Source organism: Thalia democratica, chromosome 3 (genome assembly GCF_965202585.1).
Source record: "Thalia democratica chromosome 3, ktThaDemo2.hap1.1, whole genome shotgun sequence".
Classification (NCBI taxonomy): domain Eukaryota; kingdom Metazoa; phylum Chordata; class Thaliacea; order Salpida; family Salpidae; genus Thalia; species Thalia democratica.
In genome coordinates, this window is record NC_139167.1 from 41,205,166 (window position 1) to 41,277,254 (window position 72,089).

The 72,089-nt window shown below is 25.1% G+C and overlaps 4 protein-coding genes across 6 annotated transcripts; 3 read left to right on the forward strand and 1 right to left on the reverse strand.

The window, feature by feature from the left end:
* Window positions 1-4,935: 4,935 nt before the first annotated feature.
* LOC145831915 (xylose isomerase-like) lies at window positions 4,936-16,173 on the reverse strand. Of its 2 annotated transcripts, none has more exons than XM_082939271.1 (11): window positions 16,153-16,173; window positions 15,806-15,894; window positions 14,299-14,448; window positions 13,724-13,845; window positions 12,256-12,413; window positions 11,160-11,365; window positions 9,726-9,809; window positions 9,096-9,151; window positions 8,101-8,277; window positions 5,720-5,902; window positions 4,936-5,157 (listed from the first exon to the last, which is right to left on the reverse strand). In XM_082939271.1, exons 2-11 carry the CDS (start codon window positions 15,873-15,875, stop codon window positions 4,996-4,998), a joined length of 1,368 nt encoding a protein of 455 aa, XP_082795397.1. In that variant the 5' UTR covers window positions 15,876-15,894; window positions 16,153-16,173; the 3' UTR covers window positions 4,936-4,995. The 2 variants fall into 2 exon arrangements, with proteins under 2 accessions (XP_082795397.1, XP_082795396.1); XM_082939270.1 differs by lacking the exon at window positions 16,153-16,173 and adding an exon at window positions 16,090-16,115.
* A 4,757-nt stretch (window positions 16,174-20,930) lies between these two features.
* Window positions 20,931-35,616, forward strand: LOC145831914 (uncharacterized). Of its 2 annotated transcripts, XM_082939268.1 has the most exons (23): window positions 20,931-21,075; window positions 21,143-21,307; window positions 21,580-21,778; window positions 21,853-21,973; window positions 22,077-22,204; window positions 22,271-22,558; window positions 22,780-22,901; window positions 23,139-23,245; window positions 23,444-23,668; window positions 24,442-24,628; window positions 25,407-25,529; window positions 26,081-26,154; window positions 27,273-27,452; window positions 27,752-27,946; window positions 28,175-28,278; window positions 28,924-29,133; window positions 29,754-29,894; window positions 30,008-30,074; window positions 30,312-30,554; window positions 31,708-31,803; window positions 32,110-32,298; window positions 32,854-33,296; window positions 34,965-35,616. In XM_082939268.1, the coding sequence occupies exons 1-23, from the start codon at window positions 20,952-20,954 to the stop codon at window positions 35,341-35,343; spliced, it is 4,110 nt and encodes a 1,369-aa protein (XP_082795394.1). In that variant the 5' UTR covers window positions 20,931-20,951; the 3' UTR covers window positions 35,344-35,616. The 2 variants fall into 2 exon arrangements, with proteins under 2 accessions (XP_082795394.1, XP_082795395.1); XM_082939269.1 differs by lacking the exon at window positions 34,965-35,616 and having other exon boundaries at window positions 32,939-33,135.
* Window positions 35,617-49,513: 13,897 nt separating this feature from the next.
* On the forward strand, window positions 49,514-52,270 carry LOC145831885 (uncharacterized). Its single transcript, XM_082939236.1, has 3 exons — window positions 49,514-49,691; window positions 50,930-51,062; window positions 51,665-52,270. The coding sequence occupies exons 1-3, from the start codon at window positions 49,524-49,526 to the stop codon at window positions 51,991-51,993; spliced, it is 630 nt and encodes a 209-aa protein (XP_082795362.1). The 5' UTR covers window positions 49,514-49,523; the 3' UTR covers window positions 51,994-52,270.
* Window positions 52,271-59,501: 7,231 nt separating this feature from the next.
* LOC145831446 (conserved oligomeric Golgi complex subunit 6-like) lies at window positions 59,502-61,647 on the forward strand. The gene has a single exon (XM_082938706.1). The coding sequence runs from the start codon at window positions 59,505-59,507 to the stop codon at window positions 61,470-61,472; it is 1,968 nt and encodes a 655-aa protein (XP_082794832.1). The 5' UTR covers window positions 59,502-59,504; the 3' UTR covers window positions 61,473-61,647.
* Window positions 61,648-72,089: the final 10,442 nt, after the last annotated feature.

The following is a 72,089-nucleotide window of genomic DNA, read 5'->3' on the forward strand; positions in this document are numbered from 1 at the left end:
GCTTTGGTCTATGACCTTGTCAACTTGTCATTTAAGATCTGAAAAAATAATGAGAAGTGAGGAAAAGGCACAAAAAGAGTAAATAAAAATTAGGCTTAAACTTAAAACAAAAACATTTTATACATTTAAAAATTTTATTATAACAATTGAGTTAGGTACTAAAATATATAGAACAAACTGTGCTAGGTAAAGCTATTTTCAATTAAAAACTATAAATAATAAATAGTGAGCTTTACCACACGACCAACAGCATCTGAGACAACATTTGTCCTTTTTAGGACTCATTAGGCTGGCATAGTCGCGAGAAACCGCTATTGAGATCTTACCAAGCTGGCTTAAGTAAAATATACTGAAGCGACCGTTTTTGGGTAAAGTTGAAAAATTTGACGCAGCTAAATCATTCACAGCCCAACTTCTCAGACATTGTCTGCTTATTATGAAATTATAGTCTGTGCTCGTTTGATCAGTTTAAACTAATATTTATTTAGGCCATCACTAACAAAGTCGAGATGTTTGCGCGATCAATAATAAATAATGAACTCTACAACACGACCAACAGCATCCGAGACAACCTACGACCGGTTTCGGCCTTATTAGGACTCATTAGGCAGACATAGTCGCGAGAAACCGTGATTACCTGAGAAACAATTAAAAACTATTAACTAACGACAGTAAAATACTTATTAAAAAACTAAAAGATATAATAAAGAAAGTTTTTAAAAGATATAATAAGTATAACAAGCTTTAGATTTAGGTGATGGTAGTAATAGTTGTAAACCAACAGTTAAAATCAAAATAACAACTAAATTAGTATTGAGTTTGATTGCTTCGTTAAAACTATGAAACTTGATAATGAGTAATAATCAAAACTTTAATTTTCTTAATGATTTTAATTACTTGGTAGCTTTAAAAATCGATAGTTATGCTTTGCTTGGTAAAAGAAATCTAGTCTTACAGTCGCCCAAGTTAAAGAAACAAATTTAATCTCTTTATTTATCAAACAAAAATGAAAAGCCATCTCGCACCCCTGGTTAGAAAACCCTGATCTAGGTCATCCGAGTCTAAGATTTCAAGGGTCAGCGTATTCGATTAGCGGGATTGAACAAGTTCTCCAAGTAAACATCTTCAAAAGTACTTTATAGTTTATAAAAGTAGTTTGAAACAACCTAGTTTAAGGTATACTTTAACGAAAACTTTTAAGTATATTTTTAACGGGATTAAAAATTAAATAAAAATGGTTTAATTGCAATTCATCTTTTAAACGATGATTTTACTTTTTTCTAAAGTTTACTAGCATTTAAACAGGCGGCCGAACCCTGCGTTAAATCGAGACTCGAGTTTTGTTTTAATTAAAACTTGTCTTCTGGTTGCAAAAGAGGGAGCTCGCAGTCGAGGATCAACAAAAAGTGTCTCCGTTCAAAAGTGACAATAAAAAGTGTCATAAAGCTATAGTTTGCAATTAAGATCGATAGTACCGATATTTGGGGTGTACGACTATTCAAATTCTGACAATTTAAATTCCGACAACTCAAATTCGGATAACTCAAACTCGACAATTCAAATTCCAACAACTCAAGTTCGACAATTCAAATTCCGACAAGTCAAAGTCGGATAATTTAAACTACCACAATTGAACTTTTTAAATAAGACGACTAAATTGTACACATATGTTATAATAAATTATATAATGCAAATTAAAAATTTTATCATATGTTTCTTTTTTGATTTGAGATATTAAAGTTTTTATAAAATTATTTTTTTAGTTTTCGAAAGATATATAAGCTTTGCTAAAAAATAAATAAATTACTAGATGTAAAATTATTTAATAGAAATAAACGACTATAAAGATAATGTTTAAAAGTTTTTGAATAATTTTAAACATAAAAATTAAGTAACCTTAAACATTATGTATAATTTTTTTTATAAATGTAAAAATTATCACTATTGTTATTGTTTATTGAAAGATAAAAAAACGGTCAACAAGTTTAGACTAAATACCTGGAGTAAAAAGGAACTTTTCGGTTATCGAGTCGTACAACACATGCTTATAAGTTTCTTAGGGGCTATTAAACTAATTTTTATCATTTAAATATCTAAATCTTCAGTAATAAAACAATAAATTAAACGAAACGAAATAAAAGCAATGTAAACAAAAATTAATTGAATTTTGTGATTAAAATGTACTTAAATACTTGTTCAGTTACATAAGAACTATCAAATTTATATAACTTTAAATTAATTTAAAAAATAAGACCAACAATACTTATAGGAAACATGTGAATACTTGAATGATAGATTACAACCTCTATAAAAAAAGTCAAAATGTGTAACGCTGAATAATTTTAACGTTTACTTTTATCTGTAACTTTTTTTTAAAGTTTAATTTTTATTTTATTTAATAATTTTACCTGAAAAGTAAAAACAACTTTACATTTGAAAAGATAAATAAACAATTGTATATATTTATAACAATTTTAAAGAAATTAATTCTACCATAACTGAATTTAACTTTTATAAACGAAAATATAAAGATAAATATTGTAAAATTTTAGCTTTTAATAAACAAATATTCGTTGGATAATAAATATTTCACCCTTGACCGAATTAAAACTAATTTTATAAAAACAAAAACTCGATTACTAAAAATTTACTCGAAAGTAATATTTTAAGCTAAAACATACGACTTTTTATTAAGTTTTCGGAATCATCTATTTGTGGCATCCTTGTGCTGAACAATATATTAACAATTTTTTAGAAAGTCATCTTATTTCATTATCTTCTCTCAAGTTTTTTTTAAAAGTAACGAACTCGTTTGAATTTGGCTTTTTTAGTTGACTTACTGTTTGTTAGTCTTTGTTTTTTTTTTGGTTTTTTGGGTTTGTTTTCGTCGCTTCGGCTGTTAAGCCGAAGTGTTTCATGTCGAACTATTTTGTTAGTACAATTCGTTGTAGTTTATTGCGAATTTATTCTTTGTAAAGTCTAAACTTATTGACTCGATTTCTTTACACAAGTAGTTTAAGCTTTCAAACAAACTTAAAAACCTACTTTAATAAATTATAGTTTAAGTAATCTAACTGCTTTGAAAAACTATTTCAATAAACAGCATTTTAGGTTCCATCAAAAATTATAATCTGTTAGATTAAAAGTATTATTCCAATTTTTTTCATATACCTACTTAATTATTTAACGCGATTAATCTAAAAAGTAGGATAGAACTACCTAAGGAAATAATTTTTATACGGCATTATAGTTAGTAACCGCCAGGACGGCGTATATATAACCAATCATATCTCTTAAATTGGTATAATATGAGTGATGGTATTACCTCTGATCTTGAACTAAACAAAATATTACGATAAAAATGGTGTTTTTATTACTATATATAAATAAAAATTAAATTTTTAAATTAAATTTTTCAAAGTTAAACTCTTACAGTTTTTTTTATTGTAAAATTATGATACAAAGTTTATTAAAAATTTTGTAATATTGACCTTTGCGGGCCGGTCATTTTCATCTGAGGGCCGGATCCTGTCCGCTCGCCGTATGTTGCCAAACCCTACTCTATAAGAATACGATATTAAAAGCCAACACAACATCTTAAAGACTTCAAAATAAAACTTAACAAATGCAAAAACACATCGCTAAAAAACGACAAGTATAGAAATATAAAATTAAAAATTACAATAAAAAAAATTCTTATTGTTAAACTTTTTATAAAATTAATTTTACTTTGATTTTCTTTTGTATTTATTTTAAAATTAAGTTTTATTGTTGAGATAATAATATATAAAACAATTAATGCTGTCAAAGCTTTCATAGCAAAAACCGAAAAGAGGTTACTTGCTACAAAAATAAACAATTCCTGAAACTTTATTTTATGTTGTTGGTTTAATTTGTCTGAGTTTTAGTTGTCGGCATTTGAATTGTTAAAATTAAAATTGTCGGGTTTGAAATATCGGAGTTTAAGTTGCTGAAATTTAAATTGTTCGAATTTCAATTGTCCGAATTTGAATTATCGAAACATAAATTGCCACAATTTGAGTTTCAAAATTGGAAATGTTAAAGTTTGGATGGTCAGAATTCAAATTGTCGGAATTTAAGTTGTCCGAATTTGAATTGTCAAAGTTTGAATCGAACAAATTTGAGTTGTCGAAGTTTGAATTGTCTAAGTTTGAGTTTTCGGAATTTGAATTGTCGGAATTTGAATTGTTCGAGTTTGAAATTTCCGAATTTGAATTGTCCGAATTTGAGTAGTCGGAATTTGAATTGTCCGAATTTGAGTAGTCGGAATTTGAATTGTCCGAATTTGAGTTGCCGGAATTTGAGTTGTCGGAATTTGAGATGTCCGAATTTGAATTGTCGGAATTTTAGTTGTCGGAATTTGAATTGTCCGAATTTGAATTGTCGGAATTTAAATTGTCGTATTTGAAATGTCGGAATTTGAATTGTCGGAATTTGAATTGTCAGAATTTGAATAGTCATGTAACACGATAATTTTCTAGTTGCCATTCGATTTAAGTAAAACGTCTATATGCTTATACGTCAATGACCAACGATCAAGATGATGTTATAAAGATTTTCTTGCAAATTTACTTGTTGTAGTAGATTTAAAAGAAAAATTATTGTGATGTATTTTCAAACTGGTTAGCTTATACAGTTTTTTAAACCAAAAATAAAGTTCTCATTACAAATTGTTAAAAAACTGTTTAAAACATAAACAATAAAAGTGTTTTTTGTTATTTATTGCAGTACTTTTGAAACTTTGCTTAATGATTAGTTTTCATATAAACCCATTAGTTCTAACTTTTCGTATAAATAATACTTTCAGAAAGTTTTGAAACTATAAAAACATCTTAAACAATCATTTTAGTAGTAATATAATTTTTAGATTTAAAAGTTTACATTAAATTTCCAGATAGTAGTAGGTTGAGATAGTTTACATTTAAAAAAGTTAAAAATTTATTTTTTAAATTGACGGAATATTTTTCACTCTGATCAAAACAAATAGCGATTTAGAATTGTTTCATATTTTTCTTGTTGTCCGGAGCTTGAATTCGGATTACCTTCAGCAGTAATAAACTTTTCGCAGTCTTCTAAGGTGGCTACACCATTCTGAACATCAGCTCCAAACCCAGATTTGTATGATTCGTATCTAGCCTGTTATATGTTATTTTTACATCTCCTATACAAAGCTAGTTATCTACACTAAAACACTTGCTGTCGATAATTTTTCTTAACTATAGGTGCTTTAAGTTTTATATACGTATAAATAAAATCCAAGGTTAGAAATAAGTCTGAAATAAATATTTATTTTAATAATTTAAAAGTTTAAACTTATTTATCATCAAAAAATTTTGAAAACAAAGTTGAAAAGTAACATTTAAAAAAGAAGTTAACTATACATAACTATCATATTTTAAACAATTTATATTTAAGAATAATAACAATACTGTTTTTGTTTTAGGGTAAATAACAGAACAAATTGATAAATTTGTACTTTAAAATTCAATTTTTTAAGCAGTTTCTAAACTTACTTTAGGTAATACTTTTTGATATGTGTTTATAAACCTCAAGGACTTTCAATTGCGAAAAATATTTAAACACAATAGTAACGGTGTTTAAAAATACATCTACCTAGACTACTTGTTTTAACAGCCACTTGTTTTTCTTTTAAACTAAAGTATGACTTTCAATAAATAATAACAATTTATAAACTTACTGCTTTCATTCTATCAAGTACACCTTCTGACTTTATTTTACTTGCAACACGTAGTGCCTTGGCAAAGCAATCCATAGCTCCAATATGCGATATAAGCATGTCATCGACGCACGTGGATTCTCTTCTCACTTTACAATCAAAGTTTAATCCGCCTGGTGCTAAACCTCCTTGTTCCAGAACAGTCTGAATTAGGTAAAAACTTGATTTTTTTTTAAGGTTGAAGTCTTTATAGATTAATATTTGTTAAAAAATACATGTGAATTCTTAATACTGAAAAGTTTTTTATTAATCTATTAAAAAACTTTTTTTTTTACCGTACATTAATTTAACTGCTCAACTTTTAGCTTTTGTTTAAAAACAACTATTAATTTTAAATTTTAAACAACTTTTACTTATTTATTAAAAAAGTAGCTTAACATTATAAAATAAAGTTTTATATTTACATTTTTTTTAATAGTCAAAAACAATCTTCAAGCTATTTTAGTATACCACAATGTTCAATTAATTTTTTTGGTATAAACATAAAGTTAAAAGTAATATAGTTGCTTTATAAACTATTAGTTTTTTAAGTTGAGAAAACAAAAGAGTAGTTTGTCGAATAAATCGTTAAGATTTTCAAAACTAAAATTTTATTGTTGTTTTTATAACGCTAAGTTTAATATAAACAAATAAAGCTACAAACTTACGAGATTTTTATAAGTAAAAATGTTTTACCGAAATGGTAGCTAATATGCCAAGATATGGTTTTAATGAGTTATTAAGTTATATAACTTAAAAAAACAATGCTGAACTCAGTTATTTTTATAACTTTATTATTTAACCTTGTTTTGAGGTTCAAAACACATAAATTGTCCAAAATAATAATTACACAAAACATTCTACCAAACACAATTAACTGAGTAGTTGAGGTTACAAAAATAGTGAAAAAATAAACACTAAAACTTAAAAAGTTAATATCTACTTATCAAAGAATTATACTTTCTGAGTTTTGTAAGAAATTTTTAAATTATAATAATAATTTCCATAACCTTTTTTTTTTGTGCAATACATACAGACACTAAAAAAAGTTATACACTAGATCGGGGGTCGGCAAACTGTGGCCTGTGGGCTATATATGACTGGCAAAATAAAAATTTGTGTCCCACAAGGTACTTTTTAGTAAAAATTGTCTTACTTTATAACATCTTAAAAATAACTTAAATGGTTAAGCTTACGATTAGGCTAAAAACTCAAATAGTATTTTTTATTACTCTTTTTTTTCTTATTAGATAACATTTTTTGTTTGAAGTGTTATTTTTATATTGATTAGTACACATATATTAAAATAAGTAAGCCCTGCGGACATTTTCTTTACAATGCGGCCTGCGAACAACTGTTTGTAGAAAAATTGGCCCGCGACTTATAAAAGCCTACTGACCCCTGAAATAGAAAAATATTTATTTAATACTTCTAAACTATTAATGTATACACGCATAAATTTTCAAAATAATAAGTTTTTAATAAAAACTAGTAAAAACTTTAAGATTAAGTTCTATATGATAAGTTAGGACGAAGTTAAAGTCTTAAATAAAAAAAAGTATCTTTTAATAATATCTGATTATTAAAAAGTTAACCATTACTAGCTATGCTTGTTTTCGAAATTTTGAGCAAGGTTTATGCAGTAACTTTTTCAAAAGTTAAAAAAGATACTCTTAACAAAAGGTAAGACCAGACAAGTAAAAAAGCATGAAAGATGTTGAAAGTCTTGATATATAGGTCTATTTTGATTTCGTTTACAAAAAAGTATCTAAACTTTGTGAGTGATTAACTATCAAAAAAACCCTTTCAACTTACTCTAGTTTGGGTGTAATAACTTTTTATATGCTTGTTGTAAAAAAGCAATAGAAAAAGATATAAAACTATGGTAAGTTTTTAAAAGTATACGAAATAAATTTATAAAAAAATCATTAGTATAATTTGTGTATCTTAGCGGTTTTAATTACGGTATTAAAAACTGTAGTATTTGAGTTTTTTAAGATCGAAAACTACCAGTTGATATGAATATGAAAAAAGTTTAACTTTAACATCATTAAACATTGAAATTTGTTTTTTTTACGTAACAATCTTTTTTTATAAACACTTTTTTTTTAATTTTAGAAAGCGTAATTCTATCTACTTAAAGAAACAAAAATTGTAAGTAGTTTCAGCTAATTTAGCAAACCCAGTGACAAGCTCTTGTAATTAGTTATATGAATTACCCGGTATTTTTCATACTGCTAGTTGTTTGTTTTAGTTTTATAATGAGTATAAAAATCTGTTAAATTTAAAAATCGTTTTTCTAGATAAAACAACAATTTGAACATGTTTAACACCGTTGAATACGTACAAAATTAACAACTAACCATCATTATCATTGTTGCGTCTTTTAAGTCCATTGGAAACTGATCAGTGTCCCATCCGAGATCAGGAGATCCTGTGTTTGAATCGATCGAACCGAGCATTCCGTAAGCTGAGGATATTGCAATATCGTGCTCATGACAGTGACCTGCCAGTGTTGTGTGGTTTGGCTCGATGTTAAGCTGTTGAGGTGTTTTTTTTTTAATTTTTCTCAAATATAAATTTACACTTAGTTTAAGAAAGTGTATATATCAAAAAAACTCCGTTTACTTATAAAAAATGAACTGTAAAAATGTTAAGTAACCTGTTTAGTTAACAATTTTTTTAAATAGAATCTTATGCATGAATACGTTTTAATTTATTTACATAAAGAAGCTTAGTTAAAATTTTCAGTGCAACTTACTGTTTTATTATACTTGACAAGGTGGGATTTTTTTCCAATTAAAACCGGGTAGGAAATGAAATAAATAATTTGCACATTTATTAATATATAAAAATAAAATATAAATTTTTTTTTTGGAAAGCCGGTTTATGTAGAGCTATATAAAAGTAGTTTTTTAGATAAATTACCATACAACTTTGTTATACGCTGATTAAAATTTTTTTTAATTAAAATGTTTATTTTTAAAAACGATTCTTTTAAATAACCGAATTAATTAGTGCTAATTATTGCCTTTACGATCGTTGTTTTAGCATAAATAAGTTGCACTGTAATATTGTTTTTGATATCTAGATTCTATTTAGTGTTTGATTGCCGTTATACCACCAACTCTTAGTCTTTTTTTTATGGTAGTTAGGTAACTAATGTAAAACTTAAATAAAAATGTAAAACTCCTGTAAAAACAAAATTCGAATAAAAATTATTAAAAATAAGCGTTTTACTTAAAGTTCTAAAGTGTGTGCCGTTTTTTTATTTAAACCTTTAAACTTATTATTTATTGTATAAAAGATACCTATCAATTTAAAAATCTTTAAATTTCTTACACATTATTACTCTTACCTTAAAGTCTTTGTCAAGTCCATACGTTTTTAGAAATGCAATGACTGTCTGTGCATCTGAACAAAATATTCATTTAAAAAACTATTCAAATTTCTTTAAACTAATTCGTATCATTTGTTGTAAGAAGTTACTTAAAAATCATAATCACCATATTTACAAAACTTGATAAGTATTGTAAGCATTGCTTATTTGAAAAATATCAGAAAAATATTTTTAAAAACCTAAAAAAAATTTAAGTTAAGGTATAAAAAATTTAAAAAAAGTATACCTTTGTATGATACTTAATCAACAGTATAGCACAAACACTAGAAAAACTTTTAAATTTTTATAAATAAATTAGTCTACTTATAACTACCAACTGTAACAGTTTAACTAACTATCGATTAAAAAACAAACTGTGCTCTATGTTTACTTTTAGTGCCTATTTTTATTTATACTAATTAATATTTGTTTCTAGTTGTATATGGTTTAACCAAAATTTGCAATTTTATCGATAGTTATTACATGTTTTTGATAGTTAACTTATTTATACTGGCTTCATGCCATAAAATAATTTATTAAAACAAAAAAAAATATTAAAAAAAATTTTACAATGTTAAGGTAAAAGCTCGTTAAACAAAAACAAATTACCATAATCATACTGGTGTTTTGTCGGCTCTTTAGGCTTTGGCTCTATAAGAAGTTGACCTGCAAATCCGATCTTCTTTTTGTAAGCTGTTAAAAACAAAATGGTAGGTGTAAGTAGTTATAGTTTTATTCGTGGTTGCATTTGAATCTACTTTTTATTGAAAAAAACTATTAGTATCTTAAAGCCTGGCTAGAAAAACAACGCTAGATGCACACACGTCTAAAATGTTGTCTATAAAAGCAGTCATGAAATTAATTTACCGGATTTTAAGGACTTTTACTCAAGAAATAGCTTGAGAAATTGGTCTTGAGAATAAATACGGGTTTAAGTTCACCTGAGCAAACTTAAATTTTGTAGGAGTCATCGGTCTACAAACAAACCTGAAACACACTGATTTGTAATGGTGTTTATTTTTTTTTTGATAACTCTATTGCTGCTGAAAGTGGTTTTAATGGTAAGATGATAAAAACTTTTTTTCATACAAACTAAGTGAGATCGGAATGTATGGCTTACTAATAAATTAAAGTTTCTAGTTCTCATCAATTTTGGCACAACGAAAAACAAAAGGTACAAGTTATAAGCAAATGCTTGATAAAGTGTACAGCTTTGTATTTCATTTTACAGCACCAATTTAATAAAGCTAGTACATAATAAGAGAATAGTAAATATAGCTTCTTAAAAACAGAACCGGTCAGCTAACTTGATCTTCTGGCCCGCGACGTGGTTTTTAGGTCAAAAACTAATTTTGCAAAACTATACAAAATAATTATAATTTTCTTTTGATAAACTGTAGTAGTATTAACTGATTGGTCATTACAACTTTGCGTTTTTAGTTTGTTTTTTTTTAATTTTTTTAGTATAGTTTTGGAAGTTACACTGCCCTTAAAATATTTCTTCTGCTAAATCTTGCCCGCCAACAAAAAAAAAAGCTGCCTACCCCTAGCTTAGAAAATATACGCAATCAATGCGAGGAACAATTTTAAAGTTGCTTGTAACGCAATTAATTTCGAAATAACACTTCAAAACCATATTCAAAAAAAATATGTTAAAGATCATTCGAAGATCAAAGAGGCTGTGAAAATCTAAAACTGTATAAATTTAGACATGTGCTTCTAAATTATTTTCGGTTTTAAAAAACTAAGCGTAACGTATACTTTACTTCTGTTTTACCAAACAATCTCTTTTTAAATAATCCTTTTTTAAGATATTCTTACTTAAGTACATATTTTGTAAAATATTTTGTAAAAATTTGCTATACTTTCATTAAGATCTTAGATCATATATTTAAAAAATTCTAAACAAGTTTGAGATGTAAATAAAAATGTGAAAGAAGCTATACAAATAAAATGCGTATTGTTAAATGTTGAAGAAAAGTGTATGGAATTTTGTAAAATAATAAAATAATGAACGTAAGTTTTTTTTAAAATTTTACTCACCTACTACCATTTTGAAAAAGTTAGCCATGTTGTCGAGCTCACATTTTAGATTGGTGTTTAGTAACGAGTAGTAGCCCTCTCGTCCCCCCCAAAACACGAAATTTTCTGCACCTAACTTTAATGCTACATCAAGGCCTTTTTTAACTTGAGCTCCTGCATAAGCTAAAATGTGTGCATCCGGGTTAGTTGAGGCTCCGTTCGCGTATCTATAAACATTTATTCCTATTCAAATAACTTACGTTTGCACGAACACATTTTTGAACGAAGGTGCTTTTACACGAGGGGTCACTTTTGCACGAAGGATCTTTTTTTCACGATAGTAAAAAGAAGAAAAAATAAGTTACCGTCCGAGGGTAAGGGTTAGGGGTAACAGTGATAACAGAAATAATTAAATTAAAATTTTAAATTGATAAAAGATAGAAATTTTTTATTTTTAAATCAAAAAGAAAAAAATCAACTTGTGGAAAAGTGTTTTTGTGCAAAAGTGTCTTTGTACAAAAGTGACCCTTCGTACAAAGGTATCCCTTCGTGAATATTTGACTCCTACCCATATACATAAATAGACTACTATCTATGTTAAAATTTTATCTAATAACATTTAATGCAGGTATAGCTACAAAAACTTATAGTATACAACCGTCATATTAAATTTAAATTAAGAATATTCTACGCTAAAAGTAAAAAGATCTGTATTTATATATAAAACGACTGATTTTTAATAAGATATAAGCAATAAGATTTGTTCTTTAAGTAAAATGTTAGGTTGAAACTAAGTAAAAGTTTTAAGTAATGAAATTAATTTTAAAAATTCTGTACGAAAACTTGGTTAATTATAATTTTCAAACATAAAAAAACTTAAATTCATATGTGTTATTATAAAAAAAAGTTTCAAAAGGAATTATAATAAAAAAGAAATAAATGATCATATTAATTATACTTTTATTATTAAGGTTGTTTTATATTTATATTCTTATAAAAAATATCGAGTGTAGAATTCGTGTTATAAAATTTTTAAACTTCAATGCATTTAGACAAATACATATTCAGTGAAAATTAACTTTTAGACAGTTATTTGTTAACGTTTAATTGCCTTTACCTTGGATGAGCAAACAAGTTACATGTGTTCCACAAAAGCTTTATATCATGTCTTTTCTGAAGTTCAGCTGCAAGGTCGACCAGTTTGTCAAAGTGCTCATTAGTCTCAGATAGCGAGCTTCCTTCGGGTGCAATATCTCGGTCGTGAAATGTATAGTACTGTGAAATACGTTTAAGTTATACTTTGCAAAAACAAAATAGTTTTTCTAGTTTAAGAGATACTTTACGTGTTTTTTAATATTTTACTTTTTAATCTAGTTTATTATTTTTTTCTTTTTGTTTAAGTTAAGAAAGTTGTGTATAATGTATGATATCAAAATATAATTTTATATATGAATATAAAACTTTATATGAATAAAATTCTAATAAACTGACGAAAAATTTTAAACTAAAAGAAACTTTAATTCATGATTAAGCTTAATTTTACTAAATTATATCATGTATAAATTCATTATTAAGAATTCTTAACATACTTTTTACTAAAACTACTTAATACTTTTAAGTAAATTATGGTAATAATGTTTATTTATCTTTTGAATGTAGTGAAAATAAAGCAAATTTATGTTGCTTAAATAGTTCAATAATCAAAATTTTATATAAAATTAAAGAGAAAAAAAGCTTTTACAATATTTGAAATTATGTTGCAGTAAGTTTAGTTTTTTAATGTTTAATGTAAATATATGGTAGTAAGACTTATCTAACAACCTTTATCATTTTTGTTTTTCAAATGCTTGTAAAAAGTGTTTAAATAACCAATTTTGCGTAGTGTTATTAAACTCATAGTAGAAAGTCGATAAAAACTTTAAGATGTACCTATTTATTACTTATATGATAAAAATTTGTGACACATAAGCGTTAAGAATAAAAAGTTTCTCTAGAATCTTGATTTCCTAAATTACTTCGATAGATGAAAATAAATATAAACTTTAAAAATATTTTAAAATGACCAGGTTAGTAGAGCAAACATAAAACTGTTGAACAAATTGTAACAAAAAAATATTGATTATAGTACATATTAAAAAAAGATTAAAAAAATTTTTAGACAATTAACATTAGATCTTGTTTAGATTTTTATTAGACTCGTATATAGTCTTCAAATTTAATTATTCATGCTAATATTTTGCATTTTTGTATAAAATTAAGTTAATTAATATGTATTATATAATCTTTGTTGTGGTTATAAGCTGCATCGAACTTTAAAAAAAAGCCTAGTTATATTTGCAAACCAAACATTAAATGTTAAAGCTTTTAAGATTGCTAAGTTCAACTCTGAAAACAGGGTTTGGTAATTTATAAATATAGATGTTTTTCACGACCAAATTTTATACTACAAGTAATTTTACTAAACTCTAATTATCAAAGTTACGCATAAATAAACTAGTAAAGAAATCATTATTAAAACAAAAAAAAAGTTATACTTTTAGCAGAATCGCATAAATACAAATAGCTCTAAGTAGAAAAAAAATCACCTTAACTCCAAGTTTTGACATAAAATCGAATGCTACTCTCATTCTACGTTGTGCATTTTCAATAGAGTTTGATTGATCATCCCAAGGTCGATTAAGAGTTGGAAAGCCAAACGGATCAGCACCTAAAATTTTATTTTAAGTTTTATTTATTTTTAAGAAAATATAAATGGGGTTTAAATTTAATTTCTATAGATAAATGTAAGTTTAAGTAGCCTAAACAAACTTTCAAAGTTATGAAGTTAAAAAACGAGATTAAGTTATTTAATAAATAAACTGTTTTTAAGTTTGTGTAAAATTAGAATTTAAAATATAATTATTATACTTTCTAAGCATAAATACATACTCAGGTAATAAGGCAGCCCAAGTGTGGTGTTGTTTATATAACAAAAAATACAAAACTATTAAATAAAGAAAATAAACAAATTCGACATTAAAAAATATTGTAGCCATTAATGATATAATCTTATTATTACTGTCGTGAACTAAAAAAAAGCTCTGTTTAGAAGTTATTACAAATCGAAAATTAACAGTTTTTTACTAATCAAAGCTAAAAAAAACTCTCAATAATCAAATACCTGTGCCTCTAAACGTATGCCAGTAACACACTGAAAATCTTAACCACTCATGCATTGGTTTGCCCATGATGACTTCATCAGCGTTGTAGTGACGAAAACATAAAACATCGTCTACAGCAGCATCTGGTCTGTATTCTACTTTTTTAATGCCTAGAATGATATAATAAATTTAAAAAAGTATTATTTAAAATAAAAAAGGGTAAAGTTAAAAAAGTTTAGATTCAAAAAGGATGTAACGTAACCGTACACAACGATTAATGTTACTAAAGCTTTATAGAACTAATAAATAAAGCTTTTATTATTTCATTACACTTGTATATTTCTAGATGTAATAACAGTCAAGGGTTTTTCGTGCAATATATAAGAGCTAAAATACAGGTACAGACAAAAAACTTTAATGCTGTAAATTAGAAATGGCAGTTACCTAAGCTTTGCTGATTAAGTATCTAAGAAGGACTTTTGGTTGACCGAAGAATATAAGAATTCTAGATAAAACGTTTTTCTTATTTTTTTGTTTTTTTTTGTTTTTTATTGGGTATGTTTAGATAATATTTTAACTAGTAACCTACTACGAATACTAGTCATTTATAAAAAATTTGAGCACTAAAGTTTATGTTAAAATAAATGAAATCACATTATATTAAAAATTTGTGATTTTGTTACAATTTTTGATTTAGAAAAAAAAATCAAAATAAGTTGTTAATTTTTTGAAAAATAAGTTTAATAAATTCTTATTAATTAATTTTTAGTTCTTAAAACATGGTTGTTGTTTACAAACTGTTATAGACGTTTTAAAAAAAATAAATGCTGTTTATTTTACTTGTTTAGATTTAATTGTTAAAACAACTTAACAAGTTTTTTTTTTATAAATCAGCACCATATGTATTTTTTTGTATTAGTTACCACAGTTCTGGATTTTGAAAGTTTTCTTTATCTTTTGAAGAATGAAACAATTACATATTTAATATTTTACAAATACAGCAAAAAACGTTGTATGTATTTTTCGGTTTCTTCTACTATTTTGCTGAATTTAAACAGTAAATATTAAGATATTTAAACATTAATATAACGCTAACTAATAACAATTTTTACAAGAAAAAGTATAACGTCAACGTTATACAAATATCTCCGTTTTAGTTTTAGTGGCAATACAGGTCATATATTTAGTATTATAGTTGCAATACTTTCCTATAACTTATTATAGATTGGAGTAAAGTTAACAAATATAATTAAGATGCTTTTTTTCTTTTTGATTTTATTTATGCAATAACTTTTTGTACCTAAAACAACAATTAAACTTTGTAATTACAAAATAGTTTATAAATTTCTATATCTTTAAATCATCTTACATTGTTCAGATATATCTAATATGTTTAGTAACTTCAAAGAACTTTTGATAAAAAAAACACTTTTCAAATTAAAACTACATCAAGCTGAAATTTATTCAAAAATTTAAAAAAAGTATTATAAACAAAACCTGATTTTTGTAAGTTTAAAAAAGTCTTACTTGATGGAAATAAATCTGATTTTAGTACAGACGAGGGGTTTGCACCTGAACCAGGGGCGAATGATGACATATTAAAACTTTTTACCAACCTGTAAAAACTTGTAAAACTAAACAAAAAATAAAACTATTTGTTTTTGTAAAATTACATATACAGATAATTTAAGTTTGAAAATATATAGAAGTTTTATATAACAACTCATAAAAATTTAATCAATTTTATTTTTCTGTAACTTAAATAACAAACTTCAGAATAGTCTTTTTATTTACCAACATCACAAACTTACTGATATTTCATATTTAATACTAGGTTTTTAAGACAAGGAAGAGTTAATAATTAATTAACGAACTCAACGCAACAACCTTGATTACGTGGTTGCAGAATGGAACTGCAAACAAGCTAGCAGCAAATGTTTGTACCATACACGTGTGATAAATAGTGATATCACGTGTGACAAATAACCTAATAAACTTCGTTGTAGTATCTCTTATCTTAAATTATATTTTACGCTACAAACGTTTATGACAATTTAAACTTAGTATTAAAAGTTTGTACAACTAAAAGATTTAATACTGAAAAATGTTCTTATTTATCTAAATGTATATTAGGTAACTCAGTAGATTGCTGCAAATATCTTGCAGCAGTATCTTCAACTATTTTATTTAAAACATGTATTGTAATACTCTATCACTCTATCTGAAAGTTATATTAAACTGTTATTTAAGCGTCAATAGTTTTTTAACATTTAAAAGGTGTTTTTCATATTAAGTATAAAAATAAGTTTCTTTACTTGTTATAAAACAAAATTAGCCAAATAAAAGATATATTCAAAACTACAGATACACAGCTTGTTCTGTATTACATATAAAATATTAGTAAGAAGCAAGACAAAACATTATTTTATTATAACTTTATAATCGCAGTAAAAAGAAAAATATAAACAATATCAGTATAGCACAAAAAATTTTTCCAGAGTAATTTTTTATAAGTTTCATTAATAAAGTGAAACTTTGTTCCACTTTCTTTTATAAACTTCAAATAAATATTTTTCATAAAATCGTATTGACTTATTCTTTATTGTTTTGCGGTTGAAAAATGTTTAATTTATAAAACTAACATAAATCTGTTACTAATAATAAAAACTGAGTACTAAAATCAAAAACTTAAATATAATGAATTCAAGTTTGTTATAATCTTAAATAAACGGTTTAAACTAAAAAATATGTATACTTTATTTACCAAAAGAACAAAGAGATTTTTCAATTTTTTTAAACATGTTTTATTATTACTAGGTAGGTAAATTAGTATGAAAGTAGTTTTAGTTCTATTAGTTTTAAAGTTCAATGATGAAGGACGGTTGTCCGAAATTAATTTTAACAAAATGTTGCAATAAACTGGTAGATTTTTAAAACATCGTTTATTTATTTTTTATAACTACTGATGTAGGGAAAATAATCACTATTAAAAACATTTGACTTGTGTCCTGGACCGATTTGCAAAGCTAAATCTATAAAGTATCTTAAACTTACTTACTTTATTCAAAAAATTTAACCTAACTTAGCTCTTATTGTCTTTAAAATTAAATAAATTACTTATATGAAGGATAATAAGTTAGAATTTTTGTTTTTATAACTGCAAAGTCTAACAAACAGTACAATCATAAATTTATTACATATATTACACAAGTCTATAATTTTCTCACTAAAATTTATTTCCTTAAACTAGATTACGATTTTTAACTCATTGTTATCTAAGTTATCATTTAATAGACTCAAATGTTTTGTAATTAGATGGCTTAAAAATATTATTACGGTTTTTAAATGAATTTTTAGATACTATAATGTATAGAAGAGTTAAGTTTTTATAATTTAGGAACATCGTTAAAAATATGAATAAAATTCAAAGCTTAAGGTTTGTTTTCTAAAAATGACAAATATTTATCTTATCAATCACGTTAACACATCAAACTACAAAGAAAAAAAAAACAATATAAAAGAAGGTATTGTACTATAAATTTTATAAAAGCATTGTATTGTAAAAAAAAAAACAATTAATCATTGATCTCAAACATGTAGCATAATTGAATTATAGCTCATTTTACTGTATATCAGTGTTAATATTATAATATGTTTGTACATTTATACTTATTATCGTTTCAGATATTTCATTGTTAATAAAGTACTTTAACACAAGGAGTTTTTCCTGAATAAAAACCTTTTAAACTAATAATGGTTTTAATAAAGTGCCCAACTCATATATGCAACTACAAGACGCTAAATCACTCATGTGATACAGTTTGCAGACTTCTTGACCTGCCAGGGTGGAACATGATAAGAATTCATCAAAAGCTGTTATAATATCAAATGCACCTCAACTAATTGGGCCAAGAGTTGACCATGGTTGATCATTTGCAGGTGGGAGGTATTCGAAACTGGGTCACGCATGAGCAGCCAAAATGCAAACATACAGCTTTTTCAATACGCACATGACAAACTTGGCAATCTTATATTGGCAAATGATCCTAGGCTGGTGGCTAAGTCAGAAGAATATGTGGCTTAAGTGATAAAGTCATACACTAAAATATTAACTATAGTCAATTACTGTAAATGTGTATTGTAAATGAAAAAATTAAAAAAAAAACGTTAGTCATTAAAGTTTTGATTCCTTTTTTTTATTTAAAATTTAAAAAGCTTGGACTTGATTGATTTTCTTATGATACTTTAATTACGGTTGAACATTTTTCAAAGGTAAATATGAAATTTTATACAAACGCTTATAACATTTCGTAATCGCATACTAGTTGACAAAAAAACCCAAAAACTTTAATGGAACAAGCTTTGTTAAAAAATTATCTGGTAGCATTAAGTTATCTGCAGTAGCTATACAAGTTGTTTAAAACAATAAACTAGTTATTTTTTCTCAACAAAAGAAGGTTCAAGTCCACTTTTTTGACTTGTGACACTTAAGTAGTACTTAGAAGAGCTTCTGCTAATTACCAGGGTGACATTTTGCAAACAACTTGCATAGTACAATTGACACTGTAAGACGTTTTAATTTATTGGTGAAAGTTTTTAAAGTCATTTAAGTTTCAATGTGTACTTACATGTTTTGTTCTAGCTATTTGTTTTATAAGAAGTTTTAAGTTACTAATAACTGTTAGAGTGATTATGTTTTAGAAATAGTGCTTAAAATCAAAAGATACTGGTAAGATTTCCTACAACTTCTTTCGATTAAGTTGTTTTAAAATTATCGCAGTAATAAAATTGATACACAAGTTTATTAGTTCTTATTATTTATCAAAAAATTATATAGAACTTCACACGATAACACATATAGATTTTCTAAAAAAAAAATCAATGTTATTATAGCTACTTTTTATTGAAAACACGTGCAAGAAATTTTACCTAATAATTGTTTTGAAACTTAACTATTTTAAATAAATTTCAACAGTTTAACATTGTTTGTTACTTTTAGTTTTGAAAAATAGAAACTTAAATTATTTGTAAAATGTTTAGATTGCTTTTTTTCCAAAGAAAAAGTTATAGCAATATTTTTTAATAAATTTAATGTAAAATATTTCGTTCATAACTGTTCTTTACACAAGATTAGCTAAACACTAGTTAATTACTATTGAAGTTTTCTACGTTTGTTTTAATGTTTAAAATAAAAACAGAAAAAAATATTAGTGTTTGAAATTAAACGGAAAGAAATATAGACATATTAATATTCTCTAATAATTAGTTATTTTAGTTAAGAAGTTACGTTTTAATGTACTAAAGTTTATAGTTAACATAAAGGTATTTATTGTTCGATGTGTTTACGTCCTATAAACTTAAATCAATTAATACCTAAAAACTTTTTAAACACGATATATCTAACTTTTAAACAGTAATTGTGCAAAACTATGATACTTACAATAAACGTTTTGAGTTAAAATATTTATTCCGATATAATATAAATTTATAACAAACTGTTTAAATTAAAAAAACTAATCTAGAAAGCACTAAAAGACTAAACGTAGTAAAAATAAAAAGTTCTTATTGTTAAAAGTCACTGAAAAAAAATTATGGTTTGTTTAGATTAGACAACCCTTTTTATACAAAATTATAAACATTAAGTACGCTTGTTACAATGAAGTAGCAATTTTTTTTTTGTTTAGGTTTGTTTAAAAAGCTAGTACCTATTGACTGCACTACTTTCTGAAAGCTATAATCACACGTATTTAAAATCTTTAATTTATATGAGATAAATTTATGTAAATAAGTTTTAAACAAAAAAATTACATCGAACACATTTAAAACAGCTAAAATTTAAAAAACATTTATTGAGAAACATACCTTTTAAAAAAAGTTTAAGTTTTTCATGAAATATTCAGGAAGAAAGATTCATTTAAAACTTAGCATCTAAGAAATATTTTTATTTACTTTTTTGGTAAAAATTTTAAAAAGTCAAACAGTCAACTGATTTAAAAAATAAAACGATACACTTTTTTACGATTTCATACTTAACTTAAAAAAATTAAGTTTTTAATCAACTTACTTATAGTTATTATTTGAACAAACCAAAATAAAGTAAAGTTTATGTTGTTATCTAGCTATTTTTCGTATAAGTTGCAAAAGTTTAGAGAGTAAAAATGTCTATTTATCGATAATACTGTTTGTATATTTTATCCATCTAGTATGCATTTATTAATAGTTGTTGTCACGATTTTATAAATTATGTTTATTAGTATACTTAATTAAACTTTTAAAATAAAGTCTACAGTATAATATTTACATTCAAATAATGAAGCAAAATTATTATTTTCTTTCATAAAATTTTAAAATATTTTGTTAAAGTTTAATTATTTAGCAACCAATATTATAAAAATTTAGCAACAAAGATTTGTATTAATGAAGAAAAAACTACGTATATATTCAATACTAAAAAATTAAAGATGCAAATATTAAAGTCCAATATTTTAATGGTAGATATAAAAATACTTCTTTTAATGATAAAGACCAAAAACAAATAAGAATTACTTAAGAAAAAATTACAAATATCTAAAATAGTATAATAATATAAAAACTAATGTTAAAAAATATTATACAATCTAAACTTCGAAAATCAAACCTCTTATAGATTTCATGTATTAAAAAGACACTTAACATGTCTTTTTTTACTTATTTATTTCTAATATATCAAATCATCGTGGTAAGCTCAATCGATTGTCCTAAAACGATTGAATGGACGAAATACCACAACTCGTGTTTAAAATTAATTGTTGAAGCAGGTAAGTTAAACAAAACTAGTTTAAGTCGGATAACAAAACAAACCAACTAATACTTTTCTAAACGCAGCTTCGTGGAAACAAGCATCTACTGAGTGTCTTTTAAGTAGCGGAAGACTCATGAACATAACTAGAAATGATGAAGAGTTTTATAAGCTGTTACGACTGTCCAACGGGGGTGATAACAAGCAGGCTCAAGGAGATATATGGATCGGAGCACACGTGCCGCCGCTTGGTAAATGATTTGAGTGTAATTTATATCTAAAAATTGTTTGGCTGAAACCATTAAAAGCTTTGACTTTTATGCTTATTTTCAACGTTTGCCATCTGAACAAAGGTGTATCTTTTAAAATGACTTCTAAGAGTATACAATCTCAAATAGACTGTCGGGGTTTACACAAAAATAGTATACTTTGGTTTTAAATTGTTCAAAAAACCATAAGTATTTTCAGAAAGCTTTAGAAAATAAATATACTTTTTAACTTATTAAATTTTTATTTTTAACAGTTCATGACTCTTACTTTGATCAATGTACTGATGGGCTTATTTTTAAAAGAACAAAGTGCTTTAGAGTTCAAAAAGATACATACCACTGGAAACAAGCCGTTCAAAGTTGTTATGATAAGGGAGGAAGAATAGCTACAGTTAACAATGATGAGTTCTTAAAGTTCGTCAACAAACTTGCAAAAGATGTTTCTAAGACAAAGTAATCATTGTATTTAGTTTAAAAATAGAGTTTTTTCATGGTGATAATTGAAAATTATATTTTAAAATATAAAGCACGCAAGATGAATTCTGGGTCAATGGACAAGTTAAATTCTCTGAAATAGTAGATGAAAATAAAGAGAGACTATTCTTTCCTACAACCAATAAAAGTTTTATCAAAAACTCTTGTATTGCGGTTAGAAAACTTTTTTTTTAATAATTTTTATGAGTTTTCTAAAAGTTTTTCTATATATGTTTCTAAACTTCTTAAAATAATCACCTAAGTGTGTAAAATTCAGGTTATAGGTAAAAAAGATGCAAAAAATATGTACAACTTAAAACACTGTTCCGAAAAGAAAAGTTCAATTTGTGAATTTAGTTTACAACCTCAAAAACTACAAAAAAGTTCTAAAGAAGTTCCTCCGTCGTAAGTAAAAAAATATTTAACTTTTTAATTTTGTATGATCTTTTAAAAATCTAAAAATTATTTTAGCTACGTCGGAAGTTGCAATGAGATAGCGGTGCTTTCCTCTTTAGCTTCAGAAATTATAACGAACAGTAATCAAGAACAACCTTTACATAGTTTATTTGCTAAGCTAAAAAACGGCCATTATATTATGCTTCCGAAGTCATCCTCATTACAATTAAATACGAAACGAATTGATGACACAAGTTTTGATGGGAACTATCGATTAGAATACTGTAACTTCGACAGTACAAGAAAGCTGCTATCAAAATCGTCAAGAGAAAGCATTTCAAATGTCTATCTTAAAATGTACAAGTATGTATTTATCTAACAACCTATAACGGATATTTTTTAATGAAAAGTTTAAACCGTTTTTGATATTTTTAACTATTGTGATCTTTTTTTTTAATTATTTTCTACTACAAAGGCATTTTATTAACTTTCAAATTTTTTATTGTTTAGACTTCTTATTGTAAGCACTGCTTTTTAAGATTCAAATTAGAATTTAAGAAAAAAAATCTAAACAAATTGAACAGATGGTCAAACTACAAATCTAATGAACTTAAACTTGAAGTTTCTTCAGGAAACCTTAAATCTTACAACCAGTTACAATCTAGCACACAATTTATCGGGGCATGTATTTCTTCTAATTTACAAGGTACTTTTTTATATAAACATTTACATTGAGTTTTCCGTATAAAAAACTTAAACCTTTTGTTGAAGAAATGCAGTCTAACTATAAACTTATACAGTTAATGTTAATAATGTTCTATTTACAATAAGTGCTTTTAAAATGGAATAGTTTTGATATATATTAAAAAAAAACAATGCAATAAAAATTTATTTTTTGTTAAAAATAATCTTAAACCTTTATAACCACGTAATTATACTTTAGGTATATGGAAAACTACTTCTTGCAGTAAAAATTATGCTTTCGTATGCCAATATCATCAACTTGAAGCATGGAAAGATTTCAGAAAAAGCTATCCGAATGAACTTGAAGTTTTTTTAACTTTTCAACTTAATTTAAAAATTTTGAAGTGAACATAAAAAGCTACCGTTTACTCTTTAAACTTTTTAATTCTGAGTTATACTTGAAAATTTAAAACATAGTTTTAATAAAATATAACATTTTAAAGATTGGAAATATTTTAGTTGGTTTGAACTGTTTTTCAAACTTTGATAAGAGTTGAATTTTAGGTTTATAAAGCGTACATTGAGAATGAAATGTACCAATTGCACAATGCAAACGTCTCTGTGTGTAACGAGATAATTAAAAACGTAGAAAAAACAATTAAACAACTTTGCATATCGATTAAAAAATCAAAAAATAGTTGGAAGAACTTTGAAAACATGGAAGTTATTAACCTACTTATGATAACAATAGAAATAATGGAACGCATTCAAGACAAAATAAGTCAAAGTGTAAGTGACTAATGTAGTCAATTCGATTATGTAACTGATTTATTTATTAGCTAAATGTAAATCAGTTTTGTATTAAAGAATACAATAATTAGCTATTAGGAATAAAAAATATGTATAAGTAGTTTATTTAAAAGTAAAATTAAGTTAATCACATTCATTAAAAATAAATACTCAGTAAAAATGATACATAAGGGTATTTTTATATTTATGATTAAACTTGACATTTTTATTTAAAGATAATGTAATAACATGTTTTGAAAGTTCCTACAAAATATCTAGGTTAAAAAATAGGCTTAAATAACGACTTAAGTGATTATACCGTAGTTTGTGGTTTTGTATTAAAAATATAAAACTTTTTTTAATGTATTTGTTCACTATTTTATAGTTTTTAAATCTTTTAAGACAAAAAACATTATGTTAAAACTATACAATAAAAGTATACGTTAAAACGAGGTGTTGGCCACAGTTGTCTCAGTTTATATGCCATACTCAAATATTTGATCAAAAAATAACACAACTTACTATAAACAATTTCACAATAACTTTATTTTTAAATTTTTATAGAAATTTTATTTATAAAAGACATTAATAATGTATTACTTATATCTTGAAGTGAACTTATAATAATTCAAATTTTAATTCTATAGCATATAAAAGTTAAGTGTTTAAAGGTATAGTTTTACTCGTTTTTTATATAGTTTGAAATTTTTTCGACATTCACTATAAACCACGCAAAACAATTTTAGCTTTATTTCTTTATGTTAAAATTATAGGAGATCGATATTATGATTTTTGTTGAAGCCGTGTCTTTGTTGTCTGAGTTAACAGCTACTACTTACATGAAGACTAAAAACAATATTACCAGTATAAGGACTAGATCTAGTGAAAACAGTCTAGTTAAAATAAGTACTAGTATCAATGAAGGAGATAAAACGATAAATTTTCATTCGAATACAAGTGGTAATTTTTCTTACTTGATGTTATTAGTTTAACATAAGTAACACACTTTTACTCTATTTATTAGTAATATGTTAAAGTTTAGCTTTATTTTAAGACTACTATTTTAATGCTGCGATTAGTCTAAGCCTAGTTGTAAAGTTAAGTTTTGTTCACCTAACTCTGTAAAATAGTTAGTATTTTTTATAATTATAGCTAATTTTAGAAATAGTTTATATTTTTTTATTTGAAATTAAATAACACTTTATTTAAATTACAACTATAAAGCTTAAAGTCTGTGACTATATATTGTTATGAAAATTAAGCTTAAATTATACTTACTTACAGGGTAGAAATTTTAACATAAATTTACAAACACATAGGGCTTCTTATAAGACTAATAGTTAACTACTAAAACATTTTTAAACTGTGTTAGCTTTTTTTCAAAAAGATAGTATGTTATAACAAAAACTTAAGACTAGTCTGTAAAGTTTTAAAATTACGTACTCATATTTTTATAAATGTTCTAATTTCTTGAAGTTTTATTAGCAATGATATAGATTATATAATTATTTTCTAATAATGAATTTATAAATGGTTCCTTTGTACACCAGGTCCTTAGACCAAACTTTTTGAGCGCTTTTTTTATCGTTCAATAAACAATATAAATAAGATAAGTAATAATATGGTATTAAAATACTAGTTATATACTAAATTCTTCTTTCAAATACATTGAAGAAACTTAAATTTTTTTTTGATAAGTTAAATAAAGTTTTACAAAGTAAAGTTTTGTTATTTACAGCCGTAAAAATACACATATACGATAAATCAAGTCTTGAAAAAAAAGATGAAGTTTTGAAATTTAGTCACCAATCACGTACTGATCTATCGAGTATTGAGTTAAATCTAGATCCTAAAAGAATAGGTATTAAATATTCTTATTTTAAAATAACTGTTTTGGAATCTATCTAAATATTTAATTAGCAAATTAAAAAAATAAAATAGGTGGCTTTTTAAAATCTAAAATTAAGGAATTGATTTTATACATTGACATGACATAAGAAAAAAAAAATATTATAAGTAGTTGTTTCTATGTTTTCAAAATTAGCTTTATTCATAGCGATTTTTGTAAAATTGTACTTTTAGATGAAAATATATAATAAAAAAATACAAAGTGTTTTATTAAATAAATAAAGTTATGTTATTATTTATTTACAGAAATGTTTATGAAACAGACTAAAAATTTTATAAAAATGTTTTAGCATTTGTTCAAAAATTCACTTTTTTTTCTTTTATAATGGTTAAAAGTCTTTAACATACATATTTTAAAATTTGAGATCATTAAAAAAAGTTACTGATGATTTCCAAAATTGAGTTCCTATTTATAATTCAAGAAACTTTTACTTTAATAAGTAGAACTTAAAATTAAGAAAATATATTAAAGTAGAATTTTAAAAGAACGATTTTTTTTCTCAGAAAATGTTTCTAACCTAGCAGTCGTGTTTGCAACTTTTTTATTCAAAAGACAAAAAGAAGATGTAGATGTACAGGTATCTAAAAAAATAAACTAATAAAGTGTGTTTTTATCAGTAATCTTCTCTTCGGTACGCACTTTCGTCGAGTATTCTTTTTTTGCCGAGTAAATCTTGTTTTCAAAGTTTAAATACGTTTTTCTTTAAATTTACTTCAAAACTTTATGAAAAAGAAGTAAAAATGACAATATAAATTTTTGTTTGCGTTTTCCCATTAATAGTGAGGCTTGACTAAAACAAAAAGCAAATTATGCAAAAATACTTTTAAAGAAGAAGTTTCTTAAAAAAAATTATGAAAGTAAAAAAAAATTGCAGTTTAAATTTAGAAAGCTTACGTGTAAAATATACATAACTTTTTTTTTCTAAAATTTTAAGAAATTTGGCATTGAAAATTATTTTATCTACGTTTTCATATAAAAAAATTCTTAAAAAAAACTATGTTAATCTCAAATTTAAAGTACTAAACTACTTAAATTCTAAAACTGTTTGTAAAAGCATATGGTGTACGACTCGATAATCTAAAGGTTCTTCGTACAATAGGTTCCTAGACTAATTTTTTTTAGGATTATTTCTTTTATTGTTAACAAACAGTAATACTACTTTTCGTTTTCTAAAACTATGAATATTACAATACATCAAAAAATTTTTGTTGTATGTTAAAACGATTGAAACAAATCAGAAAAGAATAATAATGATGAACAAGACACGATAAAACGAAATACATTAAAGCAAAGTTTTCTTATAATAGCAAATATTAAAAAAATCTTCATCTGTTTAATCAAACTACAATTTACTAAACTTAAATTTAGAAGATAAAAATACTTTATAAGAGCATTTTTATAAATCATTACTTCAATAACTCACTAATTCAAAACCTTCAAATAATTTCGATAATAAGAATGATTATTATTGTTATTTTTTTAGGTTATTTAAGGTCACTTCTTAGACTTGTGGCTTTTAGCACAAGTTATTTATCAAACTAGTTGAAAGTTTTAGACTAGAACTTCTTAAAGTTTAACTTGCTGATGATGTGTTTAAAGTGTGTACCCAAGAGTAAACGATGCCTATTTAATTTTTAATAATATTTTAGAAAAAGAAAAGTAGTATTTAGAGAAAGTATTACTTTTTATAAACAGAAAACAAATTACATTTGGTCAGTCGAAAAACGCTTTAAAAAATCAGTAATGAAAAAATCTTGGTCTTACTATGATGATATGCCACTTAAATGGAAATTGAACTCTCCAATTATATCATCTTCAGCATTTTCATTGTATAAAAAAATACAGCCTTTACATGTCAGATATCAACTACCATTAGTTAGTTAGACCTTTTTAATTTATAATAACAATTTTTTTTTTATGTTTTCAGTTTGCTCTAACTACTATAAAATTTTTGTAAATTATTAATATTTATTTTTCAGTGATTAAATAATTAAGTGATTAAATTCTTAATATCCAAACAAGTACTTATCTTTTATTAAAGTTTTCGAGAAACAATTAAAATTACTGATTTTTTCGAACTTTACAACTTGATTAGATATAAAAAAAAAGTATTTGTTTATGTAGAACCTGTTTTTAACTAAATAAACTCTTAAAATAACACAAAACTAAACTAGTTGAACAAATCAATCGATGAGCTAAATGGTAATTTTACTTGTGCATACATAGTGTACGGTGATGTAATAGAGTGGTCTGATACTGGTTGTTGGGTATCATCTTCGTATAACAATGATACAAACATGATTGAATGCACCTGTAACCATACAACAGATTTTTCAACTCTGTTATTATACCAACCATATAATAAAAATGTTAGTGTTTAATTTCATTACAAATACTCGTTTAAAACAATAAGGTTGTTTTAGAAGCTTAATAAGTTTACCATTTAACGGCTAACTTTTAAACGATATTAGAATATAACATGAAAATGAACATTTTTATTGCAGTATACAGAAACTGAATGTTTCTATTTTATTTAAACATCTAAATGTATAAAATCGTGTATTTATTTCTAGTATAAAAAACTTAGTTTTTTACAGTTAGCCAATAACAGAAAGTACTTGTTTTACTTTGGATTTTTGGGCGAACTTATAAGTGTTATTTGCCTTTTTGTCTGCATCATCGTTTATTCAACACTCAAGAGGTTTTTTTTTAATCACATTTTTTTAAAGAAAACAGACAATTTAAACAACAACAAATTCAAGTTTTTATTTAAAGTTTTAAGAACTATATATGATTAAATAATTTTAAATAAACTTTTATGAAAAAACCTTTTGGTTTTTGAGAAGTACACCACGTACATAAATTAAAAAAAAAATTGTTTAATGCTTATTTAAAAAAATAGTTTACTAAAAGTAGCCATAGTCAAGTAAGTTTTAAAACTTCCTTTCGGCATAACTCAAAAAATATTTGAATTTGTGAATTGTAAAAATACTTAATAGAGCGTCTAATAAATAACATTATGGTAGTAAAAAAATATTTTTTAAAGTAGATAATTCACAATAACTCAGAACTATCAAAATTTGATATTTCGGAATTTTAATCGTCATAAATTAAACCAGTTTATATGTTACGATTTTAGTACAAACATTTCTTAAAAGCTAACTGGTAAAAAAATATCTATATTTAAAACGATGTACTTTTTTGACTTTACTACACTTTTAAAAATCCAAAAAAAATAAAGCAACACTTAAAATAAGCTATTATCCATTTACTTTCTGAAACAAAGAAAAAATATAAAAAAATTGATTTGTATTTACTTCATAATAAATCTGACTAAATATGAAAGGAAACTTAAAAACGACCGACTCACAATACACACTAATTTGATGACTTCACTAGCAATGGCTCACACTACATTGCTAGTAACACAAGTCACGTGGTTGGTATTCGAAAGCTCATTGGACGACGGTGTTTGTCACGTGTTTACTTTTACACTTCATTTTACGTTGCTAAGCTGCATGGGGTGGATGTTGGTCGAAGGAATAGTACTATACAAGTTTGTTTACGAGTATCCACGTTTTGCACTAAAAAAAATTTTTTAAAAAGTTGATAAACCACTTTACATCAATAATTTATACCTTAATTAACGAAGCGTGTTTAAGTTTTTCAAACAACTAAAATATATAGAAAGTAGCTATAATTTATTATATTGAAAACCTTACTTTGTAGCTTTATACTTATAGTTGAAACGTGATACTTATTATTGTACTTGTTTATCAAGATTTTTATTATGCTATTAATACTATGTAGTTTTGTTGATAGATCTCCATATGTACTATTTTTATTATTTAGTCGTCTAAAAGGAATATATAATATTGTAACTGTTTTATGTTTTAAGCTTTCAACTTTCAATTATCTATGTAAAAAACTAATTTACTTGCTTATTAATTTTTATTTCATTTTTATTATTAGCTGTTTTCATCGTTAAAGTCTTGATTTTTAATCACTAAGTAATCTATTATTACATCAAACTTTTTAAAACTTTATATCTAAGAAGGGACTAAATACTTTTTTTCAATTTACTTGAAAGCATTTATTTTTAGAAATGAGATTTTAGTTTTATTTATGCCCAATAAAGTAATTTTTTTTTTGTAAAAAAGAACTTTTTTTTTGTAGAAAAATTTTAGTCGTTTTGAAACGTGATTTGGACCAAAAAAACAAGTTTTTTGTATTTATCGGATGGGTTTTACCAATATTTTTGTCATCTACTTGCATATGCTTTTCAAAAATCTTCGGATTAAAATACACCAGTAATCGGTTAGTTATTGTGATAAGCATTTGAATCTTAGTTTTAGTTTGGTTTATTAAATCACAAGAAGTTAAGTTTAAAATCCTTATCAGAAAATATTTTTACGAAACTATTTTTCCAGATGTTGGCTCGGAAAAGAAGACAACGTCATTTGGTTTTTTATTGGACCTGTTTGCGTTGTACTAACTGTAAGTTCTCAGAAAACAATAATTAAAATAACAGATTTAGTTTTAAACTGTTTTGGTTTAAAAAATATTCGTACTTAAATATGTACAGAAAAATTAACTTAAATTGAAACGTTAACTAAATACTTAAAAATATACAGCCTACTTATAATTTTACAGTCCGTCTTTACAAACAAAAAGGTTTTTTATTGTCTAAATGTTTATGATATTTATATAAAAATGCAGTTTATTTATTTGCAGTTTAATTTTCTGATAATGTGCAAAGTATTGTACGTACTTGCAAGAACGCAAAGAAAAAAGATTATATCAAAGAACGCTCCCATGAAAATAACTTCTAATAATCAAAAACCTAGCACGACATACTTAGTCGGTAGAGGTGTTTTGATACTTACTCCAATTTTAGGCGTACCTTGGGTACTAGGTTTATTTAGCAACGACAGTGTTATTGTTTCATACCTTTTTGTTGGATTTACTTCTTACCAGGTTATTGTAAAAATTTTGTATGTAAATTATTATAAAGTTTACATTTAGTAAGTATGAAACAGTTTTAAAATTATTTTGTATTTTTTATATACGGGATTGTATTATTTGAAAAAGTAAATTTGAAGCAGCTAAAAGCTTAACTTCGTTTCCAATAAAAAGTTTTACGACAGAAGAAAGAAAAAAAAAACTAAAACAGTACCACCTATGATAAACTATTAATATTCATTAAATTTATCACAGGTTTTTGTTTGTAGCTCCAAGACTTTATTGTAAAATAATATCTAGCTTTAAAAAATTTCTAGAATTTTTGACTAAATAAATTATCAAGAACATTGTCATTAATAACAAAGCTAGGTTGTAAATTTAATTACATTAAAAAATAAAATATTACAACAATTAAATTGTATCCTGTCTTGGACAAAACGTTGAACGGTACCGAGTGATGTATGACTCGATAGCTGAACGGATTTTTGTACACAAGGTCTTAGGACCATTTATTTTGAGCGCTAATTTTGTTGAATAAACAATAATAATATCAAAAGTTGTAGGCATTCCATAATTAATCTAAAACTAAAAAAAAAACATTATAGCAAATCTACGATTTATAAAAATTTTACAGTATTTTTTTAAGGCAATCAACTTAATAAACTTATGAAATTATTTTTTTTATATATTGTGCTTGTAGTAACTTTGTCTTTAGATACCTATATTAAAGTAATGAATTTTAGTTTATGTACTGATAGAATCAAATTGTTTTAAGTGACTATGTAAAACTAAAACCCACCATTTATTGTAAGGGGTTAAAATATATTAAATAAAAGTGTTTTTAACCAATAGCCTTTAAATTTCATTTTTTAATTATATTTAAGACTTTATCAACATGATTTACAACTTTACAATTTTTAGCATTTATTTTTTACAATTTCGACAGTTTTTGAAATGTTTAAGTTTTAGTTAAAAAGTATTTAAGTATAACTAAAAAGTATTTAAGAATAAATTGTTACTTTTAATTTCAAAATTCTTATTGAAACAATAAATATAAGTTTAAAAATGTACTTTTTTTTTGTATTGTTAAATTGGATTGACTAAGTAGTAACTAAATTTGAAAAAAATATTTTAGTTTTGTTAATTAAATATAAAAATTTAACCGCAGGGTTTACAAATTATAATATTCTACCTATTCCTGAGCCCTGACATTAGAGCTGCATGGAATGAGAAGCGAAAAGGAAGTAAAACAGTACAAAATAAGGTACTTAAACTTGTTAACTTTAAACTTTTAAAAAACAAACAATTTAAGTTGTTTTATCATGATATTATTTCTAATTTTTTTCAAAAAACGCTCAAAATTGCAAGTGGTATTTAAGTAATATAAAAAAACTTCCTGCAATAAAACGTTTTTGGTTTAGAGTAAAGAGATTTTTTTTTGAAATTAGGGTTTAATAAACTTTAAAATAATTGTTATACGTGCCTAGTGTTTGCATATACTTGCATATACATTGTTATAGTTTTTTTTTAACTTACTCTAACGGTACACGTAAATTTTCTTTTACTTTAGGATCCATTCGTCATAATGGCTAAAAAAGATGCTGAGAAAAATTTTAAGCGTTATGTTAGTGAATTCATAAGAACTGCATTTAAAAATATAAGGTCAATAATTTCAAAAAAGGATTCAGCTTCTAGTTTAAACAAAAGAATTTCATCAACATCTTCCCAGCTAACTAACATTACTACAATAAGCAACGAAGTAAATTAGATTTCAAAAATAAATACATTAAGTATAATATATCTCATTTGATAGATAAATAAACTTATAAAAACTGACCTTATATAATCTATCCTTTAATTACAGTAGTTACAGTATATTTAATTATGTTGTATACCAACTTTTTTATATGATAATTCTATGGACACTGCTAATACCAAACGTACCCTGCGTATATTTGCTACATTTAATTTTATATTTTTTAAATTGTTTTACTAAGCTTGTATATAATAGAATTTAATTAAAGTTAGTGGTATTCACCTATTTAAGAAATTTTGCATCAATGTTGATTTACATATTAGTTATACGCTATATATAAAAAACAAATATTAAAACAATAAAATACAAAACTAATTTTGATTAATACTGTTAAAAATACTCAAGAATCATCATCGCATGAAAATTTATATATTATTTTATGGTTCTGGGTTAAAATTTATTGTAAAACAATATTGAACTAATTGGTACCTTAATTCGATGAGTTATATATTTAGTTTCCTTTTTTTAAGTGTAGATATATCAATTTTTGTTGTTTAGGTCAAAAAAATCGAAGAAAAAGACTTTTACAATAAAATTAACCAACTCTCGTCAAACAAACAAAATAAAACAAAAATAAATAAAGGTATATTTAAACCCAAAGAATTTGAAGATTCAAATGTTAAAAACTTATCTGATATTCCTAAGTCTAAGATAAAAGGTATAAACGATGAGAACTCGGTAGAAGAGCAAGTTGCATTTCATGTTAAACATTTTTCTGAATCTACTTCACACTCAAAATCAAATGAAAGATCTGTAGACTTTGATGAGATTAATCCTGAATTAGTACGAATTCGCAAAGTGAATAGAATCAAGAGTACCAAAGAAAAAGAAAAAACTCAAATGAAAATAGGAGAAAAACGTAAATATAGAAAAAGAAGACGTAAAAAACGGTCTGGTAAAGCAGAGAAAGGTTTTAAACCTACTAAAAGTTTTCCTCAAAGGTTTGCATTTCTTTTTATATTTTTTATAGTGGAAAATTAAAAATAGTTATAATATTTATTTTAATTTAAAGATTCTGTAAAGTTAGTTTTGTATGAGAACTAAACATTTTTATTTAATTTCACAAACAACAAGTACAAAAATATAAAAAGTATATAAATATTAATTCTTATAATTTTAAATAAAGATATAGCTATATTTAGACAACATAAAATCAAAAGTTTAAGTAAATAAACAACACTACAAAAACTAAATTTCTAAATATTAAAATTACATTAAATAGTTTATTATTTAACATATGTAAATTAATTAGAACGTCAAAAAACGTTTTATCAGTTATAAACGATCTTATTTATAAAATCTTATAAAGTAGTTTAAGTGTAAGTTTTGCAAACACAACTTTTAACTCCTAAATTATATTTTTTGCTTTAATTTAAATGTTCAAATAATTTTTTTTCAATATATACAAATGTTTACTTAATTGAACGAATGTGATAATAATTGAAATTATAGTTTTGTATGCTATAAAAATGATTCGTATTAGATCAGTGATAACTCATTAAAATGTTACCTTACTCAATTAAATATTATGCAATACTCTTTATAATTAATTATAAAAAAGTATTATAGTTGTACAGTTTCACACTTTTAATTAAAAATAAATCTAGCATAGTAAAAAATATATATACATATTAACTTATAGTCGCCATTTTTTGATGAGCACGTCATCACAACTTAGTTTCTTTTAAAAGCAGAGATCTTATAAATATAACAATCTTAAATATTGTGACTTTAAATTTTTGCTTTTATTTTATTGAAGATAGATGCATGAAAGCCTTAGTGAAAGTAAACAAAAAAATTACGATCATTAAATTACAAAATTTAAAAATTGTAACAACCCTATTTTCTAATTATTCAATTTAAGTTATTAAAATAACTGATTGATATGTAATATTGCTCCACTTAATATTGTATCTTTAATTTGACAACTTTTTTATTTGTTATATGCAAGATAAAATAGTAAAAACACTAAGAATTTAAACCTTTATATAAACTGTTAGTCTAGCTTGTTTTATGCTTTTTAAGTAAAAAATCATTAAGTCAAAAAGATTATTTTGTTATGATTATTTTTTTTATTTTAAACAAGGGTTAGCGGCAACTTTTAAAGCTTGCGAAAAAAAGTTGCTCGTGGGCTGCTCCATAGAAAAAAGTCCTTAACGGACGGCAATTATTCAAAATAAATGTTATAATTATTTAAAAATCTGTATTTTAAACCACATACTAATATAAAAGGAATAAAAAAGTACTCAAAGTAACTAAATATCAAACTTAAAGCCTTTTTTTAAGTTTCTACTACAAAAACTTTATTCAAAAAGCTATGTTTTTGGCTGAAAATTATATTGCGGGCCGCAGTTTACCGATCCCTGGTCAAAAAATTTTAATCAAATAAAAATACTTAATATTAGCTGTTTTATTTTCACAATAATTAGCTAAAACTTAATCTTTTTTTTTACTGTTTTCGTTGTACTATAAAATTTTACTATAAAAAAAAACTAAATTCTTAAAGAATTCGTACCCAAAAATTTTAGATTTAAGCAATTTTTCTCACCAAGTCAGTAAACTTTGGAAGTATGTTACATTTAGAATTGCTATTACAACAAATTTCACAGGACTGAAAAAGTCAAAAGCAGTAATACGACAAAAAACAAAAGAAGACTAAAATTCGCTAGAAAAATTAGTATTGGAAACAAAAACAAGCTTGAAGAGAAAGCTGATGATACACCTAAATTGCGGTTTAAATCCAGAGTAACGCCTCAAAGTTCAACATCATGGAGTACAATATCAAGTTCTACGTCATTGAAGAAATATCAAGAAAGTGCTAGTTTGAACACAGCGTCATTCCGTATAGATAGACCCAACAAGACTGCTGATAAAGTCATCAACGTTAATCAAAATACTATTTCACTATTTGAAAGGCCAACAAGTAGTGAAAGTAGAGATAGCGGTATAAGTATAACGAGATCAATAAGCGATTTCTCAAAGACTTAAAATTTGTAAATAGATTTTATTTTAACAAAACATAAATAAGTTAAAAAATACTTTTACTCTGTAATTATATCTTTTGCTGATGACTTTAGCAGCTTTAAAATATGTATATTGTTCAAATTTTGCTTATTAAAAAGATGTTTAAAAAAATATAGTTTAATAATTATAAAAGATCATAATATGCAGTTTTTAACTAAGCTGTGTAAACAATACAAGTTTTAAATAATAAGTTAGAGAATATATCTAATTTTTAAAGTGTATTATATCATAACTAGTAAACATACTTTTTTAAACTTGTAGATTTTTTTAATGAAGTAAATACTGTAAAATTAAGATTTAAAATGACTGATATACTATTTTAAAAATAAATATGATATGAACAGGACTATTTTAGTATATTTTAAAGTCTTTTACATACAGTTTAACATTAAAAATGTAAACATAACTGTAATTAAATCAAACTTTATCTCAGGGTTTCCCAAACTCATTATCATATTCACCCTCTTTTCAATAAATTAAATAATAATCAACTCTTTTCTTTACAAACTCTAAATACCTGATGTAAGTTGCAAACCTCCCGTCACTTATACCTCAAACTCTTTTTATATAGTATAAGTTAGTTGTTGTTATCTTACTAGTTATTGCCCCCGACTTATTAAAATCGCTCGAAAGAGGGCGATATCGGCACTATTTGGGGAATCCTGCATTAGAAACTATTATAGTTTATTACAGTTTATTGAACTACAAAAAAAAGACGCTCAAATTATTTGGTCCTAGGACCTGGTGCACAAAGAACCTTTCGGTTATCGAGTCGCACACCACGGATACCTTTTAACGTCTTGTCCAGGACTTAACTCTAACACCTAACTAAACCCTGTTGTTGTGTGTTATTTTTCTACAAAACATAGGTTTTTCTCTTGATAACTTTCTATCAGCTTGAAAGCGATAACAATCGCTCTTCTTGAAATATTTACTCTTTTTGACTAATCTAAAATAATACTGAAATAAGTTCAACTAACTAAACCTTAATGGCGTTAGTTTTTGTTCCGTGAATGGTTTAGTTGCTCTCGTTTGACGTTATAATCACTACTATATGTCTACTTACTCTGTATATATTCAGCATGTGTTTTATTTTTGTTCGTAGACGCGTCATATAAATGTTTTATAAATTTTACATACGCAAAGCTGTATACTATATACAGACTAACGTTTTTGTTGTTGAATTTCAATTATACATTTCACTAGATTAGATGATAAATAAAAACGATTTAAGGGAAGATTTAGTCGTATTAGCATATTGGACTCCAAACATATAGCTAAAACCATTTAAAATTTATCAGTATAAAATTTAACATGAAAAACTTTATTATGAATAATCAACGAGGAGAATTTAATTAGTAAGCATTGTAGTTATTATTTTTTTATGAAATATAGTTTATCAAAGATGTAAATAAAACGATGATTTATAGCAAAGGTTTTTTTTTTTTAATATTGTTTGAAATTCTTTAAAGTACACTAAATTAGTAAAAGTTTGTTTCAAGATATTTGCTCGTTACTTCATAGTTTTTTATAACATTATCATTAAATCTACGGAAGAGTATTTATATTTATACAATTCAGAGTTATAAAAAGTTTGTCGTCCAAAAACTACGTTAATTTTTACTTTCTGGTTTACATAGAAGATATTATTGAAACAAAAACAAAATAAAAAAATAATAAATGTAAAATTAAAATATTTTAAAATCGTGTTCAAATATATTAAAACATAACTAATAAAAGTTTTATAACTTTAACCACCTTTTTAAAACTTAATATTTACGCATCATACTTACTAAAACCTACCTTTTTCCTCTTATTTTCAGGGTCGCACAGATTCCAGGAAACCAGTCCAAACATACCCCTGTGGTTGAGTACAGCTTATCGAAGATAAAAGATATGGAAATTAATTTAATTAATATTTCTACTTATTATAAGTTATTTGAAAAATGTTTAAAACTTGTTAAGCGTTATCAAAAAAAAAAACTCATTTGGTCGAAAAATAGAATGTAAATGAACTAATATAAAAGTTTTCTGCTAACTAGGTTCGCACTTTGAGCACTACGCAAAAGTGCGTATCGAGCCAGCAGTGCGTATCTAGGAAACTTCGGTCTTTAACTACCTATGTTTAGCCTAATACAAATAAGTTTAAAGCCACTTAAGTTTAAAAGTAATTACAAAAGCAAGATTCCACAAAAAAAAACTTTCGTCATAAAAACAAAACAGATTTTCTGAAAATTTATTAAAAGTCCTACCTAAGTATTTTTTAGTATTTGTATTTATAATTATATTAAACCCATTAAGTTTTTTAAATTATCGTATATGGTCCTGGGCATGATGTTAAACTGTTCTGGTGTATGAATCGAAAACCGAAAGGTTTTTAGTACACCAGGTCCTCGGACCAAATTTATTGAGCGTATTTTTGTCGTTCAATAATTATTTTACATATTTTCTTAAGCGTTTAAGTTTTACATAGTACATATAATTATTTACTTATTTTAAACAAATAAAGATTTATCAAAACTTCGATCATGCTTTTATTAAACTTTGTTTATTCAAAAAAGCTAGTTTAGGATTATAAAACTTTACTTACTATTTAGATTTTTTTACGTTTGTGTTACAATCATGGGGTTTGTATATGTAAATTGCACTGTTCTTAATGTTTTTTATCTAAGTTTTATTAACCTTTGTGTTTTAACCATTGGTTATTTAAATGTTAATTGCAGTAATAAATTATTTCTTAGTTTATCTAAATTTCGTACAATTTTTTATGTATTTTTTATTACAATGTTTTAATCATCGCGTATGTAAATTTAAATTGCACTGTTCGTTATTTTCGTTAAAAAAACTGTAATTTAATTGTTTCAAACATTTGATTTGATCTAAAATTTGTGAGTTCATAACTTATCTATTGGTTCATTTTGTTTTAATTTATTTAAATTTTATATAGTATATATATATATTTTTTTTTTTTAAACATAATACTTTTGGATATTTACTCTTTTTTAAGTATTCATGTTGAACGTAGCGTTTTTAGGCTAAAAAGTGCGTTCCATACAATCAGTTCATACCTAGAAAGTGTGTATCTAGTTTGCAAGTTACTGTGTATAGAATTTGACTTAAAATTAAAACTAATCTTTTTCACAAACTTTACAAATACAAAAATTTAACGGATTAGATTTATTGCGTAAACTACTGATTCGACTAAACGGATAGCAAATAAAAAGGTTGAAAGTGATTCAACTTGGAATTGATTCGAGTTCGAACTGATTCGGGTAGGAATTTGATTCGTGGGGGATTAATCGGGTGGGAATTGATTTGGTTGGCAATTTATTGGGTGGGATTCGATTCGGGTTGGATGTGTTCGCGGGTTGGAACTGAACGGTTCCCGGTACACAGGTGCTGCAACCATAAAAGTTTTACATAAAAATTGTTTGCGAAGGCAGTGTTGGAAATAGTGATGTGATATCAAGTAATTACTGTGAATTCTGATAGATTTCAAGCACGTTTACAACTGTTAAAATTCTGCCTCCTATAAAAAACAAACAAAAATTCGCGCAAGCTGTTTGCGTTAAAATATAGTGCTTTGTGTTCGGTGGTTAGAAGAGACAAAACAATTTTAAATCTCCAATCAAAATATTTTTATTTTCCAGTAACACTTTGAAGCCAGTGGCTTACATCACACACGACGACCGTGGATTTTTCAGAACTTGTGCTTTTATAGAAAATGTTTTTATTTTCAGAGGTCTTACAGCAGTAAATCATGCAACAAACTTTTGCTTGCAGTTCGAAACAAATAACTACGAATGGTCGCAAGTCGCTGATATGATCGACGAGAAAATGCAGCTTGTGCTTACCAAGAGGAACTAGTAGTTTGTGGCGATTTTGGTGACATCAAGCTGCAGGAGAACGTTTTCAACACCGTGGAAGCGTATGATGTTGGTGTGGACACTTGGACGCGGACGCTGAACGTGATAGAGAGAAAAAGACTCTACAGTAGGTTGAAAATCGTCGTTGGAGGTGACGACAGAAATACTTGTGGAGTTTTCGACGGCATTTTTGATATGTTCGTTGCCTTTCCAGCAACAATGCCTTTAATTCTGAGTAAAGCTGTTGCAATGGGAGGTAAGATTTCATTTAAAATCTAACCCAAACGACAGAGTATATATTTATAATGTTGATAAGGACGAGTTTGAAGTATTGAAACTGAAGCATAAAATTTGCTTGCTAACTTTTCTTGTGTAAAAGTACTTTGTTACTAGCATTTGCTTCAAAAAAAAACTTCTAAGACATGTTTTCTTGTAAAATTTACGTAGTTCGTTTGTATTAGTCAAATATTTATAAAAACATACAGTTTTCTTGAATTTTTTATTTACTTACTAAATCTTATCAGTAACTAATATTTATTAATGTTTCAAAATATTTTTATATCTTTTGTTTATCTAATTTTGTCACAAACAGTATAAAAAAATTTTTTATTTAAATTAAAACATTGTTTTAATTTAACTAATTTCCTTAATAATAAATAGCTTTAATAAAAACGAAAACAATACAAAAGAGAAGTTTTAATAGAGTTTTAGTTAATAGTTATATAATATTATCTACATACTAAAAATATAACAAACATAACAAGAATACTTTGAAGATTTAAGTTTTAATAATCTGTAGTAGAAAAAAACTTTGTTTTTAATAATTTATGTTAAAAATAGTTTAGTAATCTATAAATTTTTATTCATGGCGAGTGCAGGTTGTTTCAACTTTCAAAAAACTAACAAATATACAAAAAATTAAAGATTTATATACAAATGTTAAGTGTAATACTTCATTGGAAGAATAAGCTTTTAGCTGTTACATTTATCATTTAAAGCTACCAAATTAGTCATTAATAAGCTAAATCGTTTACGTAAATTTAAGTCTATGATTAGTTACAAATTTTTGAAACTTTTTATTAGTATTTCTTTTTTATTACTCATATTTTATACAACTTAGAAAATATCAAACTGCATTTATAAGAGTCGGATTGTATAACACACATTGTATGTATCTAATATTAACTATTAATCTATAGTAATTATCGTTTATCTTAAGTAAATACACATACTCACCTACTTAATCTTATTTTCTTTCCTGTAGTACTTAAATTTTTTTACCGGACTCCATGGAACTGTATTAAATTGTTTAACACAGAGAAACGTTTGCCAGTTTGGGGTGCTAGATTGTCAATTTTGGACAGTTTAAATTCCTATAAATCAAAAACTTTACTTTTTTTAGGGCCACAACTCAAAAAGTAATACTTGTCTAAAACAATCAAAATGTGTATGTAGGTCTAATCAATACCTACAAAAAATTTTTTTTACGTTTGGAGATATATAAAATAAGTTTTTAAATATGATAGTAACAAACTATACATTATCCTTTCTTTATTACACTAAACACATGAGTTTGTGTGTTAACGGATTAACACACTTGAACGGAGCTCTGTAAAAAATAAATACTCTAAGGAAAGAATATAAGCTTAAGTAGGTATATACATATTTTAGCTTCTATTCTTTCCTTACAGTATTTGTTTATTTACAGAGCACCGTTGAAGTGTGTTAACCCGTTAACATACAGAAACATGTGTTAGTGTAATAAAGAAACGATACATATTGTATAACTTATTACTATCATATATTTCAGTGAACTTGTTTCGCTAGGATCTTTTATTAACAAACGCTTACATTTATATTTTTGAATACTTTTTAAATATATTAATTTTGTTAATTCAGAGTTTTATTTTTTGATAAATAATTTTTCCAACAGCAAAATAATATTTGTAAGAATTAGTAAAACCTACATACGCCTTTTTTCAAATATGTACTAATTTTTGAGTTGTCGTCCTTTTAACATTTTTAATAGCATTTGAATTGTCATGTAATCGTCAATTCAATAAAGAAAAAGTAACAGGCAAAATATTTTTTTTATTACTATAAGCAAGTTCGCTTGGATCTTTATTAAAAAAATTGAAATTTTGAATATTTGATTCCATTTTAGTGATTTTATTTTTTTTAAATCAATGATTTTCATAACATTAATACAAACAAATTTGTATATACTGTTTTAAATATAATTTTTTAAATAAATTCAAAAAAAAATCTTTAGGGTTTCCCTTTTTATTTTCATAACGCTTCCTTTGAAAAAAATAAAAGAAACAAAGACCAAAAAGAATACTCAAAAATTACTCTGAAATACACCAATTAACATTTTATTGTTTTAAGTTATGTCCTTATGCCCTATATCCTTTTCAGCCCCCTAACTTTCTAAAATGGCCGACTTTAGGAGCCCTGCTCTAGTTTAAGAATTAAAACAACCCTTATATATGCCTAATACTTTTTTTTTTGCTGTTCATCATGAACTCTGAAATGTCAAGTGTAAGTTTTAGAAAAGTCTATGAATTTGCCTTGAAGTTTTTTTTATAAGTTCCTCTTATTATTTTTAGAGTATCCTTTTTGCACTTTTATCTACAAAAATACTTTTATTTACATAAGAATGAACAACTTTCGGTTTTTATTTTTAATTTTAAACTGTTTAAACATAAGCAGACGTAAACTCTTAAGTAGTTATCAAATAAAACTGAAAGTAAATACATAAAATTTTACTGATTTACAGTTATGTAATTAATTTTTAAGAAAAAAGTTATTAGAGTTACAGTCATAACTAATTTGTTTGATTTTTTTTTTTGAGCTTTTATACATTTTTATTTTTTTAATCAAATATTTCAATTATAAAAGTAAGTAGCTTAAAATAAAAACTCTCTAATTATTTTTATGCAAAACCTAATTATTATTTTACTTAAAAAGATACATCTAATAAAATAAAGTTTTAAAAAATTCTTAAAGCTATGAAATAAAATAAAATTGTAAAAAAGTCTATAAAACAAACCTTTAACTTTAAAATTTATATTTTTTTTTTACAAAATGTTACAATAAACAAACTTGTCTAAAACATAAAAAAAAATGTTTTAGCCAGCCACATTGTAAAAATTTAAAAACAAATATAAAATTCTAAAGTAATTATCAAAGAGATACAAGAAACTTAACAACTTAGTCAAAATAATATATAATATTTGTAAATTTTGCTTCGAATATTAAAAAAGCCTTAATATCCAACTTTTTAAAATGTCGGTTGCAGTAGTAATGTTTTGGATATTTTTTTTATATCACTATGGAAAAAAAAATTAAGTATCAATACAGCAGTATATTAATAGTATCTAAAACGAGAGTGGGCAAACTGCGGCCCGCGGGCAAAATACAACTCTCAAAGCCAAAATCTGCGGCCCGCGTGGTACTTTTTAATTTAAAATACATATATATTTTGAAAACAGTATTAAAAAATTTTTTAGTAGTAAAAACTTACATTTAGGCTTTTAATTTAATAAATTGTTATTACTGATTCTCTCATTTGATTATTTTTTCGAAATAATTGCAATAATTCTAATATTTATTCTTTGGTTTAAAGAAGTGTTTTTATATTCATAACTACAAATATTTAAAAATAATTGCAGCCCCCAAAAACCTATGTTATACAGTGCGACATGTTAGAAAACTTTATAGAAAAATTAGCTTGTGATGTGAGTCACAAGTTGTGACTTATTAAAGGCTGCCGAGTGCCGACCCCTGATCTAAACCCCTGTCCCTTAGCAATTTTACAAACATATAATTAATAAATCAAAAAAAAAAAACTTCATTAGGAATAAAAATAAAGACAAGTAAAATTTTATTCAACCAGAAGCGCCTAGAACTTAAACCTGACAATAACGGCGAACTTGAAAACAAAATATAATTTCATATGTTTTTAGTTTTATTTTTATGACAAAAATACTTTAAAAAAGAATGGAAGATCTATAAGAAAAAATAAATAAAGTTAAATATGTTAAAGTCGAGCAATAAAAAAAATTTTAAGGCATGGTTTCTTGTTTAGTCTTTTGATGAATGTCTTTAGGGCCTAAAGAGGTCGCAAGGAAGGCTTTTATGTTTTTTTTAAACAAAGTTTTTGCAAGTTAAATTCTTAATAAAAATCTAGTAAATAAAGAGATCGATAAATTAAAAATATTTTAACTAAATTTTTGATAATATTTTTACGAATGTCATATTAAACCTTTTTAAATAAGTTTTGTAGCATTGCCCTATTTTTAAGGCGAAAAGCATACTTGAATATCAAGCTAATACTTAGGTAAGGTCCATGTATTTTAGTATCCTTGAGTGGAGTAGATGTATAATGTTTATGAATCAATGAAAAACAAACTTTAAAGCTCTCAAATCACAACTGTGGCTAATGGAATTTAGTTGAAAATAATTTTAAGTCAAACAGCTATTCACCATTAACTTTGTAAATACTATTTTAAGATATTTTATAGTGCTATTTAAAAACTTGAAAATTAAGTAGAAACAAGTTTTTGAAAATAACCTACAATAGTATTTTTCAATTATAACAAAATATTATCAACACTACCACTTTTATCTAAACTAAACCAACTGCCACATAAACTGTATGGGATTTATAAACAAGACCTTTGCGTTTATATCTAAAAGCTGTTTTACATGGGGAAATTATCACAGAATAACATTGTTGAATTTAAAACAATTTGGAAAAAGTTTCACACAGACTTTTTGGGGTTTTCTAATTTTTATCATAGTTAGTTAAATTTAGTGCTTTTTGAAAAAAAAAGAAGTGCCTCCTTAAAACTTTCAGAAGAGAAGTTTTCTGTTTCAGTATACACTTATAAGATAGTATAAAGTGCATTCTAATATTCTTATATCAGTATATAAGAAGAAATGATATTCTGATAATTTGAATCATATTTTTGTATCTTTTGTTGTAATGTTTAAGTACTTCTTTTCAAATAAAGTTATTTGTTATTTGTTTACAACTACTTGTTTTCAGTAAAAAAAAATCAAAAATAAGTATAGATTAGTGTATTCTTACTTTTTTTAGATGTTAAATTTTTATTTGTAATTTATTACAATAGTAGCTGTAATGGTAATTAATTTTTTGATGTGAGTATTTTAGTATATTTTACAGTTTACTTTTTGGAGATTTTAATTAAAAAACCTAGTAAAATATCTGTAAAAACAGTTTTTAAGTTGGCTGAATTATGAAGATTTAAAGGATTGGTTACTTCGGGATGTTGATAAAGAAAAATTTAAATGCAAGTGGTGTGGTGATAATATAGCAATGCCATTATCAAACATGGGTATCAGAGCATTGAAGTCTCACAATGTATCAAAAAACATCTTAAGTTGAATGCTCTAAGTGCAAATACAATGCAATCACTTAATACTATGGTGGGGCTAATAGTTCAACAAGTTGATCAGCTACAGCATCTTTGCTAGCTGCTGAAATTTATTGGGCTCTGAAGTCTTCTAAAGAAAACTGGTCAGGAAGCTCTTGTGAAAATAATAACATCTTATTCACTACCATGTTTCCTGACAGTGAAGTTTATAAAAAGTTGTGTATCAATAGAACCAAGTATTCATACATAACAAACTTTGGCATAGCTCCTTTTTTTAAAGATATATTGAAAAAAAAAAACAGTTTTGTGCTTGTCTTTTTATTCAATATCATTTGATGAGTGTTTTAATAAAGTTTTGCAAAAAACTAAATTAGATCTTGTAGTACAATGCATGAAGAAAAAAAAAGTACACTGTCAATGTTTAACTTCAGCATTTTTAGGGCACTGTACTGCATATAAATACAAAAAAAGCCCTATTGAAGTAGACTCAAAACTTGAACCCAAAAAGTTTGATTCAAATTTCAATGGATGAACCAAATGTGAACATTGCTCTTGCAAAAAACGTTGAATTTGATAGAGAGGCTACAGGTCTACCTCAACTCAAACACTAGTTCCTGCAGCTTGCACATCATTCATGGTGCATTTAAGTCCTGGGTTAAGCTACATTGTGGCAAATCAAAAATGTTTTGAAACATCTCCATTGCTTGTTTGACCACACATCATCCACCTGAAGAGATGATTATGTAAATGAAGCCAGTTCAAGCACCTTTCTTTTATCATTTTGTGTCACAAGATGGTTAGAATCAAAGCAGGTTGATGATAGAGCTATTTTAATTAGATTCAATGAAGTTTCTGGTCACTTAGGGGAGATTTTTTGACTCACAGAGTAGCAACCCTGAATTCATATTTACTTTTGAAATCTAAAACTCTACATATGTGTTTTTCAGAGTTCTAAGTAACTATACATAAATTCTTGTAACAATTCAATAATTATTTATAAGAAAAAAACATTATTAAAAAAAAAACTCAAATTAATTATTTACTTGAGATAATTGTTTGCAATTTTTATGCAAATATTTAAGTATTTTATAAGATGTAACGTTATAAGGCGTTAAATCCTGGAGATCCTGATAAGCTAAGCTTATCGGAATGTATATCACAGATGTTCTTGTGCTAAAACTTTATTCCGACTAACGGCGTTTCACTGCTCTCAAATAAATTTAAGAACAGATCTACGGAGTCTATAAAATGTTAACACACATTAGAAAAAAAGCAGAAAAAAGCATGTATAATTATGTATAGTGTTTTAATTATAATTATAATTAATTATAATTAATAATTATAGTTACTACCTAGATAAACACTATACATAATTATACATGCTTTTTTCTGCTTTTTTTCTAATGTGTGTTAACATTTTATAGACTCCGTAGATCTGTTCTTAAATTTATTTGAGAGCAGTGAAACGCCGTTAGTCGGAATAAAGTTTTAGCACAAGAACATCTGTGATAAGTATTTTATATTTATTCTTGAAATCTTAAACTTTACAAATTAATTCCAGAGTTCTAAGCAGGGTTGCCAAAAAACCTGGAATTTTATAAATTAAAAAAAAAAACTGGAATTTCAAACAAAAATAACTAAAAATCCTGAAATTTTTAACAAACTTACATGATAAGTAGTAAAATTTTAGTTTGATACCAAAAATCTCCAAACAAATAAAAAATTTTTGTTATTATCAGTTTTTTTTATTAAAAAAAAATATTTAAAATATCTTACACTATTTTTTCAATGTTGTTATACTACTCAGCACAGTTTTTAAACTTAAACTTAAAATAGACAGGGTTGCCATTTTACCTGGAAACCTGGAAAAAACTTGAAAAACCTGGAATTGGACAATATAGGCAAAAATAACCTGGAATTTGAGAAATTTTGAAAAAAAAACATTGAAAAACCTGGAAATTTGATCATAAAAACTGGAAAAACCTGGAATTTTTAATAATTTTAACATTATCAGTAGTAAAATTTGATTTGACACAAAAAATCTATCATATAAATAAGATTTTTTTGTCATCATCAAAATTTTTTTTTATTAAAAACACAATTAAAGTAACTTCACAGTATCTTTTCAATGTTTTTATACTATTTAATACAGTCTCTTATACAGAAATTAACCTAAAACTAAAAATAAACCCAAAAATGTGTGCTTTTAAAAACCTGGAAGAAATTTGGAAAACCTGGAAAAATTTTTGATAAAACAAGTGGCAACCCTGAATAGACCCAAACACAGGTACTTTTAAAAACCTAGAAAAAAATTTCTTAAAAAAAATTAAAAAAAATTGCACAGAAGTACAAATAGAAAAATAAACACAGTGGCTACATAGTTTCCTCATGTGAATTAACAACATATGCCATATAATAACATAATAAGCAATTCCAATCCACATTTTCACTATCTTTAGGCAGCGGGTCAATACAGCAACTATGATACCATTTCTGACAATTATTAAATTGAACCTAATATGAGTTATTTTTAACAAATTGGTCTTTATATTTTAATTTATCTTTATTGCAACGATAATCTACATTATTATCAAAAACTATGAACTGTGCTATACAAAATCTTCTTCTTTACAATTCTTATGAAGTGGAGTGTTTAGAATCCAAATGTAAGATAGTCGTGTTTATAACCTAAAAATTAAGAATTTAATGCATATAAGTATTTATTATAAGGAGTAAATTAGCTTGATTAAGCTGTAATTTAACACTAAGTTTAAAGTCTTATAAACTTAATAGTTGTATTATTAAATATATTTACATCCATCATTTATCAACTCAGCTGCCACTGTTAATCTTTTTTCATAACATTCGGTTGGATTAGTTGTTAGCTGTATTGTTTACGGAAGCCACGGATAATATTTAATTATTTCTTGACCAGCCTGAATAATGTACTTATTACTAAAAGAAGTTTACTACATCACCAAAATATGTCACACACACAGTCATAAACACATCTGTTTACAAGTTTTTTTAATATTTGTACTCATACCTAAATGAAATAAACAAGTTTTCAAGGTTTGATCATACCAAATTGATCATCAAGCCACAAGCTTTTGGTGTCTTGCCTAGTTTACAATGTATTGAACGTTGCAGCAAAAGATAATGCTGACTCACTGATCAATACCAGCAAATGGTTGCTATATGCTTGCATGTAAAATTAACCGTTTGTAAACTGAAGACTGCAAGTTTTTAGGTTGTGACTGGCTGATGAGTCCTAATAACTCTGTTTACTAACAATTTGTGGTGTTATGATGGATTTGGTATGATCAAACCTTGTAAACTTGAGCTTGTCTCACGGCATATGAAAGTCCAGACTTTGGTTCTGTAGACTTTTGCAAATGTTTTTGTTCATCAATGACATTAAATCCACAGCTAACTCCAGCTGTTTGCTTATTGTGTTTTATTGATAAAGCTTTGATTGTGTTAATTTTTTTTTAACAATCTTTCTTATATTTACTATGCAATACATAAGAAATTACAGAATTAATTTAAACAAATTATTGCAAAAAATTATATTGTAACAAGTTTACTTTTGTTAGTTAACAAAACATATTATATAATTACTTAAAACTTTGAAGGACCCATCTGTAAAGTTTTAGATTTCAAGAATAAATATAAAATACTTAAATATTTGCATAAAAATTGCAAAAATATAATTCAATATATAAGAAATTGAATATCAGCTTAATACTTATATACTGCTAATTTCTCGTAAATTTTATATTTGCACAATGTCTTATTGTTCTAATTGCTGCATGTAAAACAGCTAATTTTTCAGCTAAAAAATCTTAAGTCTCATTTTTTGTGTTTAGTATGCACAAAGAGACACTTTTGCACAAAAAGTCAAATATGCACAAACACGCTTTTGCAGGGGTTGAATGTTTTTTTTTTCAATTTTTTTTTTGCTATCACTATGATCCCTTACCCTCGGTTAGTATTTATTTTACTTTTTTTATAACTTATTTCTTCTTATTATTTTTTTTTAAATCACTGATACTCCTAACCCTCGGTCGGTAACTGTATTAGTTTAAAACTATTTATTTTTCTAGTTTGTTCTAATATATTTTTTTTATTTTTCTTTACTATCACTATTACCCCTTAGCCTTGGTTGATAAATGTTTTTAATTTATGTTTTTTTTTTTATTCTTGTGCAAAGTTCTCTTTGTTCAAAAGTGTCTCTTCCGGCATATTTGACCCATTTTTCCCTATTTTTTGAGTCCCATGCAGTTTACATTTTGGTTGTTTTCAGAAATATTTCATTATTGTATTTAGTTTATGTTCAGTTAAACATATTGCAGCACTTTCAGTTTCTGTACATGTAAAATTTTTGAGTTCTAGAGGTGGTATTAAGCCTTTTAAAGTATTGAAAAAGCATATAAAAATATTCCTTAATATTAAATAAAAATCAATTAAACTTTTATGTTGTACTTTTTTTATCTGTTATTAAATCTGCCTACAGTAAATATAATCACAATTTTTTTCTAATTTTTCTCTATGTAAAAAGTATATAGACCTAGTAAATATTTAGCAAATTTATTTTTTATATTAAACATGCATATCTGTGTACTAATTTCATTAAAAATAACTACTAAACTATAAGTTGCTTTAAAGCATATGTTTCTAAAGAAAATTGGCTAACTAGAGATTTTTCTTTAATTTTCTTTGTTTTTATTACTCTTTTTTTTTTTTATTACTTTGTTTATTAGTTGTAGTATTTTATTTAATGAGTAAAGTAATTTATATTATACAATGCTATTTTATAGCTTTAAATTCATCAAGTAGAATTTATGACAAATCATTTACAGAAAAAATATTAACAATGATAGGTAGACTTAAAAAGGCAACAGAAAAGTTAAAATTTCTATCTTGTACTCATCTTAAAAACTGGAAATGTATGATGAGTACTAACTTGCAAAATAAGTATTTTCTTCTTTATGAAGACCCCAAAAATTCAACTAAAGTTTTACGAATCGCACTATTTGCAGGGGTTAGATTAAAATTAATATAGTCATAAAGTTTAGTTTTATGACATATTGAAAAACATAAAATGGTATTAAAAAAATTAAACTGCATTATACAGTTGCCATCAAAACTTTCCTTACTTATATTTGTTAGATTTTTAATTATAATGTTTTTTTTTTTTCGATATAGTATTCTAAAGTTGCCTCTTACCTTTTGCTTTAAAAAATACTCAGGTTATTGTTATTTTTTTCAACTCAGGTTGATTTAGACCAGTTTAATACTTTTTATAAAAAAACGCAGAATAGTTTTAAGACTTCTGAAAATCTCAAGGATTATTATTTTCCATATCTTGAGTGATATTTAGTTTCAATGTTTTTTTATTTTATAATTAATTTATTAAAAAACCTGTTTTTTTTTAATTTTTTAAGATTAAAAGTATATGTTTAAGAGTTTGAAAAAAAATTAAGATGACGCAGAAAAGATTCTTGATTAATAGAGTAGCAACTCTTATTTTAATAAAAGTAATGTTAATTTATAAAAAAAATTGACATTTGTCCTAGAAAAAGAATATCAAATTAATTGACTAATTTTATTAAAGATTTTCACAAATTTTTATAATCTTTGTAAGTTTATAAAAACAAATCTCTTAGTAAATAAAAAAAAAATTATAGTGTAACTCACTCCAACCAGTTAAAAACGATTTTAAATTTTTTTTGTTACTTGTATTCAATCTTCCCAAAAAAAATGTTTTACTTCAAATTAAAAAAAGTATGTAATTAATTTTTTTTTAGTTGTTACAGCTCTTATAATGAATAAATATTTCTACCATCAAAGTAAATGATAATATTAGATTTAGTTTTTTACTTAGACCTTTTGTCTAGTTTTTAGTATTTCAACTTATTATTTTTGTTTTAAAAGTGATAAATCTGATAGTAATTAAAAGCTAAATTTATAAAAAGATTACAATTTAGTAATTAAATTACTTATAAGTTTTTATAATTATTAACTTTTGTTTTCTAAGATGCTTAAATTTTATTAGAATGTACAGTTTTTAAAAAAAAAAAATTTTTTTTTACAACTTCTTCTGTGTAAAATTAAACTTGTTTTATACATTTTGAATACTATTGATAAAAATGTTAAGTTGTGTAAATTAGTTGTGTCAAAGTATTTAAGTCTATATTTTACATGCAAGTAGAGTACTATAGTTTTTGATGTAATTTTATAATGAGAAATTATGACAAACATAACATTTTGCAAAAACAGGGACCAATTTTGCTTCACAGTGCTTATTTGTGCAAACAAATTGCCCAAGCATATAGAGATGATGAATTAGAAAATGAAGTTAGTAATAATTCAGATGCAAAACCTTCAACTTTTGCTGCTAAAATGTATACAGGTTTTACACTTTATACTTTTACATTCTTTCATTAAACATTTATAACTTTTTAGTATCACTTAAGCAGAGGCGTGTCTAGAATTTTTTCAGTCAGGTTGCACAAATTTTTTGTTCAAGAGGAGAATGTTTTAGTAGTAGCTATTAATGGTACACTTTTAAAAGCTACATAACTGTCTACAGGGTTGCCACTTTACCTGGAAAAACCTGAAATTTGACAATTTAGGCAAAAAAAAAACTGGAAAAACCTGGAATTTCAACAATTTTCACATGCTCAGTAGTAAATTTCGATTTGACTCAAAATATCTATCATATAAATAAAAAAAATTTGTCATCATTAAAAATTTTTTTGATTAAAAAAATATTTAAAGTAGCTTTACAGTATCTTTTCAATGTTTTTATACTATTTAACACAGTTTATTACCTCTAACTTAACTCTAAACTATAAATAGACCCAAAAATGTGTACTTTTAAAAACCTGGAAAAAATTTGGAAAACCTGGAAAATTTTTTGAAAAAACGAGTGGCAACCCTGTCAATAGTATAATTAGAATTGCAGTCTAACCCTATCATTTATGTATGCAAATTTAAATACACTTTTTTTAGGTGTTGTTGGTACCATGCTTCCTTATGCTATCATTGCTGGAGTGACCTTTTTAGCTATAACAACCTACAAACTCATACTTTCAACTCCTGTAAAAATCTTACTTTCAACTGACCATAAAGAAGTTGCTATAGTAACGGAAAAAATTTTCAGGGGCAAAAAAGTGTTTAAATACAAGCCAAGTGAATTGACTTTGTTGCCTGGTAACAGAATACAAGCTCCTAACTATAGTACACCAGGTGACCACAAAAAGTATATGATGCACAAAAATGGAAAAATTATAAGTCAAAGCCTTTTTGATTCAGTATTTGGTTGGAATAAGAAAAAATAAACTGAATTAGGAAAATTATTTAGTAAATTGTTTTTTTTCTCTTTTCTAGTCCTGTAAACCTTGGATTTTAATTATTCCAGTTAATATTTCTAAAAACTTTAATGTACAATTTTAATATAAAAATTAAAGTGATTCTGATTATAGTACGTTTTCAAAAAATATTTTTTAATTAGTTAATACTTTTAGTTTTTAGTAAAAAGTTTAATTTAAAACACTTGATTTCAGTCGTAATAATTAAAACTTCTACAAAAATGTCGTCTTTTTTTTAACTTCTTGCACAATACAAAAGTAAGAGTTTGTGTTTTGTTGTTTTTATTTTATATATTATATTTTCAAATATAATTGTTTCACTGTTCTGTTAAACAGAACAGCTCTTCAGTTTGTTTATTATAATAATATCTTAAAACATAAATCAAAATGTACATAAAATATAAGACTCACTAAGTTTATAAAAATATTCAAAGTTATTTAAAATAAAAGCTTGAAAAATGTTTACATTTACTAAAAAGTCATTTGTTTATCTAGATTTTAATATAATTTTGAGATCTCGTGTTTTTCCGTATTTCAGAGAGTGCAGCCATGATAAAAGTTTAATTTGTTTTCTGTTCGTGCTAAAATTTCCCAGATAGTGCTAAAATGTTTATTTCTGTCTTTCAAATCCCAATTATATTTCGAAAGCTTAGGTTTTAGTCTGTATTTACTGTCGTTAAAAGAACATTTATATCGTCTCTGTACCTACTTTTAAACGATAAATCTGGTGAGCCAACATACTGCTTACTTTTCTCTGATGATAGTACCGTCGCTCTATAGATAACATTTGTTAATAACCAATTGCTGTCCACCATGCATTTATCTTTGCGAAGCATTGCTTTCGTTCCTCTGCCTTATCTTCAAAAATTTTGCGACTATGAGACATTATCCGGCTCTTCATGTTTGGCATGCGTGAGTACAAAATTTTTAACAGTTTTCTATTGCAAATTTTATGGTATGTGTGAGTTGGGCCAACGTATCGGCGAACAATTTCAAGAATCTGTTTACCGATTTTTGTCTCTAACGACAAACATAATGGTGTGAAATACAGGATGTTTTTTCCTTTTGGTCTTTTTATCGTAACCAGCGTTATATTTAAATCGTTCTTGTGACCTCCTTTAACTAACGCTTCCTGGATGTGCTGTTTCGCTCTGTTAAAGTAGCTTGTATTCTTAGATATCGTGGTCAACCTTTTGTTGGTGGATTTAGGTACTTGGTTGACAGTATATCGAGGGTAGTTTGGTTGGACCAGAAGTAGTAGCAAATTCTTTTAAGTCTAAAAAATATGTTGATAGTCTAAAAATATATAGAAAGTATGAGCTTTAATCTACAACTTATTAAGTATTATTGTTTATTGAACGATAAAAAAAAGCGCTCAAAAATTTTGGTCAAAGGAACCTTTCGGTTATCGAGTCGTACACCATAGCTTATAAAGTTTCTTACGAGCTATTAGATTTAATTTTTTGACATTTAAATCTTTAGCAATAAAACAATTATTTAAATGAAAGAAAAAAAACTAAACGAAAATTAACTGAATTTTGTGTATGAAAACGTATTTGAAAACTTGTTTAGTAACATGAGAACTAAAAAATAGATACTACTTTAAATCAATTATAAAAAGAGATAAACAATACTTATAGCTAATATTTGAATACTTGAATGATAGGTTACTACCTCTTTAAAGAAAGTAAACTGTAATACGCTAAAATATCTTTACGTTTAACTTTATCAGTATTTTGTGCTAAAGGCGTTAGTTTTTATTAAATAATTTTAATTGAACAGTAAAAATAATTTCACATTTAAATAGATAATTAATTAATTTAAACTTGCATAATTTTTTAATAACATTAACGAATTGAATTCTATCATAACTTAACTTTTATAAATGAAAATAAAAAGACAAGTAATGTTAAATTTATGCTTCAGATAAGAAAACAATAATAATATTAACAACAAAGAATTTAATTCTGTTTTAAAATATACTTTTTATATTTTGAATACTTTTCGAAGTCTAAAATTGTAATATTACATGGTAAAAAATACTTTTAAACATTATTATTTTAACAACTTTTTTTTACGTTGGCATGCTTAAAAAAAAAAGTTTGTAGTTATTCTGAACTTAATTCAAATAAGTAATCTTAAAAAATAATCTAAAGAATAATCAGATAGAAAACGCTGCAATCTAGACTAAACCACTGTTATTGTAACCGAACAATTCAACTTTTGAACAATAAATAGTTCATAGAGCACTTCGTTTTAGAGTTTAAATTTCTTTTTCATTTTTAGCTCATTATAATTTTTATTAAGTTTGGGTATGCAACTCGATGACCGAGAGGTATTTTTGCTATCCAGGTCATTAAACCAAAAAAATTATTAATCAAATTTTAACCAAGTTTGTTCTAAAATACATTTTATGATATTTTAAATTATATTGCTTTTAAAATGAAGGACGAGGTAGGTTTTCAATGAATTTGTTTTATTTATGAGAAAAATTTGGTTATTAAAAAAATGGCATTTAAATTCTATATGGTTGTATCCGAATTATTTTACAAAAATTGTTATATCTCAAAAGTAATTAGTTGTTAGTTTTGTAAAAACTATCTTATAGTATATAACTTAAGCTTTGAAATATAAGGCTTATTTATTTATTTAAAAAGTTAGAACCCCTTATGCCCTTAACATTTAAAAAATTTAATAATTTATATTTGCAAGTTACTTCTTTCAAAATTAATGTTATAAATTTTTCATGTTAACAAAAAACTAGCTTTTAAAAAAAGGAAGACAAAATTTTAACCTTTTACAATGTAAATCGTTCGATAACCATTGATCTTGGTGTCAAAATTCCAAAAAAAACCGGTTAGGACTATTTAAAAATTAAATGTTTTTCTTTCTATCAAGCTGCAAGCTATAAATTTAAAATTTTAATCATTATACAATTATTACGGCAAAAATGAAACCTAAATTTTTCTTTTTATAAATATATTAAAATTAACTTTATATAAAGTTGTTTATGTAAAAAATATAAAATATAGTGTAAAAAAAGTAAATGTTAAGTATAGTTCAAGAAGTATAATGATTTTAAAAATAATTAAAACAAATTTTACAAATTCTATAAAAAAAATAATAAAAAATTGTATTTTTATGATAATTTATATGTTCAATAGTTAGCCTGGCTTGTATTTTTATATGCTTAAGTTGACTAGGCTATTTATTTCATAAAATATACAGTTTTAGTTATAGAAAATAAGTAAAATAATAATAAAAGTCTTAATATTAGTAAATTTTAGACTGTATATTAAATTTTAAGATTTTTGTTTAAATTAATACAAACTTGATTTAATTAGCTCTATAATTAAAAATAAATTTAATCTTAATTCTTAAGTTCTTACTATAAACAAGTTTTTATTGATGAAAATCGATTTTATAACGTAAATACCAATGGTTTTCTTCTAAATTTTGTACTATACCCGAAATTTTAATTTCTAAACGTCAGTTTATATCTTTAATAAAAATGTTAAGTCTATGTCATAACATTTGCTTTAAAAAAATATCGTTGAATTAAAATTTGTTTGTCAATTGCAATTTTACTTTAAAACTAAAATATAATTTTTACTCATCCTTATTATCTGATCAAACTATCAATATATAATTTTGTATAGTTATAATCATATTTTTTTAAATTCAAGTTAAACTTATTTTAAAAATTTAACCCTAAAAATTGTAAATATTTTTGTATGAACTTAATATAGGTGAAATATGCAAACTTTTTGTATTATCGGTTTGTATATTTAACGTTTCGAATTTATTTTTTTCTCGGTCGATAAGCGGTATTCAGATTAGATTTTGCAATATTATGATAAGAATTACAATAGATAATAATTATTTTTTTGTCTCTGATTGTTCAGTTATAATTTACTATTTAAACATTTGAAGTTTTGTCACTGATTTGAATTTTTTGAGCTTGTTTTGTCCCTGATATTAAATTTTAATCAACTAATAATAGTAGGGGATTTCCGGAATTTCCACAAAATGACTCGTATCAAATTTACTTTGTTGTTTATTAATTTATTATGCCAGTACCAGTATTCTACCATTAAAATAGATAAAATAATTAATTAGTTGTTTAATATTTTTTTTATTATAAAAAAAGCTTAACTTAAAAAAAATTTTTAAAACCATAAGTTTTTAAATTTCCAAAAAAATAGTTTAAACTTAAAAAAAAATGGACAAATATCTGTAGTTAAGTACAATGGCCTGATGGTGTAAGAGCCCTAACATGTATAGTTTATTGTAAGATAAAAAGCACTCAAAAAGTTTGGTCCAAAGACCTACTTTTTGGTCCATGGAATAATTGCTTTAAAAATTCAGTAATTACCTAGCACAGGGGTCGGCAAACTGGAGGCCTCATTAGAATTTTATTTTCAACTAGTTTAATATATAATATTGTCCAAAAACAAAAAATAAGTTTTAGTGTTATCTTTAAAGGATAATAAATCGCCTAATTTTTTTTTGTTTGAAAAAACTATCTTTAAATATTTTTTTTAAAGCACATATAAAAAGTTTATTTTTTGACTTGCCAATTCCTGACCTAGCATTATGTTGCATCAATAACAAACTGAAATAGTAGAATATTCAATGTCTTTTTCAACCATAAATTTAGGATAAAAATCAATGTTTTTAGTGTAATATGTTAAGTCTAAAAAGATAATTAGTTTTGAACAAGCTAAATACATACTTAATATACTTACTTTTGAGTAAGATAGGTTGTATCTGTATATTATGTATGAGCCAAACTACAACATTTTACTAGATACTTCTAATTATTTTTAAGCTATAATTAAACATAGACTTGAAAGGGTTAAAGGCATAGGGGGGTAAACAGTTTTTTCAAAATTTGGATCTTATTTTATATAGCTTTTACTAAGCTACAAAATGATTTTTACAGATTTTAAAATTTCAAAATAGTTTTTGAGATACAGCCGGTCAAAGTTGGAGGCAACAATAGGTTCCTTATGGGAGGCGCAAACTAAACTGGCAAAAATAGACTATTTCACTAAAAATCTATCTTCTCCTTCATTTTTTGAGATAATTAACTCAAACTTTCAGGAAGTGTTCCTTGATATATTTAGAAAATTCTATTGGAAAGAATTTTTGAAAAATAAAATAATAAAGTTTTTTATAAAAAAAATAAACAAAAAAAAAGTAAAATTTTTTTTTATATATCTGTGAATTAATATTTTTTGTAAATTAAGGAAATAGTACATTAAAAATATCTAAAAATAAATCTTTTACTATACAATTATCGTAGAACAACAGTGATTGCTACCAAAATCAGCATATAAAATTGCTGATGTAGTATACTATTGGGTCGTAACTCTTACAAAGCTTTCATACATAATTTTGTTAACTTATTCTTTATAATTAACCACTTGTATTAAAAGTGGGTATATTTGTTACTATATTTTGTTATAATATTTTTAAAATAAAAAAATTTAAAATGTTTCACTAAATATGTTTTTAGAAAACATATAAAGAGTATTTATTTATTAAAACGTCAAATAAAAACTTAAAATATAATTCATATTGTAACTAGGTATTAGGGCTATTGATGTACTGTCAGGATTTTTAATGGGATTTTCTTACAAGAACTTGAAAGAACTTGGTTGAAAACATTGATACAGTTTTAAAAGAATAAATAACATTTAATGTAGAAAAACTAAAAAAAACAATTTTTAACAAACTATAACTATTTTTTCTCAAATTTTGTTTTTGATTTAAAAGGAACAAGATAAATTGTACTTTAAAAAATCAGAAAAAAAAACCATAAATGAAATCAGAAACTTAAAATAAAATTTATTGTTTATTTTTCAACGTTGTTATACAATTTAACACAGTTTTTTACTTTGAATTTAGTTTTATGCTAAAAACGGATTAAAAAACTTGTTCTTAAAAAATTTGCAAAAAATATAAAAAACCTAGAAGATTTTTTTAAAAAACTTTTAGCCACCCTGATAACAGTACATTACTCTAGACCAGGGATCCGCAAACTACGGCCTGCAAGTTAATTTTTAGCTAAAAACATACTTTTTAAAAACAACAAAAACAAAAGTTTTGTGGTAAAAACTTACAATTTGGCTCTTAATTTAGTAAGAACTCATCAGTAGTACTCTTTTTGTTGGTTATTTCACCAGATTTTTGGTTTATTATAGTATTTGTTATTCATATTAGATATTTTTCAGAAAAACTGCGGCCTACAAAGACTTTCTCTACTAAATGTGGCCCTTGAGTAATTTTTTATGTGAAAACTTGCCCGCAACTGCTGACACTTGCCCTAGACCATGTTTTTTTAAAATTTTTTCATAAGGCTCCCTTAAAAACTCAAAAAAGTCTAGCCCTACTACCCTTAAATACGCCTAAGACTTTTGTTTTTGGCACTTCATTATCAACTTCATACTGAATAATTCAAGTTTTAAATTGTTGCCTCATAGCCCCCCTTGGGTCCCTTTACTACTCATACCCCCCTAGCCCCCTTTGCATCTTACGGCCTCCTTAATTTCTGAAATAGCCCTCTTTGGGAAACCCTGCTCTAGACAAAAAAACAATGATTAATTTACTATAAAGCTATAAAAACAAACATTCTAGATCAGGGTTTTCCAAAAGTGGCAATTTTAGTAATTCAGAGACAAAATACAATTTTGAAATTTTGGGTAGTTATAAAACTTTTAATAAAACTAACTTACACTAGATATTCTGTGGTTTGTAATTATGAGTACAAGGTTAGGTCACATTGTAACTATAACAACAACTGCTACCTGCAAAGATTTTAATTTTTTTAATTTGTCCTACCACTAAAGGCCTGCTGATCCCTGAGTTTGGGAGGTGATTATATTTTAATTCTCTGCTAAGGGAGTGATTACTAAAAGTAGTTTTGGATTAAATATAGAAAGTTTTTAATACACAGAACAGTTTTATATATATAAAAAACTTAAAAAATAAACTTTTTTTTATTGTTTTGATTTCAAAACTACAAAGAAAAAGCAAAAATAAGTTTTTTTAGACTTTAAATAAAAATACAAACTTACTAAATTCAAAAAAAAAAATTGTGGCTAATTTAATTCACTTAAACATAAAGTTATTGTAAATTTTTTTGAATATTTTGTTGTATTTAACACTCCTAATAAGTGTAAATTGAAGTAAAAAATTGTGGTTCATAATATTGGCTTGTTATGTATTGTATTAAAGAGTTAGTTTTCTTTAAACTAAAATGTTGGATTAAAGAGTAAATTTTATTAAGCTATTTATAATCAACAAAATTTTGGCTAGTTTGTGGGATTTCTTGCTAGAATTAGTTTAGCTTTAAATACAAGGAGCATTGTTATTCATTTATTTTAACTGTATAAAATTTTAGATGACTTTAGTTTTTTAATATGTAAAGTATTTACAAATTTATATTATCTAGTTTTTTGTTTTAGGTTTTTATTATGAGTGATCAGCAGTCTAAAAACAATGTTTCATTAGAAACACATCAACAAAGCAATCCTCTTACTAGAAAGCTAAACAAAGTACTTGAAACAAGATTGGAGAATGATAAAGAAATGATTGATGTTTTAAAAACAGTATCAACATTTTTTCCAGAAAATAATATAAGGTCACGCAGAAGTTTAAGAGGTAATATTGAAAGAAGAATACTAGATATAAACCAGCAGTTTTCTGATGCCTTTAGTTACATGATGAAAGATTTAGAAAGCATACATTCAGATGTTTCAGAAATGTCTCATTGTTGTAATGACATGATGACAAGATTAAGCAAAACAAAAGAACAAACACAGGAATTAATAACAAAAACCAATAAACTTAATGAGGAAGAAGAAAAAGTTGAGCTACAAAGCAAAGTAGCAACAAGTTTTATAGATAAATTTCAATTAAGTCCAGAAGAAATTCAGATGTTTAGATCTACTAAAGACTATGACTTACATCCAAATTTTTTACCAGTATTGAAAAAAGTGCAAATAATTCATAAAGAAGTTAAAATTTTGTTAAGAACTACTCAGCAAAAAGCAGGACTGGCTATAATGGAACAAATGGCTATGCATCAAGAAACTGGTTTTGAAAAATTATACAGATGGTCACAGCTTCAATGTAGAAGTATGACAACTTCTTCAATTGACATAACTGTAAAGCAGCAAGAGGCCTTGCAAGCTTTACAGCTCAGATTTGTTCTTTTTACTTACTGCATGGATGAGTATGCTTCAGCCAGGCGTGGTACAATCATGCAAGGTTTTATTGATGCTTTAACTAGAGGAAAACCTAGCAATGTTGAATTAAGTAGAAACCCAATTGAAATGCATGCTCACGACCCTATCAAGTATGTTGGTAACATTTTGGCTTGGCTTCATCAAGCTGTTGCAGAGGAAAAAGACAACTGTACTCAGCTCTTACAACTCTGTAACCAGTCTACAGAGGAAATTAAGATTAAAACTCTTGTTCAAATTTTTGAAGGTATTGCAGAAACATTTTATGTTAGAGTTGAACAAGTATTAGGTGCTGAAAAAGATAACATATTAGTTTTATTTAAACTTACTAATTTGCTTAAGTTTTACAACCAAAAAATATGCGAGTTCATTGGTGAAAGTACAAATGTTAACAACTACGATAGAAGTTATGCTTCTACATCTTTAGTTGGAAGAATTAATGAAGTTAATTTACTTTGTAGAAGTATGTTTTTTACTGCTCTTAAGCTCTTTGCTAGTGAATTGCTGGACAAAGTTGAATCTCCCCCAAGAGACTTGTCTCCTCCACTTAAAATGAACAACTCTCTAAAACTTTTAAGAGAAATTTTTGAAACACATGACACATCAATGGTGCAAATTTGTGATAGAAAAGAAGTTCTTCTACAGGTAATGACTCACTTAATTGACCCTCTTATTAAAATGTGTACAATGTCAGCATCTCATTTAAAGATAGCTGACATGGCTTGCTTTATGATTAATTGCCTACACCAAATAAAGTTCTTACTTTCTTTGTATGAATTTACTGACAAAAGAATTGAAATGTTGTCAGCTCAAATTGACGCTCATACTGATACCTTAGTTACAGAACAAACCTCAGAATTGCTGGATTTAACTTGTCTTTCAAATGTATACAGACTTGTCATTATGAACGAAAATAACCATGAAATTATATTGTCTGAAGTCAAAGGACTTGACAGAACATCTGTAGTTACATGTTTTCAGCAGTTTGAACAAGCCGCATTGCACACATACGAATCAATATTGCATCAAATTACCATGTTGTCAAGTGCAACTTTGAAAGAAGTTGTCACTACACGTTCGCGTGACATGGTAGCCAATGCATACTCTATTGTTTATGAAGCGTTTAATGATCCCAAAAACAAATATGAACCATGTGCAGCTAAGACACCTGAACAAATTAAGTTATTACTTTGTTAATTTTCTAGTTTGTAAAAAAGTAATTTATTTATCATTTATTTATTAAAAAGTAATTATTAACATTGCCCGTTAGTGTTTTACTAATATATCCACAAGTTTTTGTTTAAATTTCCTATATTTGTATATGCACATACTCCTTTTAAATACATTTCACTACGCAAAATAAATATCAGTAACGTTCTTTATGATATTTTTTTTGTTGGTTTTAATTTTTTTACTCTGTATTTTTTTAAATTTTTTAAATTAACTTAATACATGTTTTTTTAGTTTAAACTGTCTTATTGCATATTTAGAAATGTTTCTTTATTTCTGTCCAAGTAATACATTTTAGATAATTTTTTATGTTTTGTGGTGTAACAAAATAGTCATAAATATGCATAAATAAAAAAACTTTATTTATTTAATGCTTTTTGGAAAAATTAACTTTAATTTTTTTTTCTAAATGAATTTTAGTTTGTTAGCTTTTAGTTTTATATACTGTAAGTTTTATAACTAGGTAAGTAACTTCTATGATATTAAAATAAACATATATTTATTTAACAATCTAAAGTTTTATTTTCTTTTCTCGCTAAAGTATTTATTATATTATAGTTATATAACTGTATAGATTTAGTATTTGTAAAATTATTCGAAGTTTTATTTTCGATTTAGAAGTATTTAGATACTTTGTAGCTTTACTATCTAAAATGTTTTAGAAAATTCTATAAACTCACTATTTAAATCTTTATATTTTATATATTAAGCACATTAAAAACTTTAAACTAAAAGTTGTTCGCTGACAAACTTTTATTTTTAAAGTATTTTATTCTCATTTAAGTATTTAACAGTAACAAGCTAATTTAAACCTAATAACTGATGCTAATTGATTAATTTAAAACAAATAAGGCTCGTGTGAATTAGCACAGACTAGTTCAATGAAAAATATAGTTGATGCACTATTATTATAGTTCTAATTTTATTCGTCAAGCATTATTATTTTTTCAGTAATCTTGTTTTGTCTTTTGTAAAAAGTTTGTATTTTAATTGTTTAACTCTTTTTTTAAATAAACTATTTGTTACTTAATGATAGATAAAATAACTTCAAGTTTTGTCATTATGTTTATCGAAAAGTTGAAAGTAAACTTATCAGATAAAATCAGATCCGTATTACATCTTGATGTTATAAAAAAGTATCGTCTTTAATAAAAAACCTATATCTGAAATACTTATTATAATTTTTTTTTTAACTTTAAAAAGTTGTTCATCTTCACAACTTGCGAACGTATGCTTACAGCGCAAGTATGTAAAATGTATCCTGCTATAGGTGTTTTATTGTAAATATAATAGTTACATACAGGTTTAAAGTTGCGACTTAACAATTTTTACACCATTATCCATAAACTCAAACAGGTATTTTATGAATCAGTTTTTTTCTTAAGAAACTGCATTTAAAAACAGCTATTAATAATAGTTAGTTTTGTTAGTGATTTGATTTTTTATTTATTTCTTGTTACGTAAACTATCCTTGTTTAATAGAATTTATGTTACATATTGTTGTTTACTACAGAATCTCACGTAATCTGTAAACAATATACTACATAAAAGTTTACTTCTTTAAATGTTTGCTAAAATTCCATTATTTGTCGTCGACAAAAAGTGTGGTAAAATAATAAAGTTCGTTGAACTTGCCGTGGTGCAATTTATCAATTAATTTAATTTTTGTTGTGTTATTTTAATTCAGTTTACATTTAAGTATTAAAAAACTTTTTAGTTTGGTTATATGCAACCCTTATTATCATGATTGTGATAAGATGAATTTACAAAATAGTTTTTTTAAAGTTTTTTTTATTTTAATAATTATTAATTCTATCAATAAAAAAATGTGTCAATATTTAACTTTTTTTTGTCAGTTCTATTTAACAGCTCTATAATCTTATTTATATTGAATACAAAATACAAATATTAAGTTAATTTTTTTTTCTAATAATTTAAGTATATGTGGCATAATACGAAAAGAAGTAACTTGTCTCACAGTTTTGACTTGTAATAAAAACAATTTATATTTTGCTTGTAGTTTCGGGTTGCAAAGATTTTTAAAACTATGAATTAATCTTTTATGATAAAAAGTTATGAAGTTTTTAATTAGAAAAAAAAAATTAAACAAAAATTTGTAAAATTATTTTGAAAATTATTTCATTTTAATAATCTTAAAGGCAAACTGCGGCATGCAATGCATAGTGTTGTAGTTTTTAGAAAAAAAAACTTTATTTAAACAATAACAAAATAGGTTACAGTTAGGCAGTTAATTTGATTGATAATATTTATTGCTTGTTTTATCACATATTTTTTGAAGATATTTTTACAATGACAATTATATTATAATAACTGTAATCTTCCAGCACTTTTTACTAAAAACAAGCCCTCGGCTTATTAAAGGCTGCGGATCCCTGTACAAAATAGTGTTTTGAATAGGAAATTATTTATTAAATACTCTACTGTTTAAAATTGTTGTTACAATTATTTTTGTTTGAATTGTTGAGAGTTTTAAGTATTTATTGAGAAACGTAAATAAGTAAAAAAAAATAAACTAAGTTTAATTAAAAAAGTGATAAATTTTTGTATCAACTGTTATATTTGTGATATGTAGTAATTTAATTATTGTGTAATGTTGCTTAAAATTTTTAACAGTTTACAATTTCTTGTCCAGACTTTTTCTAAAAATAGATATTTGATTAAATAACTTTGATATGTTTATACAGTTTGAAACCATTAAAACAATGAAGTTATATAATAAAACATCCATCACACTATCATATTAAAAGTTCATTTTTAAATTTTATTAAACAGCAGATTATTTATACTACACTCTTGTTAGTTTTCAGCAAGCCTTACTTGATGAGAGCTAGACGAAAATCTTAATAAACTTTCAAAATGAGTGATTTATGTGTAAAGTTTTTGATAAAAACTAGTACCTGGACAAAATTTTTCAATTTTATAAACTTTTATAATTGCAATATGAGCTGTAAAGCCTGTTTAAAATTAAAATGTAGAATAGCTTAATTTTCAATAAGTGGACTATGAAACATGCAAGTATTTATAACTCAGCTAAACAGAATACATTTAAACCTTCTTTAAATATAAAGTTATCATTTTTGTGGTTATAACGTAGTTACAAAGTATTGTATAGTTGAGATGCTGTTTAGTTTTAGTGAGCGTAAAACAATGACTGTTTTTTTTAATAGTTTGTGACAACTTTTTAAAATGAAAACAATAAAACAGAAGGTTTGTCAAATTTTTTTTTTAATAATTGCAGATGTTTGCACAAACTTCCTAAGTGTCTTTTAATTTAATTTCCTAGTTTTAGTTTTTTACACATCTATGTGTTCAGATTCAAAGACAAAAATTGTTACATTTTTCCTTAATTCGACTACTAACTAAAACACAACGAACTTTAATACACAAAGTAAAACTGAAAAATAATTTTGGCATATTTTGAAATATTTGTCAGCCTAAACTTGCTTTTGGGGTTTTCATGTAAAATCTTTTGCATTGTAATTTTAGACTAGATCAATTGTTTAAGTTCAGAAAATAAAAGTCAATATAATAAAACACCATGTGAACATTTGCTATTTCATCGAATCTAAGAACTATCCTTATAATCAAATTGAAAATATAAACATTTTTTACAAAACTTACTTTTTTTAATTTATTGTTGTTTTAAAACTAAATTTCAGTGTTTATGCCCTCAAGATTTATAGTGTCTGCAATGTATAATAAAATATGTAAACGTTTAACTGTAACATTGCTTTAACTATAAATTTTTATTCAAAGCAGTTAAATAAAAAAAAAATTTAAATATACTTGAAAAAGTTTGTCTTATGATTTTTTAAAACAATCTTGACCACATTTCCCTTTTATTAATTTACTTCTATACAAGTTTTAAAACTTTAACAAATTATTGATAACTTTGAATATTTTTTAGGTTTTTATAAACTTTTTATCAAATTTTAACATATTAACTTAAAGCATTGGTCGGCAAACTACGGCCCAAAAGACATAATTTGTTACCTGCTTTGTACTTATGATCTAAAAACGTATTAAAATATTTAAAATGTTTTAGTAAAAACTTACATTACGGCTCTTAGTTTAATCATTAGTGTTTACTAGTTCTTTATTACTGCTTATTTTATTACTTTTTGATATCAAATAGTGTTTTTTATTGATTACTACAACTATTATAAATGGGAACGGGTCTAAAATGTACGAAGAAATCTTTGCACGAAGACACTTTTGCACGAAGGGACATTTTTGCACGAGAGTAAAAAAAAGTAATTAAAAAAAAACAAGAAACAAAAAATAAAAAGATTAATTAGTAAAAAAAACAAAAAAAAGTTACCGACCGTGGGTAAGGGTTAGAGGTAACAGTGATAGTAAAAATAAAATGGAATAAATGAATAAAAAATAAAAACAAGAAAAATAAGAATCAAAAATAAACTAATAAAAAACCAAAAAATAAAAAAAGTTACCGACTGAAGGTAAGGGTTAGGGGTAACAATTTAAAAAAAAACTAAAAAAAGTTATCAATCAAAAAAGAAAAACAAGAGAATAAAAAATTAAATTAAGTTAAAAAAAACATATTAATTAAATTGATGAAATAAATAAAAAATTGATAATATAAAAGAAATAATAGAAAATAAAGTGAATAAATTTTGTAAAATTTTTTCAAAACGTGCAAAATGAACTCTTCGTGCAAAATTGACGCCGTGCAAAAGTGTCTTCGTGCAAAAATGCCACTTCGTGCAAAAGTAACCCTTCGTGCTATTGTGTCTTTCTACATAGTTGACCCTTCGTGCATATTAAACTCCTACCCATTTTAAACAAATGCAGTACGTGGAAAACTTTTTTTTTATTTAGTGGGGTCCTCAAACATCCTTTTATGAAAAAAATGTCTTATCACCTGTATAAGACTGCCGACTACTGTTTTTAAACTTTGAAAGTAACCACTTGTTATCTGAGATTTAATTACTAACTCATTAGTATTAAGAGAAAATTTAATGTTTAGAAACCTTGACTGGAAACACTGTTGTTTGTTACTATACTTATGGGAGTATGAAAACGACGAATTTTTGTACTTAAGATCTTACAACTGTGTTAATAATGAAGACAAAATAGTTTTAATACTGCAAAAAAACTGCAACGTAGTCAACGCTTCCTTATCTCCTGATGGTTCAGCTATTGGTTTGGATTTGCATTACTTATAATATAGAAATTTTATTAGAGTATAGAAATAAAGTTTACAAGTTTAGAAATACTAGTAGTCTATATGTAATGTGTAGAAATAATTTTACTTCAATTAAATGTTCTTAACTCTTTAGCATTTAAGCCTATTACATTAAAAAATCAAATAAGCTCTAAAAAGTAAACATAATTTAAGCAGTTGAGCTGTAAGTATTAGGTTGTTTGAAAACCTAATTAAAAATTTAAAGAAACATTTAAAAGGTTCTTAAATAAACAAAATTCGTTCTCAATAAGTACGAATATATAAATAAGTATTTTTAAACAAAATTCATTAACTTTTAACACATTTTCTATTTAAAAACAAACATATATCATAAAATCATGACAAGCTCATGTTTTTTTTCAAAGTTAATATAAAAAACTAATTTTTTCAATATAAAAAGTTGTTAAAGTACATAGAATTTATTCCAGTAAAAAGTTCTAGATCCAAATTTGCACAGTAACATGCAACACACTTATTTTTACTATAACTTGTTTTTGTATCTTATTTTTAAAATTTATTGTTATTTTTTCTATACTAATTTAACGTTACATTACATATTCAATACAACTGAATAATGTCAAAAAAACATTTTTTTATAGTAGCTTAGTATGTAAAGTATATTTCTTCAACAAGCTACCGTGAATAGTTAAATAAACTCTTTCTAAATTTTGATCATATTATTTGTGAAAAACGAGTTTTTTTTAAATCAAAACTAAATTTTAAGTATACAATATAAAGTTACAATTTAACTAAAAAACAAAGTACTTTTTATATAAAGCGCTAATAGCATTGGTTTGAAGTTTTTTAATAACTAAATATATCTTTTTAAAATACAATTTAGTAAAGTACTTAAAACAAGCTAAAATAGCATACCTTTGCTTTTTATTTAGATCAGTATTTTCTAGTCAAAATTGTGGTCTAGACAACTTTAGCTTTTTATCAGTTTGAAGTTTTCAAATGATTTTTTTTATTTTTTTGTTAATTCTAATTACAAACATTTTATATTAAAAAAGTCTAAGTAAATTAAGCTACACTACCAAAAACAGCTACTTGTTTAATAACTTCGCTTAGTTTTTTAAGTTTGACGAAAAAGAAGTGAACCAAACTAAAATAAAAAGTTTTTATAGAATTTTTGTTAAAGTTAGAGTGGACTTAATATTTCAATCTTAAGGTTATAATTAAGTTATTTAATTGTAATAACTTAAAAAACATTTTCCACTAAAGTTAATAACTAGATTAAAGTTTATACTTTCAACTTTTAAGTAAAGCGTGTGATCTAGAGTAAACTCTCAATAGAAAATATCATTTGTATAAAATTGACTACTTTAAAGATATGCTATTTATAAGATAGTAATAAAATTAAAGAAAATTGCAGGACTAAGGGTAACGCTTAGTGGTAACAATGATAGTAAAAAAAAGTTAATAAAAAAATAAAAAAATACCGACCATATGTAAGGGTTAGAGACAACAGTGATAGTAAAAAAAAGAGTAATAAATTAATATTGATAAAATAAAAAAAGTTCAACCCGTGCAGAAGTGTCTTCGTGAAAATTTGACCCTTTGTGCAAAAGTGTCTTTGCACAAAAGTATTCCTTCATGCAAATTTTTGACACTTACCCGTTGTTTTATTGTTAGCCTAACTAGTTTAGTAATGATATAACAATCCAAACTAACACGATTTTTTTCCGAAAATTATTTAGAAGTAATGACTGTTTTAAAATTGACTAAAGTTACAACATACAAAGACCTAAAATCTAAGCATTAGTTTAATTATTCAATATTTTAAAAGTAAATTTATTTATAGTTTTTACTGTAGCAAGTCAAAGAAAGTTGAAGTCTGTTTGGTCTATTATTGTTACAAAAAAACAAGTTGATAACAACCATTATAACTTTTTAACAGGTTCGTTAAATATAACTAAACTTATTAAAGGTTCAAAATTGACTAGAACAAACTAAATATTTAAGACTTTTATACCAGTTGCAATTTTGGAAATTAAATAAAATAAAAACAAAGATTGTAACTTTATAATTCAAATTCTTACTGTTTTAGATCGGTTTGTTTAAAGAAAATACTCAAAGATCTACTGTATTGTAGAATTATATGGGTGTATTATTTTACAATTGTGTGTAATATTTACCTCGTAAATATAAAACCTTAAATCATTGTTAGTTTTTATTGGTAAAAATTTTAAAATTAGTTTTTGAAGTTAGAATTAAACACAATTCAAAATCATATCCTAAAGTTTCAAGTTATTATTATCGTGTAAAATAATTTTTTTCAGAGCTACGTCCAATTAAAAAAATTGATGAAGAAAATATTGAAGAAAAATTGTCTAAGTAAGACCAAAGTTTGAAACTCTTTAACGCTTAAATAATTAAGCTACAATTGCTATAGATTTATATACACAAATTTAACTTAAATCAGTTGAGCTAACATAGATTTAGTTTTGTAAAATAAAAATTACTAAACCAAGTTATAAACGAACAGCAAAGAGAACACTACTGTAGAAACAAACTATGAGTCCTTTAATGATGCAAAATACAGCACTTTTATGTCTGGAACTTTTCCTACTGAATGGTCCATGGAGTTTGAAGGCAATAAACACAGATTTCAAAATGCAATTTTTACCGAGTTTTATAATCTTGAAAATTATAACAATCACATGAGTTTTAAGACATTCAACGTGATATACATACTGAACAAAAGTTCTATAGGTAAAAACTTTAGCGTATAATTTATTTAATAATATAAAAGCATTTAATGAACAAAATAAGAATGAAACGATAAACTTTAACTAAGCTATTTAGTTTAGTCTACTGGGTTTCTAAACCTACTACACCGTCATTAAATAGCTTTATGTTTTTGGCGGAAGTTTGTTATTTACCTCTGATAGTAAGCTTAGTCGATAACGTTTTTTATAGTAATCTAAAAACTTTACGGAAAATTTATTAAGATAATGTAAATGCAAAAACTAAAGCTTTTTTTTGAGATAAAAACAGGCTTAGGCTCAAATTAATTTGACAACGGTTGTTTTTTAATTAAAATTTTACTCATTTTTTATGATTTTGAAACTTGAAAAAAGGGTTAAGTTTTGTTTATTTAATAGAATATTTTATAAGAAAATGTTAGTTTCAAACTTTTACAGTTTATGCATTAACAAACAAGATTTTACGTTTTAATTAGTTATAAAAGATTTTTTTATAAGTTATGTTAGAAAAACAAATTATTTTATTATAAAAAACACAAGCTGTTTTGCTGATAAAATAGGTTTTATCATATCAGGATTTTTGATAAAACTTTAAGCAGCTTGCAGACATAGTAAAGTTGAAAATATTTAAAGTAAATGTTTTTACTCAAGATTATTCATAAAATCAAACAACCGCTAAAACTGTATGTGCTAAAAAAATTATAAAATAATTGATAAATTGCTATATAACTTACAAAACTTAATTTCAAGAATAAATGAACGAACCCTATGTTTATAACTTAGTTTTCTTCGTGTAAAATAGTCTATATAAATCTTGTATTTGAAAAAAATATAATAATATTAGGACTGTACACTATTGTTTTGTCCAATGACAAAAATCAACTTCAAATGAAATGCAGTAAAGTCGTATATGATAAAAATAATTCGATCTGTAACTCATGGAGAATTTTTAAACCACCTACTTCTGAAGTAAGCAAAATTTTCAAGTTTATAGCGCTTAAAACTAAACAGAGGTTAAAAAACTTAAAACTGTAGAGTTTTGTTCAAGTTTATAAAGATTCTTTTTTAATGGATTCTGCTAAACAAAAAATGCAAAAAATTAAGATTTTGAACTTTGCTTTTAAAAACTTTAGAAAACTTTGTTTTAAATACTAGTTTTAATGATTTTTCTGAGTATCTGTCAAAGGAATTTATTGCTTAAGTTTTTTTTTCAATTTTTTAGTAATGGATTTACTTAAATTTTTTAAGTATTTTAATACAGGTAGTTGAGTTTGTTTAGAATTTTTTTTTTTTTGAAAATAACTTTAAATGAAATAAGTTAATGACACCTTTGTTTTAAATACTTAAACATTTTTAATAAATAACTTAGTTTTAAAAAGTATTTTGTAAATTTAAACAATAAAAACTTATATAACTTTACATGGATATCTGTTTCGTGACAACTTACACGAGCATTGTTCAGTTAAATGAAAACTTTATCTGCTAATACTCGTTTACTTCAGTGGTATTTTTAAAAACAATTTTTTAAATTTCCCCCTGTAGACAAAGCATTTTTTTAATTAAATTCCAGTTTTATGAAAATTATACATTTATAATTAACTTCTAAAAACAAACTGTAGGTTAATTTTACTATTTACGTAAATAATTGACACTAATATTTTATTATCATAAATTTCATATAAGTTTAGTTAAAGGATTAAATAATAACTTAGCAGAGAAATTTAATAATTACTTAAATAAATTAGAACTATATAGTTTATAGTATAGAATATAAGTTTAATAAAGTTAGTGCGAAATATACATTTTTACTCAAACTCTATAGTTATAAAGAACCTTAATCGATGGTTAAAGAAAAAATTATTGTACTCTTAGTTAACCAATATAGAAAACTGAAAAAACATTTTTTATTGATTAACATAGAATTTTGAAGTTGAAAGCGATGACAGTTTTAAATTAAATGATTTTTAAGAATTCAAACTTTTTATACAAACGTTTTAAAATTTTAAACAGAAATTTTTTAACAGGTTTTGTCTATAAGCACTATTTGGTATGAATGGAGTTCTTCTTTTCAACGCTTGTACTACGCTACAATGCTTCCCCGAAAGAAAGAAAAGCAGGACTTTTCAAGGGTAAGATTTTTTTCTAACTCTTCCTGAAGTTATTACGTCAAATTTATTAAAAACAGAGTTATTCAGTACGTCCTAGGAATACACTAAATACTAGCAAACCTTCTCTTAGTAAAAGTTTCAAACATATTGGTTCCAGTACTGACATTCATAAACTACAAAATTCAGTTGTTTACTGTCAATTTGTCTGCATACAGTTCTATACAAACCGTAAATACTCAAAAGTTTTCGACTTCAAGGTAATGTACAGCAATTATATTAAAGTAATATTCTAAAAATTTCTTAAAAGTATCTTTTTAATAAAGTTATTTAATACACAACAATTTTGCAGCTTCAGCTAGATATTTCAGAAAATTGGGTATTAAGAAATTCTAATTGTAAGATTAGTTCCGTTAAAAATGAAATCAACATGAAAGTTTTAATGTTTCCAGAGTTAGGTTGTTTAGTTTTAACTTGTTTAAGTTTTTTTTGTATGACTGTAACTATTTTTGTAATCTTTAATAGGAACATTTATTCGTATATT

What these genes read in the sequence shown, in the direction of transcription:
- LOC145831915 (XM_082939270.1), bottom strand. An exon ending in CTTTTTCAAAATGGTAGTAG is followed by an intron (nt 9,810 to 11,159) that starts GTGAGTAAAATT and finishes TGTTTTTAACAG; the next exon opens with CTTACAAAAAGAAGATCGGA. An exon ending in TACTTGATAGAATGAAAGCA is followed by an intron (nt 5,158 to 5,719) that starts GTAAGTTTATAA and finishes AACATATAACAG; the next exon opens with GCTAGATACGAATCATACAA.
- LOC145831914 (XM_082939268.1), top strand. Translation starts at nt 20,952, where the DNA reads ATGTCTTTTTTTACTTATTTATTTCTAATATATCAAATCATCGTGGTA. An exon ending in TCAAAAACTCTTGTATTGCG is followed by an intron (nt 21,974 to 22,076) that starts GTTAGAAAACTT and finishes TGTAAAATTCAG; the next exon opens with GTTATAGGTAAAAAAGATGC. An exon ending in TTACTACAATAAGCAACGAA is followed by an intron (nt 32,299 to 32,853) that starts GTAAATTAGATT and finishes TTTGTTGTTTAG; the next exon opens with GTCAAAAAAATCGAAGAAAA.
- LOC145831885 (XM_082939236.1), top strand. Translation starts at nt 49,524, where the DNA reads ATGATAGGTAGACTTAAAAAGGCAACAGAAAAGTTAAAATTTCTATCT. An exon ending in GAATCGCACTATTTGCAGGG is followed by an intron (nt 49,692 to 50,929) that starts GTTAGATTAAAA and finishes TTGCAAAAACAG; the next exon opens with GGACCAATTTTGCTTCACAG. An exon ending in TGCTGCTAAAATGTATACAG is followed by an intron (nt 51,063 to 51,664) that starts GTTTTACACTTT and finishes CACTTTTTTTAG; the next exon opens with GTGTTGTTGGTACCATGCTT.
- LOC145831446 (XM_082938706.1), top strand. Translation starts at nt 59,505, where the DNA reads ATGAGTGATCAGCAGTCTAAAAACAATGTTTCATTAGAAACACATCAA.